This window comes from Eschrichtius robustus, chromosome 6, assembly GCF_028021215.1.
Source record: "Eschrichtius robustus isolate mEscRob2 chromosome 6, mEscRob2.pri, whole genome shotgun sequence".
In the NCBI taxonomy this organism is placed as follows: Eukaryota; Metazoa; Chordata; class Mammalia; order Artiodactyla; family Eschrichtiidae; genus Eschrichtius; species Eschrichtius robustus.
The window spans coordinates 64,889,635-64,961,723 of NC_090829.1; the positions used below are offsets into that span (position 1 = coordinate 64,889,635).

General features: G+C 40.4%; 1 protein-coding gene across 4 annotated transcripts; it reads right to left on the bottom strand.

The window, feature by feature from the left end:
* Positions 1–9,147: 9,147 nt before the first annotated feature.
* On the bottom strand, positions 9,148–31,362 carry TRA2B (transformer 2 beta homolog). Of its 4 annotated transcripts, XM_068546406.1 has the most exons (10): positions 31,169–31,362; positions 24,725–25,000; positions 19,550–19,683; positions 18,333–18,495; positions 16,279–16,467; positions 13,781–13,896; positions 13,353–13,436; positions 11,813–11,872; positions 11,040–11,113; positions 9,148–10,563 (listed from the first exon to the last, which is right to left on the bottom strand). In XM_068546406.1, the coding sequence occupies exons 4-10, from the start codon at positions 18,363–18,365 to the stop codon at positions 10,553–10,555; spliced, it is 567 nt and encodes a 188-aa protein (XP_068402507.1). In that variant the 5' UTR covers positions 18,366–18,495; positions 19,550–19,683; positions 24,725–25,000; positions 31,169–31,362; the 3' UTR covers positions 9,148–10,552. The 4 variants fall into 4 exon arrangements, with proteins under 4 accessions (XP_068402507.1, XP_068402506.1, XP_068402505.1 ...); XM_068546405.1 differs by lacking the exon at positions 24,725–25,000 and having other exon boundaries at positions 11,040–11,110; XM_068546404.1 differs by lacking the exon at positions 24,725–25,000.
* Positions 31,363–72,089: the final 40,727 nt, after the last annotated feature.

A 72,089-nucleotide genomic window follows, 5' to 3' on the forward strand; every position in this document is an offset into this window, starting at 1 on the left:
ATTCTCTTGACATTATCTTTCACAAAGTCGAAGTTTTAAATTTTAAATGAGTCCAGGTTATAATTTCTTTCATGGATTATTCCTTTACTGTTCTATCTAAAGAGTCATTGCCATATCCAAGGTCATCTAAGTTTTCTCCTATGCTACCTTCTAGAAGTTTCATAGTTTTCTATTTTACATTTAGGTCTGTGATGCATTTTGAATTAATTTTTGTAAAAGGTTTAAGGTCTGTGTCTACGGTTTTTTTTTTTTTTGGTTTTTTTGTTTTGTTTTTTGCATGTGAATATCCAGTTGTTTCAGCACTATTTGTTGAAAAGACTATCTTTTCTCCATTGCATTACCTTTGCTCCTTTGCTGAAGATCAGTTGACTTTATTTATATGGGTCTATTTCTGGGTTCTCTATTCTGTTTTATTGATCTCTATTCTTTCTCTAATACCACATTGTATTTATTACTATTAAGTCTTGAAGCCATGTGGTATCAGTCCTTCAAATTTGTTCTTTTCCTTCAATATTTTGTTGGTCATTCTGGGTCTTTTGCCTCTCCAAATAAACTTTACAATCATTTTGTCAATATCCATGAAATAGCTTACTGGAATTTTTATTGGGATTGCATTGAATCTATAGATCAATTTGGAAAGAACTGACATCATGACAATATTGTCTTCCTCTTCATGAACATGGAACCACCTCTCCATTTATTTATTCTTGGATTTTGTTCATCAGAGTTTCACAGTTTTCCTCATATAGTTCTTACACATATTAGATTTATACCTAATTATTTCAATTGTGTAAATGTACTGTGTATTGTACAATTTACAAATTGTGTAAATTGTGTACTGTAAACAGTACTGTAATTTTAATTTCAAATTCCACTTGTTAATTGCTGGTATATAGGAAAGTGTTGGCCTTTGTATTATTAACCTTGTGTACTGCAACCTTGCTATAATTGCTTATTAGTTCCAGGAGGGTTTTTTGGGTCAATTCTTTAAGATTTTCTACATAGACAATCATGCCATCTGTGAACAAAAAGTTTTGTTTCTTCCTTCTCAATCTGTATATTTTTATTTCCTTTTTTTGTGTTATTGCCTTAGCCAGGACTTTGAGGATGATGTTGAAAAGGAATGGTGAGACATCCTTTTCTTGTTCTTGATCTTAGTGGGAAAGCTTCTAGTTTATCTAGTACAATGTTAGCTGTAAGGGTTTTTGTAGTTTTTTCTTTTTTTTTAATCAAGCTGAGGAAGTTCCCCTCTATTCTTAGCTTACTGAGAGTTTCTATCATGGATAAGTAAATTTTGTCAAATGCCTTTTCTGCACATGATCATGTGATTTTTCTCCATTACCCTGTCAATGTAATGGATTACATTAATTGATTTTTGAATTGTGAACCAGTCTTTCATAACTGGGATAAATCCCACTTGGTCATGGTGTATAATTCTTTTATACATTGTTGGATTTGATTTGCTAATATTTTGTTGAAGATTTTTGCATGTGTTCTCATGTGTTCATGAGAGATATTGGCCTGTAGTTTTCTTGTAATGTATTTGGTTTTGGTATTAGGGTAATGCTATCCTCATAGAATAGGGAGGATAGTTAGAAAGTACTTCCTTTGACTGAAGAGAATTGGTACAATTTCTTCCTTAAATGTTTGGTAGAATTCATCAGTGAATCCATCTGGGTCTGGTACTGTTTTGGAAGGTTATTCATTTGAATCACTAATGAATTTTTTTTTTTTTTATATTTTATGGTTGTGATTTTTTTTTCTTTCCTTGAGTAGTAAAAAAAAAAAAAAGCAAACGTCTCTGTCTTTTAATATATCATACACTAATGAACCAAAAAAAAGCTATTTTTTATATTCTTTTATTCTGCCTTGCATCCAAACATTGTGTTACTTTGATCATTATCTCCACGAAATTCTAATTGCTAAATAAAGCCTATTCCCTAGATATCAATACTCCATACCTAACGAAAATGGCATTTTATAGAGCTCTTAGATACTATATCCCAGAAAGCATATGCAGCATAAAGGTGGCCAATATTCAGAAGCTAGATTTTCTTGTACTGCCCAAGTGATCAGGAATAACCAAAACATTTTAAATGAATGAAAATTATTTATGGTCTAAAAAACACTTGAGGATAAATCTGAGGAATACAAAATACAGGAGAAAAAAATAAGCATGGAATGCATTCTGTATCATCCAGTAATTTTGCTACACTGAGTCCGTTTTCAAGGCAGATTCCTAGGTTTTTACGGCTTATAATGGAAACCTTTATGAGAAGACTCTTTCTTTGAGAAATGACGTGTGGAATTATGCTGGTTTGTAAAATGAGTGTAATCCAAATCCTCAGCCTCACGGCACGGTAGTGGCCGTGCTGGCCTGTCATTCTTAGAATGGTGAGGTTCATCACTCTCTTTTGACTTTGAGTGTGCCGATTTTGCTGTCTTGGGCTTCCACTCGGAGCATTTCTTTGATATAGGCCTATGCAAATAATTTTTTTTACTGTATAAACTATTAACAGACAATGCCCACAAATTTATTTCTTCTTGGACACACCCATGGTGTGGCCATGGCGACCTGTGGTCTTGGTGTGCTGGCTTTGGACACAGAGTCCCCAGAAGTGGAACAGCCATCTGTGGGCCCAAATCTTCTATTTTTCTCTTCTGTGGGTTTTGGCAGATGTGTCTTTTAAGAAATTGCTCCATTTCATCTAGGTTATCAAATGTGTGGGCATAGAGTCGTTCATACTATTCCTTGTCCTTTTTAATGCCCATGGGCCTGAGATTACATTCCTTTTTCTATTTATGATATTAGTAATTTGTGTCCCCTGTCTCTTTTTTAAGTTAGCCTTGCTAGAAGCTTATCAATATTTTTGAAATTTTCAAAGAACCAGCTTTTGTTTTGCTTTTCTCTATTGATTTCCTGTTTTCAATTTCATTGGTTTCTGCTCTAATTTTTATTATTTCCTTTTTTCTGCTTACTTTGGATATAACTTGCTCTCCTTTTCCTGATTTCTTAAGGTGGAAGCTTAGGAAATTGATTTTAGACCTTTCTTCTTTTCTAATATTCACATTCAATGCTATAAATTTCCCTCTAAGCACTGTTTCCATTGCATCTCACAATTTTTAATTCAAAGTATTTTAAAATTTTTCTTGAGATTTTCACAATGACCTATGTGTTATTTAGAAGTGTGTTGTTTAATCTCCAATTATTTGGGGGTTTTTCCAATTCTCTGTTATTGATTTCTAGTTTAACTCCATTGTGGTCTGAGAGCAGGCATTGTATGTTTTTTTTTTTTAATTTGTTTAGTTTAATTTTACGGCCCAGAATGTTATCTAGGTGAACTTGAGAAAAATGTGTATTGTGCTGTTGGTGGTGATGAAGCTATCTATAGATGTCCATTATATCCAGTTGATTGTTGGTGGTGCTGAGTTCAGCTATGTCCTTACTGATTTTCTGCCTGTTGGATCTGTTCATTTCTGAGAGGGGAGTTGAAGTCTCTATCCAAGCTAGTGGATTTATCTATTTCTTCTTGCAGTTCTATCAGTTTTTGCTACACATATTTTGACGCTCTGTTGTTAGGTGCATAAGGATTCTTGTATCTTCTTGAAGATCCCTTTATCAGTATGCCTCTTTTTATTAACCCTGGTAATTTTCCTTGCTCTGAAGTCTACTCTGTCTGAAATTAGTAAGAGTACAGTAAGTCCTCTACATACGAACAAGTTCTGTTCCGAGAGCACGTTCATAAGTCCAGTTTGTTCCTAAGTCCAACAAAGTTAACCTAGGTACCCAACTAACACAATTGGCTGCAGTGTACCAGCTATATCACTGCTTTTATGCTTGCTTCCAGACATCATGGGCTTGAAATAAAGATACTGTGCTCTATAAAGTACACAAAAGCACAACCACTTGTAGAGGATGCACACACATGACAATGTACACTAGACACATGAACTGACGTATGTGATTGGACATGCAAATGCACATTTGCATCTTTGAAAGTTCATAACTTGAAGGTTCGTATGTAGGGGACTTATTGTACTCCTGCTTTCTTTTCATTAGTATTAGCATGGTACATCTTTCTTCATCCATTTACTTTTAATCTATACTTGTCTACAATAAACCCACTTTATTTTTTTGATCCACTTTGATAATGTCTTTTGTGTATTTATACCATTGACATTCAAAGTGATTACTGATATAGTTAGATTAACATCTACCATGTTTGTTACTATTTTTATGTGTTACACTTGTTCTTTGTACCTATTTTTGTTCTTTTTGTGGTTTTGAGCATATTTCCATTTTCTTTTCTTAGCACATCAGTTATACATTTTTACTTTTAAGTGGTTATCCTAGAGTTTGCAATATACAGCTAATCCAAATCCACTTTAAAATACTACTACACTGCTTCACCAGTAGTGTACTTTTTAATAAAGTAATTATAGTTCCTTCCTAGCATCCCTTGTATCATTGCTGTCATTATTTACATATAAGAATATGCAAATATACACATATGACATATGTAAGCATAATCAAACACACTGTTAACATTTTGTTCAAAATAATTGTTAGGTCAATTAAGAATAAAAAATTTTTATTTTACCTTCACTAATCCTTCTTTGATGCTCTTCCTTTATGTAGATCTGTTTATTTTTTTATTTTATTTTTTTAAAATTTATTTATTTATTTATTTATTTTTGGCTGTGTTGGGTCTTCGTTTCTGTGCGAGGGCTTTCTGTAGTTGCAGCGAGTGGGGGCCACTCTTCATCGCGGTGCACGGGCCTCTCGCTGTCGCGGCCGCTCTCGTTGTGGAGCACAGGCTCCAGATGCGCAGGCTCAGTAGTTGTGGCTCACGGGCCCAGCTGCTCCGCGGCATGTGGGATCCTCCCAGACCAGGGCTCGAACCCATGTCCCCTGCATTGGCAGGCGGATTCTCAACCACTGCGCCACCAGGGAAGCCCCTGTAGATCTGTTTATAATCTATATTATTTTCCTTTTCTCTCAAGAGCTTATCTTGCAAGGCAGGTGTACTAGCAACGAATTCTTTCAATTCTGATAGTCTGAGAGTCTTCACTGTTCACTTTTGAAGGATAATTTCACAAGGCACAGAAATTCTACATTGGTGGGTTTTTTTCTCTCAACATTTTAAGTAACACATCACTCTCTTCTTTCATGGTTTCTGAGAAGTCAGATATAATTCTGATCTTTGCTCCTCTATAGGTAAAATGTGTTTTTCCTCTGGCTTCTTTCAGGATTTTTAATCTTCAATTATTTGTAGGTTGAAAATGACATGCCTTGTTGTGGTTTTGGGGCATTTACCCTGTTTGGTGTTCTGAGTTTTTTGGATCTGTGTTTTGGCATCCAGTCTGTTCAGGCTGCTCTAACAAAGTATCATAAATTGGATTGGCTTATAAACAGAAATTTCTTATAGTTCTGGAGGCTGGGAAATCCAAGATCGAGACACTGGCAGATTCAATGTCTGGTGAAGATCCACCTCCTGATTCAGTTATCTTTTCACTGTTGTGCTTGCATGGTGGAAGGAGCAAGGGAGCTCTCTGGTGTCTAATCCCATTTATGAGGGCCCCATCATCATGACCTAATTACCTCCCAAAGGCCTAAGCTCCAAATAACATGACATTAGAGATGGAAGTTTGAACATATTATTCTGAAGACAACACATTAACTTGGGTACGTTCTCAATCACTGTTTAAAATATTTCTTCTGTTCCTTTCTTCTTTTAGTATTACCATTACATATGAGCTATACCTTTTGCAGTTGTCTTAGTTCTTGGGTTTTGGGGGGTTTTTTTGGTGGTTTTTTTTTGTTTTGGCAGTTTCTATTGAGAATTCCTTAAGCTCAGCAATTCCTTCCTTAGCTATGTCCTGTTTTATTATCTGGTAAAGGCACTTCTTTATTTCTGCAGTGTTTTTGATCTCTAGCATTTTTTAAAATTATTTATTTATTTATGGCTGTGTTGGGTCTTCGTTTCTGTGCAAGGGCTTTCTCTAGTTGTGGCAAGTGGGGGCCACTCTTCATCGCGGTGCGCGGGCCTCTATCACGGCCTCTCTTGTTGCGGAGCACAGGCTCCAGACGCGCAGGCTCAGTAGTTGTGGCACACGGGCTTAGTTGCTCCGCGGCATGTGGGATCTTCCCAGACCAGGGCTTGAACCCATGTCCCCTGCATTGGTAGGCGGATTCTCGACCACTGCGCCACCAGGGAAGCCCTCTAGCATTTTTTTATTTCTTCGTTTGCATCTTTGCTTGCATTGCCCATCTGTTCCTGCATGCTGTCTACTTTATCCATTACAGTCCTTTGCCTATTAAACAGTGGTTTTAATTAAGTTCCCAGTCTGTTAATTCCAACATCCCTGCCATATCTAAGCCTGGTTCTAATGCCTACTGTCACTTCAAACTGTGGCTTTTGCCTTTTAATATGCCTTGTATTTTTTTTTCCCTGTTAGCTGGACATAATGTACTGGCTATAAGGAATTGCTGTAAGCCTTTAGAAATGTGGTGGTTAAGGTATGGGTGGAAGGAAAACCATCTATACTCCTGTGATTAGTGTCAGTCTTCTAGTGTGCCTATGCCTCTGCCCTGTAAACTTCACAAGTGCTTCTGAGCCCCTGCCCCCACACACCACCACCATTCCTGGCCTCTTATTTGGGACACGATAGCTAGAGCAAGCTGGAGTTGGGTATTTCCCTTTTCCACGTCAGCTAGGCTCTGATAAAATCCCAGCATGTTGGGCTCTGGTTAAATAGTTTCTCCTGGGGCCAGATCTTTACAAGGTACAGAATGCTCTGGTGAATGGTTTTTGCAGAGGTTTCTGCTTGTGGGTTTCAACTCCACTAAGTTGAGATTCCAATGTATTTGCCCATCTCTCCAATTTGGGGGGCAGCAGTTTGCCCTATGATCTTACCTCTCTTACGGATGGAAAAAGCGCTATTGATTTTTTGTTGTTCAGCTTTTACTTGTTGTTAGGATGGAGTGGTGACTTCCAGTTTCCTTACATGCAGGACTAGAAGTCAGAAGTAATTTGATAACCTTTAAATTCAAATAGCACATTTAGACTGGAGAGAATTATCATGATATACAATTATCAGATAATTTGCTTTATATTGCCTAACGGGACAATCTTTTTGCATGGGGAGAGAAAAGAGATACAGTATTTGTCTTATCAATCAGATAATTTTTAGCTTTAAATAAACTATATAGCCATTACATTGAAAAAATAAAATCAACTTAAACTTAATTAAGGAGACTCTTAGCTTTTAATAGCTTCAGGAAATTCAGTTTAAAACTTTTTGAAGGTTAAAAAATTTTAAGCTGCTTACATTTTAAAGTATGTTTTAAAACAAACTGTAATTATAAAGGTCAAGCAGGCAATAAGCAAGAATCAGCATTAGGGAATTGGTCCCAAGCCTAAAAAGTACCATAAGATACTCAGTTCCAAGTTTTCTGTCTCCATCTTGCCTCCTCCTTCCTCCTCTCCACAAGTGGCTTATTGTTGGAATTTCTACTCCAGTCTACTAAAGCTGAGGAAGCTCCTGCTTCTAGTATCCAAAAGAAAAGTTGCAAGATGAGGTTGGAGACCTGGTGGGTTGAGGGGTTAGTGAAGGTCCTTGCAGATCACTAAAAAAAAAAATTGGATTTGTATCTAAATGCAAGAGGAAACCATTGAAGGATTTTAAAACAAAGGGATGATGTGATCTGATTTACCTCTTAAGACATTGACTGCTTAATGAAAAATGGATTAGAGGGAATACAAATTGAGACTAGAGATGGCTACCAATTAAGCATCACTAATGACAAGGAGTTACTTATCAGTCAAGATTCTTGATTATAAATAAAAGATGCCAGCTGACTAAAGCAGATACAGGAGATTTTTGGGGTCTGTTTTCAAGTTTGCAGACTGCAGGAGGAAAGGAGAATCAGGCCTGGAAGGAAGTTTAATAGCCACATCATGAAGTCAGTCTGGTGAGGTCATCACCACTGCCAAACTGTGGACACCACAGCCTGTCCCACTGCTGCCACTGACACCAGACAAGGAATCTGCCGGCTAGAGAGAGAACCACCTCCCTATCCCCTAGTTCCACACTCCCCCTCACATATTGCTGACATGTTCAAGGCACTTATCATCCACTCTACTCACTTGAATAATTTTCTACTATCCCTACTTCTTGGGTTTAAGGTTTAAAGTTTGCATACACCTGACCAAGCCTAGGTTCACAGGCATATGCTGTAGATGCAAAGGATGGGTAAACAAGCATCTGGGATTTGGGGCATCTATGGTGTTAGGTGGGCTCTGCCTCTCAGCAGGACTCAGTTTGGGGAATATCCCAATGGTAGGTCTGCATGCTGGGAAGCTGAGAAAATGACACCTATCTAAATACCAGCTTGGAAAACTTGCTTTTGCCTATGAGAAAAGATGTAACGTTATTACAAGCAGAGGCTTTAAATGTACTTGGATGATTGAACGTGATCTTGTGTTTCCACATCACAGTGAGAAATGTGCTGGTTTGCTCACTCTTCCAAGGAGGCTGAGCCATGTGGAACAGATGCACACCTGCAGTCTATCAGTCAACCCCAGCTGTCCTACAGATGAGTGAGAGCCTGGATGAGATCAGCAGCTAAGTACCTGTTGTGTGCCTCTGAGTTTTAATGACTGATTATGCAGCAACAGTTGATCAGATACACTCAGAGTATTCTGAGATTCCCCCAAAGGTGACAAAAAAGGTTGGCAATTAAATGTAAGAAAGCTTTAATTATGGGAACAAAATGTTCCATAGTGTGAACAGTAAGTCTTAAAGGGACCTGTTTGTACCAAATTCTACTGTGAGGGAGTGACCATTTACCTTCCATACACATGGTCTTCAAAATTCTTATGCTTATATACTATTTTATGGCTTTTTGTAAACCAGGTGACCACCATCACAGCACACTAACAGATTACTACTTGTTTTTCTTATCCCAGAACAGGAAAGGAGTCTCACCACTCTTCAGCCTATCTCAACCTGTCCAGTAAGTTTAGCAAATTTAGGCCTACGAATAATGCCTACACTCCATTACCAGTATTTTTAATCATCTGGTTACCCAGATTAGAGGCAGAATGACATCATGATTAAGAGTAGAGTATGGATTGAGACTGGTCAAGTTCAGATCCCAGCATTGCTGTTTTAATAGCTGTTTGACCTAAGGTAAATTACCACACCATTTTGATTGATGCAGATTGAACATATTAATATATGGGAAGTGCTTTACAAAGTACCTGGGACACACTATACTGTATTTAAGTAACAATACAAAGGTCAGCAGGCTAACAAACTTTAATTACCTGCCTATAGCAATTTCCCTAGAATTGACCATGAAAATAAACTAAGAAGAATGTGCATTTCAGGCACCTTCAGGGCAAGTGTGGAGATGATCACTCCATTACCTAGTTACTCAGTTCAATTTATCTGCCAGGAATACACAATTTATCTATTTAAAACATCAATAACAACAAAAAGGACTCTTAATTATATATGTAGCAAGGTTAAAACAAAAATCTTTATAAACTGAGTTGTACCAGCCTTTTACTCTTTTCATTTGCGTTTATTTAAACACAGTTCTCAAAACATTTGAGTGAAATTGGGCCTCCTTTGGTAAGCAAAGGACCTGAAAATAATATTTAAAAAATGAACAGGCAAAGTCTTCAGTTCATCCACAACACAGGTGTAGTGTTCCCTTCTCTTTTTCTCAATCTCTGAAGCACCCAGTTTTTCCATATAATCTAAAAGCTAAAAGAACAAGAGTACATTTGTGGTGGAATGTATTGTCACTTGCTGATAACTAGTTGAAATACCATTATCCCCTTGTAACAGCTTTAAGAAATAGCCTTTTAGCATTCATTGTGTAACTCTTATTCCCTGCTATATATATAATACAGATTATATAAACGCCGACAAATTCACATTTATATTAAGCATTAGCTGTATTGAAGGATCTTTAGGTCTAATACTAGCAGTATAGAGTTACAGAGCATAATTTATCACTTAACTGCAGGTATATTAAGTATGGTATGTTTTATGGACTGGAGGAAAACGGGCATTTTTGTCTTGAATTTACTACTGACAGTCTATTCTGAACAGTTCTGCTAACCATTGATATGTTAGAAAGAAAAGTAAAAACCAAACTTTATTGTTGCTTTTTGCCATTTGGTAGCATTTTACACAGGCTTCGATCTTCAGAATACCCTGGATTCAGTAGAAAAACCATTTAAATGAAGTTTTGTACAATAGAAACTTCTCAGCAGTCAAAATTTAGACTGTAAAAAAATACATGCAAAACATACTTTTCTGAAAACACTTAACTTTGAACAAAGCACCGAACTACACAAATGCAGAATGAAAACAGCATTTCAACTCCACCAAAAGTAGTCATCATAAAAGGTGTAAAAGTCACCTAACTTCACTAGGCACTGTTCACTTTTTAAACAGGAGACAATAAAAAATATTGTCCACAAACAATATCCCAACTCTAGGGCAGGTTTCAGAAAGTCTTCAACTTCATGCTTTAATAGCGACCTAGGAAGAAAAGAAACAAATATGCTTCAATACTCAAGTGTGTACTTTTAATGTTGAGAATTTTAAACTACTCTGCCATCAGGAAATTCCTATGCACCAGATTCTCTCCTGTGAAAATAGAGGAAAACATTCACATAAAGATTACACTAAGACAACCAATGTTAAACAGAAATAGCTGGGAGTATATCTAACTCAACCTGAAAGCTAAGGTTTTAAGTCACTCAAATGTTTCCAAGCTGTACAAACGTTACAAGGACTCCTAAAAAGAAAAGCTACAAATGGTGACAGAATATATTTACTATTTTAATAAGCAACAAGAGTAAGATCCAAGGGTTGTTTTCCTATACTTCCTTGAACCAAAAGTTGGAGATAAATATAGATAAAACTAATTGAATTCACCCATTATCTGCTGTGTTTGGTAAGTTACAGCAAGCCATGCTATTATAATAAAATCATATAAATCAATAAAAACTTACGAGGTGAGTATGATCGAGATCTGGAACGTGATCTGTATCCTCCACGACTATAGTAGGGAGAAGGTGACCGTCTTCTGTAAACAAATGTCAACACCATCTAAGACTACTGATATTATATATGATCCCTTTGTCACTTTCCAAAACTAAAAGACCCTCACTGACCTTGAAAAATATTGCATTAGTCACAGGATTTCAAGGTCTGTTTTAGTCCTGAGAATGAAGCACACTATCAGGCCCAGTACCAAATAACCCCTCAAACTATCAGAGGTTGAATACTCCTTGCTATATTTGATCCACTGATCATCCGCTAATTAACATTATACTTAACAGAATTTAAAATGGATCTTTACCACTAATTTTAACTATACGCTATGAGCACCCAAAACAAAATTTCATTCATAGTGCTTCAAAGTGATTTAGTTCTGCGTAAGAAAGATCAACTTGAATACTCACTTGCTATTCTGAGATACTTATAAAAAGCTAATAAAACTATCAGGAATAATATTATCTTAGTTTCTGCCATATCTCATGTTAAGGTACAAAATGGTACCACTGAGTAAATGACCTAGTGTAAGCACAATTAATTTCTGTGAACACACAAATTAAGCCATGTACACACTGTCATTTGGCTTCAGTTACAGTATATTCATAAACTTCATGCAATCCAATTCTGTGTAACGCCAACTATAATTTACCAAAATACTAATAACGAAAATGTCTTTATGTGAGCCATTCTACTATTGTACAGATTTTCAAATCTTCTCCTGGCATACCTGTATATCTGATCCCTGTCTTGAGCAGCTCTCCATCCTCCTCCTCCTCCACCTCCTCCTCTGTGAAGGCAGAAAAGCAACATATATTCATTTAAAAAAATTCTGAAAGTATACAATTCATGCAATAAAATTAAAACTCACAGAAGTGAAAGCTAGCTGCTTTTGCCACCTCTTTACAAACTGGCATAGAGCTCTCCCTGGTGGTTAAAATGAATATCATTAGAAGTAAATGCTCATATGAATTAAAATAAAAATAAAATATTAAGACCCTAATCTTTGCAGCCTCCACAAATCAATCCCTTAAGTGTCACTCAGTACAGAAATGCCACTTTTAAGGAAGTTTCTTTTTGTCAGTGTTAAATGTCAGGACTGTCAACTTCTTAAAACATTACTGAATAGTGTGCAAAAAAAGACATCCACACCTCAACACCACACTAAAATAAGGTGTCATGGATTAACTGTTGTGGTCAATACTTATTACACAATTTACATTTTGACAAGCAAGGCAGGGTCTGAATTACCTGCTGTTGCTAATAAAATAGAGAACTTTACTTCATTTTTGCCTTTCAAAGTATTCCCAGTGTCATGAACATTTCCCTGCCAACCCCCCAAAAATATATCAATATTTTTGGTAATAAACTTCTTACCATTATTACACTAAATTATTGTCCTTAAATAATTACTTCTTTGGATTCTTCCAAGAATCAATTTCCCCTGCCCTTTAGTGTACGATTCCTTAGATACCAAAAATTGCTTTATAAAGCAATAACATTCAAAATACAGCTTATGAAACTCACTTTAAAAACAAAAAAGGGGGGCTTCCCTGGTGGCACAGTGGTTAAGAATCTGCCTGCCAATTCAGGGGACACGGGTTCGAGCCCTGGTCTGGGAAGATCCCACATGCCGCAGAGCAGCTAGGCCCGTGAGCCACCACTACTGAGCCTGTGCTCTGCAATGGAAAAGGCCGCGACAGTGAGAGGCCCGCGCACCGTGATGAAGAGCGGCCCCCGCTTGCCGGAACTGGAGAAAGCCCTCGCACAGAAACGAAGACCCAACACACCCAAAAATAAATAAATAAATAAATAAATTTATAAAAACAAAAGGGGAAAAACTGAAGTATAGTCTATAATTTTGTTTTCATGTTTTCACTGTCATGTTTTGAAACCAAGGATTTCAGCTGGTTTACAACTTGGTGTTTAAAAAATATACATACGAAGATAAATTAAAAAGACGTATAACCATAAAATCTAGTTTAGGGGCTTCCCTGGCAGTCGGTGGTTAAGACTCCGTGCCGCCAATGCAGGGGACTCGGGTTCGATCCCTGGTCAGGGAACTAAGATGCCGCATGGTGTGGCCAAAACAAACACCTAGTGTAAACTCTGGGCCTGGATTTTAGTATTAAAGGTAATGACTTGTATCAAAGGCTAAAACTCAGGTATGTATAGTGCTGCTTTAAATTATGTTGCAACTGATTCAGGAGAAGAGCTGGCTTGTCCTTCAATTTTTTGGCAACTTAAACTTTGTATTATGCTTAACTTACCTGTATGACCTGCTGTAATAGTCCCGATCATCGTAGCCTCGATCATATCCCCTGTCGTAGTAATCTCGACGGCGTGAGCTGCCACTATGAGCAACAGTAAGTAAGATTTGTACGAACTTAAAATCTTACCTATAATAATGGTTAAGTTTCCAGCATGGGAAAAATGGTCTGGTGAAAATCAATTACCCAGCAAAGCCAAATCTATGGCATTTCTTTATGATAAAAGTGGGATGTGATCTATTAAATGATACCAATCAAAATGTGTGGTACCAACAGAATGTTTCCACTGAATATACTGTATTGACTTTGAGTTTTAGCCAGTTTGAAATGCCAAAGATCCCCCCCCCACCCCTAACTACATGTAGTTCTTGGAGGAACTGAACAAACTGAACTGTCAGTATTTTTAACAACCTTGAAAATAAACTTACTAGGTAGGTCTCCCCATGTAAATTCCTGGTGTTGGGGTATGTGGTCTCTTTGTTATAGAGAAATCAACTCTGATCCTACGTCCATCAAGCTCCATTCCATTGGCACGCTCTTTCGCCTTCAAAAGGTATGTAAGTTGTTATATACACCCTGGACAAAGCCCCAAATTATCCAACAGCTATAAACAGGGTCCAACTGGATGTTTCAGCTAGGCCACAACATTATGGCTGACAGCTTATTAATAGGCTTTTCCGCCTATTAAATCTTTATTTATAAAAGCTAGCCCAGAAAAGCTTACCCAAAAAACCACAAAAGCCAATTTAACCCATGAAATACTTTATCTAACACAGTGCTTGTAGCTCTAAAGCAGTACATAGCTGGCAACTTATGACCCATGAGCTAAGAATTTAAATGGGTGAGGGGAAAAAAAATCAATAGTATTTCATCATAAATGGAATTCAAAATTCAGTGACCATAAATGTTTTACTGAAGGATAGCCCCACTCATTAATTTGCATATTATATGGCTACTTCTACATTACAATGACAGGGTTGAAAAGTTGTCATTAAGATCTTATGGTGCACAAGGCCCAAAATATTTACTGTCTAATCCTTTACACAAGTTTATGGCTCCTTGCTATGGAAGCAAAAGGTTGGGATGAAGAAAGCTTGAATTACATATAGTTCTCTTATCTAGAACACAGACTGAATAAAACAGTATGTACTTAAGAAAAAAATATCCCATCCCAAAGACTTAGCAGTTTGTTCACAATTTAAAGAAACACCCCTCCACCTAAATAGAATTTAAACTTCTAATTCCAAGTATGCTATTTTCTAGTTTGATTGTTTCTGCCTCAAGATAGTTTCTGGCACTACTGATTCAGATACAAAATATGCTATCTTTAGCAAAAAAAAAAAAATTTAGGGAAACCAGGAAGCTTATACTGTTCAATTATTACCAAAATGAAGTGAACGACATATTAAAGCATCCCTTAAATCTCTTAAATTATAATTACTTGCATTTCAGCTTTCAATTTCAATTCTTCCTTTAGTAGATCAGCTTTATTTTAAAATCTATGGTTTTTAAAAATTAGTATAATCTTGACAAAGTTACATATACATATAAAAGAAAACGTATAACCATATAATCTCATTTAGAACTCAATTACTCACCTCAACATTGACCTCAGATGGCCTGTCATTTAAGTTTCTCAAGCTTTTCCTTATACTGTATCTAAAGTCCAGATTTCTTAAATGTGGCCTAGATTCTCACACTGAATTTTTACTTTAGTCTACATAATAAAAAATTTTAACTGGCAGTCCAGTGGTTAGGACTCAGTGCTTTCACTGCCATGGCCTGGGTTCAATCCCTGGTTGGGGAACTAAGATCCCACAAGCCATGCAGCACGGCCAAAAAAAACCTCTAAATATAAAATCACTTGCTAGTATACATTCAAAACCAGTTCCTTTCTCCTGAGTCATAGTCATAGCTTTATCACTTTTTAATGTTTTTCTCCATTTTAGAAAGTAATTTGGGGGGGACTTTGCTGGTGGCGCAGTGGTTTAGAATCCGCCTGCCAATGCAGGGGACACGGGTTTGATCCCTGGTCCAGGAAGATCTTACATGCCACAGAGCAACTAGCCCATGCGCCACAACTACTGAAGCCCACGCACCTAGAGCCCATGCTCTGCAACAAGAGAAGCCACTGCGATGAGAAGCCTGCGCACCACAGGAGTAGCCCCTGCTCGACACAACTAGAGAAAGCCTGTGCCTAGCAACAAAGACCCAATGCAGCCAAAAATTTAAAAAAAAAAAAAAAAAAAGAATTTGAGGGCTTCCCTTGGTGGTGCAGTGGTTAATAATCTGCCTGCCTATACAGGGGACACAGATTCAAGCCCTGGTCCAGGAAGATCCCACATGCTGCAGAGCAACTAAGCCTGTGCGCCGCAACTACTGAAGTCCACGTGCCTAGAGCCCATGTTCCGCAACAAGAGAAGCCACCAGGATGAGAAGCCTGCACATCGCAACGAAGAGTAGCCCCCGCGTGCCACAACTAGAGAAAGCCCACACACAGCAACGAAGACCCAACGCAGCCAAAAATAAATTTTAAAAAACAGTAATTTGATATAAACAGTGATTAAATATTCCAAATGAGTATTAATATTCTTATATTTTAGAAATATCTGTATCTAGACACATATCACACCTGGAAACAGTTGACTATGTTGGGATTTACTTCAAATAATGTGGTGGAGAGGACTGAGTTGGAATATAGAACCAAACTGTCATACTTTTCTGTTACTCTAACAAATATTTGAAAATGTCCACATTACAAGGTTTTTAAAAAAAATTCAACATTGATCAGTATATCTTCCCAAACGAATGTATTTCCTTTAGCTCAAGCTATATATAGTTACTAAAGCAAAAACTGTCCTTATCCAAGTAAAAATAGTTAAAAATAGAACTGGTATTTTTAAAAAGATACAAGACTTTTACTTACTTCCTTGGCATCATCTACATTTTCAAAATATACAAAGGCAAATCCTCTTGAACGTCTAGACTGCTGGTCATATACAATAGACACATCAGCAATTGGGCCATATTTAGAGAACACTTCTCTTAGATCTCTTTCTGTAGTGTATAAGCTCAATCCAAATACTCCAAGACAACAGTTGGGATCAGGATTTGCCTAGAAATAGAAAAATGGATTTTGAACTTTAAAACGTGTCATAAATCAAAGTTAAAATAAAAAAAGGAACTATGCATAAATTAGCCAAAAATGTCACACTAACCCTAAAAGATAACGAAATAAAATGCTATTCTAAATTAATGTTACAACACCACAAGCATGTTTAAGAACGTGTAGGGAAGACGGCAAAAGGGGTAATTTCAACTTAGAGTCAAGTGGACGGGAAACAGCAGCTCATACTACTGAAAAGCACCTGACATTTTTTTTTTTTGGAGATTGGAGGACAATTTGCCCAAGGGATTCACCTTCTAGGGCTTTATTCTAAGAAATGGCCACACACTCAACAATATGCACACACATGGATAATCAGAATAGCACTGTCTCTATAAGCCAGCGGGGGAAAAAACGGCATACTGTTAAAATGTTGAATTAAGATATACCACTCACACAATGGGAGGCTCTAAATCGCCAGAAAGATATACAAGAGCATGTTCAGCCTGATTTTATTTCTATAGAAACATTGTATACATAAAATGTTTATATATATACACATAAATGTAACCAAAGATGAGTACCAAACTGTTTTTAACAGGTATTAAGTAGCTTGCAATTATAACCGTAAGGAAAATAATGAACCAAATGTTGCTGACACTCACACTCCAGTTGCCGTAATGAATTTGCCCAAGGTTTCATTTACGTCATACATACATTTACTGCAGTCAAATTCCATCCCACTTTCAAAAACAAACACTCCCTTTAGATCTACTTGTATTATATTATACAATGAAATCACAATATGAAAACACTAAATGCCATCTCATTTGGAACTTCTTGTAGAAGATAAAAAAGCCTCAATACCTGAAAGAAACTTGCTTAAAAGTAAATGGGAGGGGCTTCCCTGGTGGCGCAGTGGTTAAGAATCTGCCTGCCAATGCAGGGACACGGGTTCGAGCCCTGGTCTGGGAAGATCCCACATGCCGCGGAGCCACCAAGCCCGTGAGCCACGGCTACTGAGCCTGCGCGTCTGGAGCCTGTGCTCCACAACCGGAGAGGCCGCAACAGCGAGAGGCCCGCGCACCGCGATGAAGAAATGGCCCCCGCTCGCCGCAACTGGAGAAAGCCCTTGCACAGAAACGAAGACCCAACACAGCCAAAAAAAAAAGTAAATGGGAGGGCTTCCCTGGTGGCGCAGTGGTTGAGAGTCTGCCTGCCAATGCAGAGGACACGGGTTCGAGCCCTGGTCTGGGAAGATCCCACATGCCGCGGAGCAACTAGGCCTGTGAGCCACAACTACTGAGCCTGGGCACCTGAAGCCTGTGCCCCATAACAAGAAAGGCCGCAACAGTGAGAGGCCCGCGCACCATGATGAAGAGTGGCCCCCGCTTGCCGCAACTAGAGAAAGCACTCGCACAGAAACAAAGACCCAACACAGCCAAAAAAAAAAAAAAGTACATGGGAAAAAATCAGGACAGCATTCTGTAAAGTGTATTAAAACAAACCCAGAAAACTTGAATAACATTAGTATGAAACATACAGACCTATGATCTAGTCTACTAATAGTAATGTATAATAGAGATTTTTTTTATTTGATGGGCTGTTAATATGACAATACCTTGTTAATGTGACAATATCTTAAATGTGACCAATAACACAAATGTAGACAATTACGTGGGTGGTATCTTTTAAAAAGAGACAATCTCAAAACACTAAAAAGGCTCTACAGGTAACTCATGCTAAAAGCTCCACTGTCAGATAATATCAGTTCTAACATCAAACAAAACAAAAAAAAGAAGGGAACATATTATTTATTATTATAAAGTGGCTTTAAACAGTCCACTGCTTTAAAAACATTTTTTTCATCTTACCCGATTCCCAACATGACGCCTGCGAGTAGACATGGGAGAATGACTGTGGCTATGCCGTCTTCGATAATCTCTACTGTAAGATCTGCTACGGGATCTTCTATGGGAGCGGGACCGAGATCGTGACCTTGTATAATGCCTTCGAGAACTTCTTCTGGATCTAGACCTGAAAGACAAAGGCTTCAAGGTTATGACTAAATAGCTAACAGTAAGATATGGCTTTCAATTCTTTCAATACTCTATTCTAGAGTTAAACTACAAAAGTTGGAACACACAATTCAGGCGTATAGCGGGATCGATTAACTTTTCTTCTGTATATAGTCATTTCTACTCTGTTAGGAAGAGCTCCAAAAACCACTACCAACTAAAGCTCCCTTACATCATATCTTAAAATAATTTAGAGATTAATCTTAACACAATTATCTTTCGAAAACCATAAAACATGCATTTCATACTAGCTTGATTTGCACCCACCTTTACCCCTCAGAATACCACCCTCTATTTTTCTGCTTCTTGCATTATGCCCACTATTCACTTAAGATAAAATCACCATCACAGTTTTCTCCAACAGTGTTTTAAAACCAGTTACTCTTAACTACAGTGATCATATGAACTGTCATTTAAACCAAGGAGGATACATTTTAAGAGAGAAAGGGGGCGCTGTTAATTATGCCTTACAATAGGCATAAACTCGGGCTGACCTGGGCAAACCAAGATGTATAGCTTACTCTTGACGAACATTTAAAAAAAAAAAAAAAAAAAAGCGCTGCATTAAGGTGTTTTTGTTTTATACATACATTTGTCATACTAGACTATACCTATTTATCAAGAATTGCAATTACTGGAAGCCAATGTTCTGCAGTCTATTTGCCATACTAATAAGCAGTTCACTTAAACTCAGTGAATCCTCACAATTCTGAACAACTGGTACTATTACTAATTCGCCTTTTATAGATAAGGAAGCTAAGACTGAAAAAGGTTAAGTAATCTGCCCAAGCCAGAAAAAAATAGAGGTAAGATTTGAACCCTAACGCCAAAAACCCAGGCTCTTAACCACTTAGTCTTCTATCTCCCAGATCTTAACGATTAAGTTCATTTCTAGTACCAATATTAAATAAGCCAACAAATGAACTGACCCTCTCTATCTTCCTAGTTTACAAAAGCACACACCAATTTGAAAGCTAAGAGTAACAAGAAAATCCCAAGACAGTCTTTCTTACCTAGATTCAGATCTGGACCTGGACTTTGATCTGGAACGCCTGGAATCTTCCTTGGAGCGAGACCTTGCAGGGGTATGCCTTGCAGATTTCCCAGATCCATGAGCACTTCCACTTCTGGAAGCAGAACGGGATTCCTACACGTAGATGTCAAAAGTTTAATTTGTATACTTTCTGGGCAACTTTAAAAACAAATAAGCTGTGGTGAGATAAATGGTGAGGGAAAGCAATCCCCTTCCAAGATAAGAAAACATAGGTAAGGGCAGGAACTGAATATACCTGGTATAATAGTTACGTTGCTCCAATTGACATAAGCCAATTAACTTGAACTTCCACCTTGTTTTAGGGAGCAGGGATAAGAGTTAACTGACCCCACTCTTCAGAAATGGGTGCCAAAGCCAAGCAGTTAAGGGAACTGCCCAAGGATTGTTTTGGGAATGTTACTCCATAAAGACTAGGGTGAGAAAGAACCTTATTAACTATGACACCTATACCTCACACCTATTTCAATCAAGTTGCCACCAACAAAAAAAAAACCCTATGAAATTCATTAAAACTTACTGTATAATCAAGTTTTATTTATTGCTGAGTGGGAAAAAAGACAAGGACGGTAACTGTTTCAAGTCCCAGAGAAAGGTAGAAACCTAGTGGAAAGCAAGAACCAGCTAGAAGGACACTAGATCTGTAGAGCCTGTCCATCTAACCATGGTAGGAAGTCCTTAAAAATCTCAAAGCAACCAGATGGAGCTATAACAGAAAGGCAGTGAATTAACTGCAGAGGTAAGAATTAAGAGGGTACCAGAGATCTTACTCAGTTAAGTGTAGATGAGCCAGTGCCAATCGATGGGGAACTGAGAATAAGCAGTTAGAAAAGTTACATAAAGGACATATTAAAACCAAAACAGTTTAGATCATGGGTTCCTAATCTAGGTTTAGGAAGGGAAGTTCAGGAAATCTAGATATATACTGTATACCCAAGCTTTCCCCTATCGTAACTGGAACCAGCTGGTAGGTAGGTAATACAAAAAAGATTTCTAAAAGAAACTAGCAAAGAAATGGGTAAACAGGATAACTAGTTCATCAGTGAACCAAAGGCATATAATTAGTGGAAAAAGCAAATATGTATAGAAAGAACTGGACCTAGGGAAATGTTCTGCCAAGACACCAAAACAAATAGTGGAATGGACAAGAGAATCCACTCAGTCTGATAGCTAACCAAGGTAACATCAAACCAAGACAACCTTTATTCCAGGTTATCCATCTTCAGCAAATTAAAAGGCATTAGTCTAATGAATCTTCCTGCCCAACACAGGATAAACAGCCAGACTCAAAAGGAATCAACATTACAGGTAAGTCACTGTAGGGGTAAGAATCAATGTTGAAGTTGCACAGAAGTTATCAAAGAGACCTCCCTGCGTGGAAGACCCTCAGAATAAATACTCTGGCCATTCTTGAAAGGATAGAAAATACGAAATTCTTTTAAATCACAGCCCAAAACATTTTAGAATATGTTCTGTGACTTAAGAGCATAGTGGAGAAAATTTGGAAGATCCTTCCTATGATGCAACACAGAAGAGACAAATTAAAGCTTAAAGTTTAGAACAGGGAACATAAGAGTTAACTCAGTGGGCAAAATGAGTTCTGGTCTCTACACCCAAAACAACTCTAAAAACTTTACAGTAAGATTTCAAAGTCATTATGAAACATGGTGTGAAGTGACATGAAACACGACAGCCCCCTCTCCTTCCTGGCATGAGTTAGTAAAGAAATTCAAAGATGGTCCCTAATTATTAGTGAAAACAGCTGCTTTTACCATCAAGGAGTGGTTAGAAGTGGTTAAAGCGGTTTGGGGACCCCAACCAACAATCCCTTAGCTTTCTCTGGCAAATATTCTGAAGAGACATTTTAAAGGGACAATCCACCTCCTCCCTCCTCAAACAAAGAAGTTCTCAAACTGGGGATGCACTTTCTGCCATCATTTCAACAGGCAAAAGCTAATCTAGAAGAGAAGGTAGAAATAGGGACCCAAAAGCTATTTACTAAATACCTTTGTTTACTCCAATGCTAGAAAGATTACTTCACGGAATGATCAGGACTTTTAATGGAAACCAACGAAAACAATTTGCTCTGGCAGGAAGAGAATATGGGTGCCTCACAGTAAGAGTTAAAAGATTACCAATAAAGTAACTGTAGTTATTAACAGAATCAGTCTAGGGATCTGAAAAAGGAAGAAAGAGTAGAAAAAGTCAAGATCCTCTTTTAAGCCTCTTGCTTCAGTAAACAGAAAAGCCTTATTCCAAGCTGAGATGCTTTACCAGTCCAAGAGGAAAAAGAAAGTACTTCTAGCCTCAGAATAAACCTTAATGAGGTTCCCCCATGAAATTCTAGCAGATCAAGGGTCAAAGATACAGTATTTGTGAAATTATCTTAAGACTTTTCACTCAACCTCTAAAACTAATTGGCTATATGCAGATCCATTTTGTGAGCAATCACTTCTCAGACCAAGAATAGGGGAAACCACCAGAATGCTAAGATTTTTTTCCCTTCTGAACTGACACTTGTTAGGCTAACACAGAAAACAATGCCTCTACCTCCTACCTTTCTTGTCAGGGGTAGTCTTAAAGTTAAACCTTTTTGCAGTTATGTTGGCCATTAGCTGGTTTGGAACTATGTGCAAGGATATTTAGCCTGTCTAGAAGAAATGACAACTAAAATTATTAGCCACATCTAAAAGCATAAAGTTAGCTTTAAACCTTGGTCCATGGTCAAATCTGTAAAACCAGCTGGAAAAGCCCCTACACGCAAGGAAAATTTCAAGTCCACTTTCAGGGCTGTCAAAACAATAAATGTCAACACATTAAAATCCTACCAAAAGAAGCACTACTCTGAACATCAATATCTCAAGGAAAAGGGTCATATACTTAAAGTTAGCATGAATAACAAAGCCAAAATTCCCTGAAAGCTGCTCAGGGAATCAAGTTCTTATAGATTGGATCTTAATCATATACTAATATACAATCTATACGGAACACATCAGGGAAAAACAAACTCAACCTTCCAACAAAATACCAACCAGTGTCTACCTATTCTGATAATGGCAGTATCTTAGAAAAACTTTCTGAAAGAAATTAAAGAAGTGGGAAAAACCATCCAATCACTAGGTTTCTCATACATTTTAAAAACTAGATACACTAAATTACATTTTGAACAGTGGCTCTTAGAGCTATGCAGTAAACGTACCTAGCACTTAAAAACACATCCCTAACTAAAACTTATGTTAGGTCTGGAATTGAGCATCTGTATTTCTTAAAAACACCATAGGTGTTTATAATGCTTAGTTAAGTCTCACTGACTTAATCAATTTCAAGCTTTATACTTCTTACCTGATTTTTTTCCCCAACAAAGTCATTTTCCTGAAACCTTGTTTTTTGTCACCTTCTCTGCCCCCACCTGCCCCCTGGCATTAATCAGCCCTCCTGAGGGCATGTACCTTACACCTGTCCCAGGATAAGAGGCCTGTCTCCCCCATACTCCCCAGACAGGGGGTAGAGGGATGCACTCTCATACTCAAAGATGCTTTGGCCAGGGCAGGAGAGGAACCTGAATGGATGAGATGGTCCACTAGCATCAATGTTTACTTTTGGTTTACATCTTTCCAGCTTGTGCCATATAATCGAATTCCAAACTGCTTCTTCCCCTTAGATGACTAACAGGTCTTTTCTCTATTGGACCCCAAGGACCTTTCAGATCTCTTGATAAAAGAATCCATGAGCTTAAATAGAAATATAACATCCATTCTCATCACTTGCCTCAGCTTTCTGCCTAAACTGTAATTCAGAATGCAAAATCAACATTACCAATTTAATGTTATTAGTTTACATGTGGCAAGTTTTACAAAGCAATAATCGGGACAAAGCAAATACTGGAAACTATTGCCTATAAATGGAAATAATTTTCTTCTGCTTGCAAAATACAGAAATATTACAAAAGCACAAATCTGACACTAACAGGCCCTAAAATCTCAGAAAATGGATTCCTCTAGAATGTCATTTAGACCACTTTTTCCAAAAGCTGTTAAGGTCTGACAACTCTCAAAGTTTTTTAGGCTATCTTCATTTCAGGGAGAAGTGATAGCCTTGGCTTTCCCAATAGGGTAGAAGCCATCTGTTGGTTGGCTACTACTGGGTATTATTTTGACACATGCACTTGTCCCATCCAACTGAAAGTAACAAGACTGCACCAATCATTTTTTTCTATTCAGCTAAAACATAACAAAAACACAGAAGGGAAAATGACAGAACTTTGGCGTCTATTTCCCCAGTAAGTGGAGGGAGTAGGAAACCAGAATAAAGCTACTTTATGATCTGTATCTCTCACATCATTTTAACGGTTAAGTGTTAATACCAGAAAATGAGAAAAGGGAAAAAAACACCTACTACTTTTGCCACTTTTCAGTTAGATATCCTGTTCACTTATGTGACCCACCTCATTCTAAGGGAAGTCCCTATAACTTTTTAGCAGTAACCCCAGTCACTGAGCTGGAATAACAATTAAAGAGAAAAGAATTAAGAATCATCTTGTGAATTTAGCACACATGCATCTTAAAGTTAGGGCCTAAGTGGTCACAGCTTTCCACTACTGCCATCCAGAAAGAAATTAACGCTTTCATAAACGCCAAAAGAAACTATCCTGTCCAATGCTTTGCTTGGATTTTCGGGGTTTGGTTCTATAACCAACCTGGTGACATTCTTTAGGAAAACTTCGACAAACTTAAGAAAACATTCTACTATGTATTGCTCTGTACTGAACGATAGGGGTCTGTGCATTAAGAGTCCAGGGGGGTGGCACAGACAGACCACCAACTCCAACTCTGCAGGTACTCACTCATGCCCCAGGACCAGCAAGGTTAGAGATGAAAAATTCAGGAGACAACATGAAGCTGGCTGTTACCCAAACTGAAGAGCTCATTCCTGCCTCCTATTTGACTACAAAGGGTTATTATTATTTCTTAAAATTGCATTTCAATCATTTGACTAAGAAGTTAAAATTAGAATTACCTAATTTAAACGTTTCCCCTGGAAGGCACTTCTTTACCCTGTATATATTTCTTCTATTAAACAAATAATGCATGCATGTTTAGCAAAATATACAGGGACACATAAACAGACTAGTAATTACTTAGCGTAGTGCTTTCTGATTCCAGATTACTTCTTATCTTAACTTCATTTTTATTTCTTTTCTTCATTCTTCCGTTTCAAATTCTGACTTCTTTCATCTTCCCCACTTCACACAAATTGCTCAATATTCTACAAGTGGGACTTCTGGTCTGATAATTAGCATGCATTCTTTCTTTTATTTTTTCAAATTTCAGCTTCACTTATTCCTGAGCTTCAAATACTCATTTATAAAACTTGTCAAATGACGACTTCCGCATTTTCCTTCTTCAACATTAACCTTAATAGAAAAAGAACAGGATGAAGAATATTTTAAAACTCCAGGATAAAATCCAGTGCCAAAACTGAAACTAGAAAAAAAAAAAAATCCCTCTTGTTGTTTTGGATTTTTAGAAAAGCTAGAATACGCAGCTCAAAAAACTGAAACTAGTTTCCTGTTGGCTCTAAAATATATAATCAATCTCTTTTGTCTACTCCAAGTAGATTTATCATGCTTAAGCTGAATGTGAAGTGCACAACTGAACATTTACTGTTCAACTGACATTTTAAGAACTATAATTACATTTCACACTTCTTATCGTATTCATCAATAGAAAGTATGTTCAGTGTCAAAAGCACATCTCTAGTCAAAAAGTGACATGTAAATACAAAAGTGCAAGAAAGGAAAGCACGGACAATTCATTTGCACAATGATGACAAGGCTGAAGGGTGAAGAAGTTTACAAATTGTGACTAAGGGCAAGATATGTATTTAACGTCACACATTTTTTTTAACTGCAAAAGTAGCTCTGTAAAAAAACAATTATCAGGGAACTTGAAAATTTGGACTATAGTGTTCAACCCACCCCTAGAAAGCTGCTCTAGTGAGATTTTATAATATAAATGGCCCAACTTACTAAATTTAGAACTAAAATCATTAAAAAGACCAAATCAAATCAACCAACTACTATATGCAAGTAGCTATGAAGAAAGCCAAACAAACTTGAATCCAACAGTGGTGTTTTCAAAGAATTTTTGGTAAAATCTCCCCCCTCAATGAACAAAGTATTAAAATCTTCTGCGGTCCAGAGCAATCCTACTTTTAAAGGTGGCAATATTGGGAGAAAATTACAGCTCACCTCCTGAAATTATTAAAAAGACTCAATATCACTTAACAGATCAATAAAGTATAATAGTGTCTACTGAACACCTTAATCAAAATAACTGCCCTCATAAAACATCCTAGTCTCCTTGAACTTCACCTTATGATCTTTCACTGTTAACAATTTCCTCTCCTAGTTTTTCTGAAAATAAAACTTTCTGGAAAAAAAAAAACAAAAACAAACCAGAGACAGAGAGTGAGAGATAAATTTTTATACCTATCTGATCAAAAAGACAACCATGCATGGCTATGATGGAAGTGTTGTGATGTCTTTTCTAAGAGGGTAAGCATAATCTTCAGTCCAGTTTTTCAATGTTAATCATTGCTCATTTAATCCAGGGAAAAATTTAAATAACTTTTTATTTAAGGGAGCCACAGTAATTCGTTTTAATATCCATCACTAAAATGTAATGGGAAATGTTTACTGCCAGCACAAATGTAATCGTGGAATCAGAATGCCCAAGCAGGTTTCCTCTTAAGGCCTCCTAAACTTTAAATACAGGGCTTCGGTGCAGAAGATGCTGGAATAGAGGCCAAAGCTCTAGATACCACAAGTTCTCAATATGGACCCCTTCCTGCTATTTCATTACTCCTTCCCAACATTCTCCCTTCTTTTATATTTGAAAAACAAAACACACCACTAGATAATATAAATACTAGGTTCATTCAAACCTCAGCTAAGTTCAAGTGGCCACTTCATAAAACCAGAAGAACAACTACTGGGCTAATGTTATACACATATGGTTAAGAGATCCCACTTACAAATAAGCAGAAATTTGTCCCATCACCAACACAATTTTTGTTAAAATAATTCTAGGGACTACAACTGGAATTTATGTAACATTAAAAACGTGCAAACTCATTAGGTTGATCGACAAGGTAGTATTTTAAAAACTAGGAGGAGATAAAGAAAAACTCATCGAATCAGCTATAAAGATCAATGCTAATATCAACGTAAGGACTATTCTATTTCTTTCTGCAGCTAAACTCTACCGGAAGGTTGGTTGGATAGAAAAATCCTCAAAGACTGAAAATTTCTGAAAAAACTGTCATCTGACACGCCTAAATGAGCTCTAAGCCCAAGCTTTTAAAAGACCTCTTGCAAAAACAGTTCAGACTCTGAATTTACATTCATAAAACATTCAGTGATTTCCAGAAGCGCAAGTATGTTTTACTGTTTCAGAAGACTACTTTTTAATCTAATATCTAAGGAAAAAAACAAAAAACCCAAAAAGGGTCCTCATCCATGCTGTCATATTCAGCGATCTTGTTGATAAAAATCAGAATGTAACCTCCAAAACCCAATTCAAAGCAAAGATTTTTGGGGAATTTAAAGACTAATTTGCTATAATGGAGAACTCCCCAACCCCAGCTTAAAAACAACACTAAGTGACACCCTCCCCCAAAAAACTAAATTGGGTGAACACTTAAAATTCCCAATCACCACATCACTGTAGGTCATAAGAAAATAATACAATTATGAGTAAAAAACTAATCAACATAATACGCAATGCTAAGGCTCAAAAGATATACACAACTGTAGCATTGTCCTCTTGGGCAAAATGTCAACAGCTATGCAAGTATTAATATTTACCAGGCTTTGGATTTTACTGGAGATAAGGAATGGGAAAAAGCTGTACAAGGCAAATTCCATTTAACACACCTCTCATCTTCTGAATTCGTCTTCACTCTTTTCACAAAACCAATAGTACTTACCTTATAATTACTTGTAATTTCAGTATGAACATGCCACCTTCTAGTTCCAGGCCATATCCGTAACATTAAACCATTCTTAGTTAAGATCAAGAAAAATATTCTTCAACCTGGTTTCAAGAGACTTGTGCCTAACCAGACTCACACCAAAACAAAACTATTTCCTCCCACCAACATTAATTTAATCCTCTAGGAAGACACAGATCTATGTTTTAGTTTTCAAAATTTGGATTTAGAGTTAGGAGCTAAAAATAATTCAAAAAGACAACCCAAGATTAAGCAGAAGAGGAAAAAAACTGCAGAATCTGAAAGGCAGTTTGATGGGATAGTATCCAAATGCTATTCATCTCTACAAAGAAAAAGACTAAAGATAACGTACCTATATTGTATACACATTACTTCTACAAAAATAGGCAACACCATCAAGAGTATTTATTGCAATCTTGATAGCAGGCAAATTAAAATGATTTGGCCCATACAAATAGCATTTCCTTAGTTTCTGGTTTCTCTAGGTAAAGACCCATTTGTACAAGCTGAAGAAATTAATTAGGAGGGTAGAACATTAAACCAGTGCCAAGAACAAACGTCACCACACCCTAAAGAGTGTGACCATAATTGGGCCTTACAAGATTTATCACCCCCCTCACTATTACCATGCACCTCTAAACTTGGCTACATGACTCTATCATGTTCTTATTCTCCCAAATTGTGGCATGACATATCGGCTAAAAGCACCTCTCTTTATTCCAAAGGTGCTTTGCAAAAAATGTGAGCAATTTTGGGAAATGACTGGAAGAAATTAGAACTTGGAAATGAATAATATCTTACTTTAACATGGATTTAGCCAGATCAGGGAAGTCAGCTCTAATTAGAAACAGGTTTTAATTTAAATGTATCAACTCTGACATGAAAAATCCCAGATACAGGTTAAAAGGCAGATTCTACCTTAACTGAAAGTGTGAAATGAACCACAAAAATTCAGGAACGCACCCTAGCTGCACATTTAAAACAAGACAAAGGAACAGAAGGAACCACAACTCTAAGTGTCAATATTCACGCAGTAAGTAAACACGCTATCAACAACCAAGTCAAGGATAATTTATTGCTCGCACCCCACCCCAGTCTGTATAGGAATCGAACTTATAATAAAGTCTAAAGGAGAAGAAAAAACATTTCTAGAACGGCGGGGCCGGTGGCTATGGCGGGGCAGGAGGTGGTTCCAGCTGATAAGATTTTAGTGATTACATTAACATTAGCTGATTAGACTGGTAGGTATTAGTGATTTACATCAACAATTTGTAATGTTTGAAAACTCAGAGTGGAATGAAAGTAATTTTTCAGGCTCCAGATAAGCTATTCATAGCAGGCCATGTCCAAGATTATTACCCCGAATGCAACGGTTTTCCCACTGTTTTCAGGCACTTTCAAAAGGAAGTTTCTAGCCAATCAGACCTGAGTGTTCTACCTAGTGTTTTTAATGGCATTATATTTAAATCATTCCACTGAACTTTATGGTTTTGCCACGCATTCTTTGGGAGTCCCAAACGTATTTGTTTTAGGTATAGTCTAACCATTTCAGGTTCCAATAAACCAACTGGAAAGCAATCTACATACAAAACAAACGCCAAAGAAAACAATGTGGAAGTACTCAACAACGTCAGAGTTCAGAAAAACTCTTCCAAGAAGTCAAGACTCTGTAAGACAAAATATCAATTTCTAACAGGTACCTTTAAATTTTTTATTACTTTGTCTCCTTCCATAAGAATTTATTGAATAACCATTCTATGTAACGGGATTGTGATATAACTAGGATGTATATTCTACTAACAAAAAGTACCAATTCAAAAACTTGATTAGCGGGATGACAATGTCTCTTGAGCTGCCTCAAACCGGGACCTAATTCTTGAAATTGTTTCCTCCCTTACGTAAAAAATACCCTAACTTTCCTTTGGGGAATTTTTCATCTTCTCAAGCACACCAGCACAAGTAACTTAGGTTTATTCAACTGAGAGCTCTAGTCAGGGACCATTTTGTAGTCTCAAAACAATGCAAAAGTATCCTATAATTGTTTTAATAGCTGAAGACTAAAATTATTATTTGCTTTCCAGTCCAAACACCGACGCCTAGTTTCGACAGTATATTCAACCGGCAGAAACCATAACCCACAGCTTTAACAACTTGTGAACTTGATCCAAGCTTTCTCACCCTAAGACTGAGCTTAAAAAATAATCGCACACACACCGGTGACAGTGGCAATCAATCGTCTTACGGAAAAAACATATGAAGCCAATACTGATCTACATAGGTAAAGGCGGGGCTGATTAGTTCAAACCAAATTAATCAGACGGGGCTCCAAAGTTACACAGTAAATTCACTAAGACTCGAAGAGCTAAGAAGTTTCTCTATAAAAACGCCCTTCTAATGAACCAACTAGAATTTGTTTCATGAGTTTGAGAAGATATTTAAATAGATTTACCTGACAATTACAGATAAACTGTAAAACCACCCAACCTAATCCCATCAAGTAAAAGAAAAAAAAAAAAATCAAGTTCCATGGTGCTTTTTATTACCCTTCTTCTAACAAACCTCCAAATAAGCAAGATCCTGGCAAGACTGACATTTCTGCATCTTAGTACTCACGGACCCGCAACCAAGCTTTATATCATGCTTTCCAAGCCCGGGAACTTTCTTATTTCTGCAGTTTATCCAACCCTCACCGAACCCCACATTTTGGAGTGGAAACTTTAAAAAGTGCACCAACACAACTTGTGCTTCACAGAAGAGGAATGCCTCAAAACAAAGAAAACAACGGCGGCGTAAATTGCTGCCCGCCAATTTCTCCTCCACCATCTCGTAGAAAAAAATCTACTCCCTCAAACAAGAAAATCTCAGCGACCCCGTGGTCTACTCTGTATACCGAAAACGATATTGGGTTTGAAAGCCCTTTCGGTATCAAAGAAAAGCACTCCATTTAGGCCGAACACAAAGCTCGCGCGCAATCCCCTCAAACTAACGGGTCCAGAACTTAGCCTACCTCAGACTAGTTTCCCCATTTTAAAAGAGGCCCGCAAGAACACCTTAGATTCCGATTCTTTCGGGGCCCGGAATATGATCCTGTCTTAACCTAAAGTCTGAGCAAAAAAATCCCAACGAACGCTGCCTTTCTGCCCGCCCCCTCCCCCGCGGCCTGGAGGTTGTCGCGCGGCTCCTCCGCCATTTTGTGCCTCTGGCAGCGCGCCCGGCCCGCCAGCCCAAGATGGCTGCGGCGAGGTTTCACAGGAGAGCAACGGCGAAACGAGATACCGCTCCCCTCCCCCACCACGGAGGGGACGCAGCGGCCATTTTTAATTCCCCCCCACCCCCATAACGGAAAAAACCGCCGTTTCGGGTAAAGGGCCACCTAAACCCGCCGGCGGCCTCCTTCACGGATAAAGACACTATCCACGAGGGCTTTTAAACCTCTAACTCCCATCCCTCCCGGTCTCAGACTTCGGAGTCGAAATCGCCCCAGTCTCCCGGTCCGAGGCCGACGGGCCTGGAAAGAGATGCAAGAAGCTGGGACTACACAGCCGCCCCCGGCATCACCGCTACGTACCCGCTCGCCGTAGTTCTGCTCGCCGCTGTCGCTCATGACTTCTAGCTGCTGTCGCCGCCCGACGTGCTTCAATCGAAGCTGCCAACCTCTTGCGCCTTCTATCTAGAGGCTCAGCCGCGGCCCCGCACCACGCACTGGTTCCCGAGCCGCTGAGAGGAGAAACGCTCCGCACCGCCTCCGCTCGGGCTCTAAGTCTCCCGGATGTGACGCGGCGCGCTTTAACCAGGCCCCACCCCCTCCCAGAAGGCGCGCTTTCTTGGCTCCGCCCCTCCGCGCTCGGCCTTCCCTTTCCAGCAGTGGCGCGCCCCAACTGTACGTGACGTAAGCTCCGCCCCTCGCGCCGCGCTAACCCCATCTCCGGGTCTTTTTGAGGCGGGAAAGAAAGTGCGCCAGTGGCCTCAGTGGTGGTCGGCACGGGGCGTGGTGATGTCACCGGCCACGCCTGACTCTCTTCTGGAACTTTCTGGGAAGCTGTCGTGGAGGGTGGGGGAAGGGAGGGAGGAGAGGCCCGCCGTTTCTCCCATCCTTATTTCCGTTCTTCCGCTTTGTTCGTTTCTCTTTTCTTGTGTCTTCATTTGGTTGGAGAGGGAGGATGTCCGTATACTGGGTTCCGTGCTTTACTTTGGTTTTCTGTAGCTTCAGTTGTGGATCTTTCCTACCTGAAAACCCTTCATTTGAGCATCTGTTAAATACCAAAGCACTTTACCAGATCTTGATGTACTGAAATCAGACACAATCTCTAATCTGAAGTTAGTGGTCTAATAAGGGAGAACCGTTAAACATACATTTGCAAACTAAGATTTTGCGTTAGAGAGATGTACAGCTATAGCGGTGTCACAAGGAGTGAAGATTAATTATGCCATCACCCAACAACATGACATAGTAGAAAGAGTCCAAACTTGGAAGTTCAGACATCCCTCTGGGCCTGTTGTTTCCCTTTAGAAAAAACAAAGTATGGTACCCAGCTGTTGAGGTACTTTGATACCTGTAAAGGGCCATTTGATTTTTTAAAACAGCTTTCTTGAGATATAATTCACATGCCACGCAATACTCCTGTTTAAAGTGTATAATTCAAGTGGTTTTTGTATTTACGGAGTTGTGCAACCATCACAATTTCAGAACAGTTTCATCACCCCCAAAAAGAAACCTGTCATTAATAGTCCTGGTACATCTTCCCCCTCACATTTCCCCCCCACCCCCCCCACACACAACCCTCCCAGCTCTAAGGAATCTAAAATCTGCTTTGTCTATAGTTTTGCCTATTCTGGACATTTCCTATAAATGGAATTGTATATGTAATATGAAATCCTTTGTGACTGGCTTCTTTAACAGTATAAAGTTTTCAATGTTCGCCTGTGCTGTAGCATGTATCACTATTTCAGTCCTTTTTATTGCTGAGTAATATTTCGTTGTATAAATGTATCACATTTTATTTATCCACTCATCAGTTGGTAGACTTCTGAGTGGTTTCCACTTTTTAGCTATTATGAAGTATGCTGCTGTGAACATTCATGTACAAGTTTTTGGATGAACATATATTTTCAGTTCTTTGGGGAATATACCTAGTAATGGAATTGGTGGGTTGTATGGTAACTCTATGTTTAACTTTCAGAGGAACTGCCATTTAATTATAGCCACCCTAGTGGGTGTGAAGTGGTATGCCATTGTGGTTTTGATTTGCCTATCCCTAATAATGATGTTGAGCATATTTCATGTGTTTATTGGCCATTTGTAGATCTTGTTTAGGGAAATGTCTATTCAGATACCTTGCCCATTATTACTTTTATTATTGAGTTGTAAAAAGTGGCAGTTTGATTCTTGCTTGTTTAAAATAGTCACCTGGGGACTTCTTGGTGGCGCAGTGGTTAAGAATCTGCCTGCCAGTGCAGAGGACACTGGTTCGAGCCCTGGTCTGGGAAGATTCCACATGCAGTGGAGCAACTAAGACCATGTGCCACAACTACTGAGCCTGCGCTCTAGACCCTGCGAGCCACAACTACTGAGCCCGCGTGCCACAACTACTGAAGCCTGCACACCTAGAGCCTGTGCTCCGCAACAAGAGAAGCCACCACAATGAGAAGCCCGTGCACTGCAGCAGAGTGGTCCCTGCGTGCTGCAACTAGAGAAAAGCCCATGCACAGCAACGAAGACCCAATGCAGCCAAAAATAAATAAATAAATAAATAGTCATCTGGAACAGTATTAGGTTTTTAAGGTACCTGAGACCCAGAGATTTCATGATGACTTAAGGTGACAATTGTCCTCTCTTTTTGCATACTCTCCAGAGCCAACCTCATCTGCTTTCATGGTTTCAATCAGGGACCTATATGATTACGGTTTCCAAATCTGTATTTTTAGACTTGAACATCCCCCACCCGTCCAGTTCCATGTTTAAATTCTAGTTGGAATATTTACCCGGATACTTCAGAGGCTTACAAAAATTAGCATATCCAAAATTAAAATAAGCATTTTAATAATCTATTCCTCCTTTGCCCTCGAAACATCTCTGCTAAAACTTTCTTCTCTCTCTCCCTAATTTAATTAGTTAACACTTCTCATCAATTCCACTTCCCATACATTTTTAAAATCTATCTTTTTTTTCTCCATTCCTCTCATCACCATTTGTCAGGGCTTCATCAACTCACTTATCTGGTGAAGTGCATATTATCTTAGAAACTAAAGTGTTTGTGGAGTTTTTACCTCTTTAAACACTGTATTTCAAGTTCTAATAAGAGGAAATCAGGTTATAAAAAAATAAAAATATAACCTTGGACCTGGAATCATAGTTCACAAAGATGAAATGATAAAGGGTGTATCTGAGAAAACAACTCTAGTACACTTTTCTCCAATAACTGTGTTTGGAATTTTGCAATGATCCCTTGTGCTTTTGTGCATTTAATAATTTCTAATCATTTTATCAGCTAGGCTGTACCATTTCTAAACTTTTTTGTATCCTCCCTGGGATGAAGAGATTAAATTCATTTCCTCCTTTTTAACACCTACATACTTGCCAGTGTGATGTAATTTAAAAATTAAGTCAGGAGCAAAATGTTAATTGTAAAATCTATGTGAGTCAGCAATATGGGTGTTCATTGTACAATTCTCTTCACTGTTTGAACATTTTCATAATAAAATGTTGAGAGAAAAAAATGTAAGTCAGGTCATGGTATAACATGCTTTGAAACCATCAATGGCTTCTCAAAACTTTTAGGACAAAGTCCAAAAACCTTAATACAATCTGCAATTCACTGCATGATTCATTCCTTATCTGCCACTCTCTCCCTTGTTTGCTATGCTATAGGCATACAGTTTCTCATGCCCCATGTATGCTCAAAGCTGGACCTCTGAATGAGCTGTTCCCTCTTCCTGGGACACTTAACAACTACCTTCCACCCAGCACACACCTAAACCTGGGCTCCTACTCAAATCTCAGGCCTTGTCTTGCTTCCTGGTTTAGAATAGATCAGATCTCTTGTTTATATACTCTTATAAGCACCCCTCATATTGTTCACAATAATTGTAATTAAACAATAGTAATTATATAATTATTTTTGTGATTTTGGCTTTTACATCTGTCTTCCCCACTAGACTAAATTCCTTGAGGACAGGGCCCATGCCTAGTTTGTCCACCTTTATACCTAGTACCAGTGCCTGGCACGTAGTAACCCTTCAGTAACACTTGAGTGAATGAAAGAAAGCAAAGTATGAATTTAAAATTTAAAACTAAAATTTTAAAATTAAAATGGGTAGGCAACAGCATGCCTTTATAGGTCCCTGAGGAGGGGACTGACTTGCTGAAAGGAGGGAAGATTGTCCTGGCAAAGATATGGACGTCAGGCTGGAGGGTTTATGTGTCAATTCATGTCTATATCTTCAGCACCTTGCACAGGGCCAGGCTGTTGAATGAGTGACCTTGTGGAACATGGTTCCTGTACAGTAACTATGAGGTGAAGAGGACTGGACTCCCATGGCAGCAAGAATGGAGATTAAGCAGTGGGTGGGGAGACTCTGAAAGGGTGGACTTGACTGGTCTTGATGATGGGAATATGAGGAGAAAAGGAAAAGAGATAGTAAAAAAAAATGACCACAAAAAGTTTATGTCTTGGTTGGGGACATATATACAGGAGTAAATAATGTGCCCACTTGCGAGTACTCTCTAACTGAGGCTTACTCCTACAACTTAGGGGAAAGCCAGAGGCTGGCCCCAAATTTAATTATCATGTCCCTTTATAGAATCTAGGCCCTCTCCCCCAATGTCCCTTTATATTAAACTTTCTCTATTCATATTACTATGTGGCTTCTCTCTCCTGATTGGACCCTGACTGATTCAGAATTGCTCACAGGAGGGGTCCCCCAAGATACTACTGGGATGTGGAAGTGAAGGAGGGAGAAAATCTAGACCAACTTCTGCGTTCTGGCTTGGGTGACCAGGTAGAAGGACAATGGTACCATTATCTAAGGGAAAATAAGGGAAGGTGGGGCAGAATGATGAGTTCAAGAAACATCCAAATGAAGATATCTAGTGAGTACTGGTTATAACAGTCTGGGGCTCAGGGTAAATCTGGGTGGAATATACAACCAGAACTAGGATTACCAGTATAGAGATGGTCAAGAAAACCTTACACTGAATAAGCAAGATCCTCAAAGGAGTGATGTGAGGATGTCCTCATGTAACAGAGAAGAACAAACCTGACTCCATATTGGATCTATTCTTTTAGCTCTAACCTTTGTGCTCTGGTGCCTGTGCTTAGTCATGCTGGCTCTGTACCTTCCTTTAAAAGAATGTTGCCTATAGCCTGAAATATACATAATAGCCCTGTCTCAAGGCTCCGTCTCCCAGGCTTGACCTATAAAGCCATAACACTTTTCATTCATATAAAGAGTTGTAGATCGTTCATATAGAGATAAAAAGTTGTAGAACAGAAAATAACTTTTGTCTTATTGGAGGTTTTCAGGAACATAGTGACTGGAGCTACATGGACAGCTACAAGATCAAAGGATTATCACATCCCCTCTGGGGTCTGGCTGGCACCAAGAAGTCTGCAACCACCAGCCACACCCCCTTCCCTTTTAGCATAAAGAAGCCTGAATTCTAACTTGGGTAAGATGATTCTTTGGAACACTAGCTGCCGTCTTCTTGGTCTGCTGGATTTCTGAACAAAGTTGCTATTCCTTACCCCAACACCTCATGTCTCTATTTATTGGCCTATCATGCAGCCAGCAGTATGAGCTTGGATTCAGTAACAGAGAACTAATAGCAGAGAAAGTGACTGAACACTCATTCATTGCTTGGAAACATGAATATGGAAATCACAAGTTGGAGACTTAGTTAAGGCTGGTTTTCATGAACCAGCTTATTTTTTATTTATTTATTTGTATTTATTTATTTTTTTGGCTGCTTTGGGTCTTCGTTGCTGCACGCGGGCTTTCTCTAGTTGTGGTGAGCAGGGGCTACTCTTTGTTGCGGTGAGTGGGCTTCTCATTGTGGTGGCTTCTCTTGTTGCGGAGCAAGGGCTTTAGGCGTGCAGGCTTCAGTAGTTGTGGCTCGTGGGCTCTAGAGCACAGGCTCAGTAGCTGTGGCACATGGGCTTAGTTGCTCTGCAGCATGTGGGATCTTCCCGGACCAGCGCTCAAACCCGTGTCCCCTGCATTGGCAGGCGGATTCTTTTTTTTTTTTTTTTTTTTTTTTATAATGAGTGAGTTCTCTTTCCGTTTTGTTTTTTTTTTTTTAATTATTTATTTATTTATTTATTTTTGGCTGTGTTGGGTCTTCGTTTCTGTGCGAGGGCTTTCTCTAGTTGCGGCAAGCGGGGCCCACTCTTCATCGCGGTGCGCGGGCCTCACTATTGCGGCCTCTCTTGTTGGCAGGCGGATTCTTAACCACTGCACCACCAGGGAAGTCCATGAACCAGCTTAGAACTGAGAGGAAATTAGAAAAACATTTATTATTATTATTGTTGGCCACACCACGTGGCATGCGGGATCTTAGTCCCCCGACCAGGGATCAAACCGGCGCCCCCTGCAGTGGAAGCACAGAGTCTTAACCACTGGCCCACCAGGGAAGCCCCTAGGAAAACATTTAGTTAGTAATGATGGCTATGGCTGCATAATGTAAATAATTGTGGTGAAACAACCAATCATTTTGGAGAGTCCTGAGCACTAAAGAAAAACTCAGCCTATGAAAAAATAAAAGAATTAAATTAGACACCTTCTCCAGATACCTAAGAGAAACCTGGGAAAGGGATAAAAGTAGCAAAAATTAGAATACCAAAATAACAAAATGTAGCAATCAGACATTTAGCATATAAAGAAAACATTTGCCTTAGTATTATTATTACATTACTAATGTAGGCTGAGGATAAAAAAATTCAAACAATGTGCAATGTACAAAGTGAAAATCCTTTTTCCTATTCTTTTTTCTTTCCAGCTCACTCCTCAGAGGTTACCTCAGTTAAAAATTTAGTGTATAAACCTTTAGACCTTTGATAGGTAAAAAAATTTTTTTTAAATTTTAATAAAACACATATATCTGGACTTCCCTGGTGGGCAGTGGTTAAGAATCTGCCTGCCAATGTAGGGGAGATGGGTTTGATCCCCAGTCTGGGAAGATCCCACATGCCGCGGAGCAACTAAGCCCGTGTGCCACGACTACTGAGCCTGCGCTCTAGAGCCCGTGTGCCACAACTACTGAAGCCCGCACGCCTAGAGCCCACGTTCCGCAACAAGAGAAGCCACTGCAATGAGAAGCCCGCGCACCACAATAAAGAGTAGACCCCGCTCACCACAACTAGAGAAAGCCGCGCGCAGCAACGAAGACCCCACGCAGGCAAAAATAAATAAATAAATAGATTTATTTTTTAAAAAAACACATGATATCATGGTATACATATTCCTTTATTTTAACATACTATTCTGAAACTTGGCTTTTTTCACTTAGCGGTCTAAAATACGCTAAATATCTTTCCATATTAGTATATACAGATTTAGCTCAAATTTTAAAAATAGTTACATGGTATTCCATTGTAAACATGTACCATGATCTATTTTACTACTCCGTTTTTATGAAGATGAGAAGCCGGTATTTAAAGAGCAGTGAAAACAGTGTTCCTGGGAGGAAATCAGCCAGGGCACAAATGCACTAAAGTGAGAACGTTTGTCAGTTTCCAGGAGCCTAGAGACCAGATCACGGGATCCCTGTGAGCACAGCTGAGTACCGGACGGGGCTGGTGGTGCTGAGAGCAGGGTCTAGACTGTCTGGGGTTAAACACTGCCTCCACCATTACTGAGAGACCCTGGGCGAATTTAAACCCTGTGCCTTGTTTGCCTTGTCTGTAAATTAGAAATTATAAGGATACCTACTTCATAGGCTTCTTGTTAGGATTCCTTGAGTTAGTAAATATAAAACATTTAGAGTAATTGTCAAGCTGATAATAAGTTAGCAATTATTATGTAGGTCATAGAAAGGGTGTTGGATGTTATTTTATTTTATTTATTTTTTAACATATGCAATTTAAATTAATTAATTAATTATTTTATTTTTTGGCTGCACTGGGTCTTTGTTACTGCGCTCAGGCTTTCTCTAGTTGCGGTCAGCGGGGTCTACTCTTCGCTGTGGTGCAAAGGCTTCTTTCTCATTGCGGTGGCTTCTCTTGTTGCAGAGCATGGGCTCCAGGCGCGCAGGCTTCGGTAGTTGTGGCACGCAGGCTCAGTAGTTGTGGTGCATGGGCTTAGTTGCTCTGTGTCATGTTGAATCCTCCCGGACCAGGGATCGAACCCATGTCCCCTGCACTGGCAGACAGATTCTTAGCCGCTAAGCCACCAGGGAAGTCCCTGGATATTATTTAAATGTAATGGAAAGCATTGAAATGTTTTCAGCAGGGGAATGGCTTAACTCAGTTTTTATTTTTACAGGACCACACTCTCCATTGGATGGAAAATGGGTTGGAGGGAGGTGAAAACTAGACCAGTTAGGAAGCTATTGCACTGGTCCAGGAAAGAGACCATTGCAATAGGGTGGTGGCAAAGGAGATGGAGAGAAATGGACAGATTTTAGATCTATTTTGGAGACAGAATTGAGCGGACTAGTAGGAGGGTGAGGGGATGGAGACGTGAAGAAGCACTCAAGAAAGGCTGTGGGTGCTCCAGACTGAGATGCGGGAGCCTGAAAGGGAAAGAGTTAAAGACAGGAAAGGGGGAGGTGGGAGGGGGAGGGGGGGGACTAGTGTTTGATTTTGAACTCAGTAAGTTTGAGATGTTATGATCTATCAAAGTGGAAGTTGTCAAGTAGGCAGTTTGATATACAAATACAAAATTGGATATACATTAAAGTCATAATACATCTGGACTTCATAAATCATATTTGTTGTCAATCATGAATTTTTATTCTGCAGGTAGTTATTAAGCAACAAATTATGCATTGAACACTAAAATATTTTGTTGGCAATGGAACATTTTAATTGGATTCTTTTCTCTAATTAGAAAAGTGATGTATCTTGCATGTATACTATTGACTATAATATTCTACCATATGGCTGCACATAATTTAATTGTTTCCTTGGTTTTTCTAATTTTTCGACATTTGAAATAATGCTTCAATGAATATTTTTTGTACATAAATCTATATCTGAGATCTTAATTTTTTTTTTGCTTAGGATAGGTTTGTAGGAAAATAAATAATTTGTCAAGTGTGATATTTTTTAGTATTTTTTTTTTTTAGTAGTACAATATTATTGTCTATATTCACTATACTGTGCATTAGATCTCTCTTTTTTAGGACTTTTGAAGCATATCGTCAACTTACTTTCCAGAAAAGTTGTACTAATTTACACTCCTAGTCACAATCTATGAAAGTTCACCATATCATTCATCAAAATTAAAATATTCGTTAAACTAAGAGGTGAAACATGACATCTGGTAGTTGTTTAATTTGCATTTCTTTAACAACCAGTGACAGGATTATCTCTGCTAATCTCCTATTGCTTTTACCACTGACAGATGGCTGTGATTCTCCTGGCATGCAGTCTTCTCTCTGCCCTCATTATCCCTTTCACCTGGTTTATTCCTACCCAATTCTTCACTTTCATCTCCAGTGACACCCCTTCAGTTCTGACTGCCCTCCTTCCTGCCTCTAGTGTATGTCTATTTTCTTTGATTTATGTTCTCATAGACCCATGCTCCTCTCCTTCAGAGAACTTATTTCAGCTTGTAATTATATATTTATTAGCAGAAGTGTTTGATTAATGCTTATTTTCCCCCAAATCCTAAGCTTCAAGAAAGTGCAGGAATATTTTGTTCATCATTGAATCCCCACTCCATAAACAGTTGTGGAATGAATTGATAGACAAAACAAATGAATAGGAGGTGGGAAGAGAGAGGCACTATAATTGGGTAACCTGGGTCACGTGCCTACCCCTGTGCTGGGAGGTAGGTCTATTACTGAGAAAAGAAGCAGTGGCACAAATAAGGTTAATGGGAAATTACTGTGAGCTGGGCAGCTGTCCCAATTTGTATTGACAACAAGACATTCTAAATTTTCTTGTAGTCAGAACTACAGATTTTCTTTGTTAGGAAAATCTTCATTACATATAGGCTGAAAAGGTTCTATCTCATCCTGAATAAAATTAATGTACCCTTACGTTTTCCTCTAGGTATTTCCTTTTTATGGTTTCCTTTAAACATTTGATAGCAGTTGGACAGTTCTCATGATGAAAATGTAGAAAAAAACACAAACAAGGTTTGGCATACAGGAATAAATTTTCTGAACTGGATAGAAGTGAAAGAGAGAGTAAAACTCTCTTTGTGTTCTTATACATGACATATCAGACAAATCTGATATATTTTTGGGGGGCGGGCCACACTGTGTGGCTTGAGGGGATCTTAGTTCCTCCATCAAGGATCAAACCCGTGCCTTCTGCAGCGGAAGGGTGAAGTTGTAACCCCTGGACCACCAGGGAAGTCCCGCCTCTCAGTTTTCTTATGGAGACTCTGGTGCTATAGCTTTTTTGACACCCTCCCTATTAAGGTCCTAAACTGGCTACAAGTGTACTGAGAGATTTTGTTTATGAAGTCTTTCCTTACTCATAATTTACAAAGATAATCTATACTTTCTTCTACTTACTGTTTTCATCTGTCACATTTAGGTTAAATTCCATCTGGAGTCTACTTTTGTGTGTGGTATGAGATATAGATCATTTTGTTTTTCCCATATAGATATAACCAGTTTCCCCAACATTGGATATTTAAATAACTTGTCTTTTCCTATGTGGTGCTGCTTTCATTGTATATTACATTCCCATACATGTTTATCTTGAAGCTATCTATTCTGTTCCATGGGTCTATCTGACTGGGCTTACAACAATACTGCATTTTTTAAAAAAATTGGGCTTCATAATACATCTTTTTGTTGTTGCTGTTGTTGTTTTGCATAGTACATCTTTAAAACTGGTAGGACAATCCCCCTTTTGTGATGGTCTTTTTGATGTGTCACCTTGGCTGTTTTGTTTTTTTTTTTAACCACTATGCACTTTCCTTGGCTGGTTATTTACTCAGTCAAAACGAATCTAGGTGTTGTTGTGAAGGTATTTTGTAGATGTGATTAAAGCCCATTAATCTGTTAACTTTAAGTAAGGAAAATAATCTTAGATAAACTGGGTGGGCCTGATCCAATCAGTTTAAAGGCCTTGAGAGCAGAGCTGGGGCTTCTCTGTAGAAGAAGACATTTGTCCTCTGGACTGCAGCTTCAGGCTGTACCTGAGAGTCCCAGCCTGTCCTCTGTGACAGCCTGCCGTATGAATTTCAGACTTGTATAGGCAAACCCAAAATTATGTGAGCCAATTTCTTGCAATAAATTTCTTAATATATATCTCTGACTGGTTCTGTTTCTCTGGTTTAAGCCTGACTGATACGTCCTCTTTATGCTTTTACATTTTTAATTTCTTTTTTTTCTTTTGTTTTTTTCTCTTCATTTCTTTTTTTTTTTTAATTTTATTTATTTATTTATTTATTTATTTATTTATTTATTTATTTATTTATTTATTTATTTATTTATTTATTTATTTATTTATTTATTTATGGCTGCATTGGGTCTTCGTTTCTGTGCGAGGGCTTTCTCCAGTTGCGGCAAGCGGGGGCCACTCCTCATCGCGGTGCGCAGGCCTCTCATTATCGCGGCCTCTCTTGTTGCGGAGCACAGGCTCCAGACGCGCAGGCTCAGTAATTGTGGCTCACGGGCCTAGTTGCTCCGTGGCATGTGGGATCTTCCCACACCAGGGCTCGAACCCGTGTCCCCTGCATTGGCAGGCAGATTCTCAACCACTGCGCCACCAGGGAAGCCCTCTCTTCATTTCTTATGTTTTTTTTTTAAAACAAAGATTGACTTAGTTATTTGTAAAACTTTATTCTATAAATTTATTTATTTATTTATGGCTGCGTTGGGTCTTCGTTGCTGCGCGGGGCTTTCTCTAGTTGCGACAAGTGGAGGCTACTCTTTGTTGAGGTGCGCGGGCTTCTCACTGCAGTGGCTTCTCTTGTTGCGGAGCATGGGCTCTAGGCGCGAGGGCTTCAGTAGTTGTGGCACGTGGGCTCTAGATCACAGGCTCAGTAGTTGTGGCACATGGACTTAGTTGCTCCACGGCATGTGGAATCTTCCTGGACCAGGGCTCGAACCCATGTCCCCTGCATTGGCAGGCGGATTCTTAACCACTGTGCCACCAGGGAAGCCCCAAACTTTATTCTTCTAAACAAATCGTAGAGATGTTTACTGAGTTCCTAAAAAAATCCATGTGAAATTTTGATTGCATCAGATTTATTGGTTAACTTGGGGGGAACTGACATCTTTATAATATTGTTATCCATTCCAAGAGGATGGCTGCCTTTGCATTTATTGAACTTCTATATATCCTTCATAAAAGTTTTAAAGTTTTTTTTTTTTCACATCTTATGCAGTCTTCATTAATGTCCACATACTTTACATTTTGGGGGCTTATTGTGAATAGTATTTTATTTTAAATTATATTTTCTAGTTGGTTATTGATGCTGTGAGAAATGCTATTGGGTTTTTGAAAGGTTGATTTTAATATGCAGAGAACTTATTGACCTTTCTTATTAGTTCTAACAGTTTGTATCTAGATTCTATTGCTCTTTCTATATAGGTGATACATTCATTTACAAATAGCAGTAGTCTTATCTCTTCCTTTCCTGTTTTTATGCCTCTTATATCTTGTCATTACTTGATATAAGGTAGAATGAGGGATCTAAAGATTTAAAGAAATGGGAACCTTGTAGTGGATTTCTCTTTTTCAGTCTGTTCACCTACCTTCTAGCTATGTCCTGAAAGAACCCAGAAGATTGTTCTCTCACTAAAGGAGAAATACTTTCATGAAATGAATACGGACTTCAAAAAATAGAGGTATAGTGACTGTTCTTTGTCAGTAAAAGCTTTTGTGGATAATGTGAGGTAGAGGATGACCCAATATTCCTAATATGGACCAATAAAATGAATGCCAACTAGTCAAGATATTCCTGGAATTACTATAGTTGTTCTGGAGGTACTGGCCATTCACAGGATTCAGAATCACACCATCAACATTTAAACCAGAATAGATCATTTCTACCATGTGGTGCCAAACCTTAACCAGAACAGATATGTTTGGAAAGCACAAGATCCAGATGCCTAGATTTACATCGGCTCATTTTACCCCAAACATTTTATTAGCTTCTCAGTAACGTGTTTCTGCATTTTTGGCAATGGATAATTTGCACTTCACTTACAGTGTTTTGTTGGAGTTTTACCATCGCAATTTTACCATATTTAGCAAGTGACATAAACCCTGTACTGGATTTCTGACTTATAGACTAAGAGTTATTATGGGAAGAAGAGCCAGTGGAAGCCCCGGGAACTCTCGCTTCCTATCAAAATGTGGAATTTTGTAGAATCACAGGCATTAGTGCCCATACCAAAGGCTTCTGAGATACAAAGATGGCAATTCCTATATTAGACGTGTTTAAAGCACCAGTTTGACAGTGGAAAAGGCAGATGAGTCTTAGCAGGTGAATATCAGCGGATTATCTTAAACTTAATCAGGTGATGACCACAATCACAATTGCTATTCCAGATGGGAGCTTCTTCGGGGAGGAAATCACACAAGTCCTGGTGACTGGTATATAGCTATTTATCTAGCAAGTTATATTTATTTTTGATTCCAATAAACTGAGGATACCTTTAACCTAGAAGGGACAGCAATACACCTTAATTGTCTCCCATTGAGGTTAGGTCAACTGGCTGTGTGCTACAGGAAACTATTGTTTCATCAATCCACAGGTTGGTACACACTAGTCTATTACATTGATGACATTTGGCTGCAATGACCTATAGAACTGTAAGCAGTTACCCTAGATGCCTTTGAAAAAAAAAAAAAGAAAAAAAAAATATATGCCAGACGGTGGGAGAAAAATCCCATGAAATTACAATGGTTTGTTGTCTCAGTGAAGTTTCTGGGGACCAGATGATTTCTTTCTAAATGGAAGGACTAATTATTGCGCCACTAAGAAAGAGGAATAATTCTTGGTGGGTTGTTGACCAGAGCTGCCATGTTTAGTGGTAAAAGTTCATGGAAAACTTCAGTAATCTTACACAGGCAGATGTAATTCTAAGATTAGTGGTAAAAGTTCATGGAAAACTTCAGTAATCTTACATAGGCAGATGTAATTCTAATATGTAATTTAATTCCACTAAGATTTCAAGTCTCTGAGGAATAAAAGTTTGATCAGCTGAGATTCTGCTGGCTATAGACAAAGATAGGGATGGGTAGTTGAGACGTCAAGTTATAAATACCAACTGTGGCCTTGGATTCACTTGCAAAATTGAGAACTTTAAAATCTACTGGCATTTTCAGGTACATATTTATATATTTTAGAATAGTTTTTGTCTTTGTTCTCCCTTTCCCCCAATATTTTATATAGAAAAAGACGCCTGTTAATTTTATAATGTAAAGAATAGTGGACAAATTTTCAAGGGAATTAGTCAAATTCTTTAATTAAACAATTGAAGAGAATTAAGAGACTTAAAAGACAGATAAGCATCACTCCAAGATCCTGGATCCTGGGTGCAATAATTGAGATTTTGGCTTAAGCACTTTTAGGAATAGCTAAAGACCTAAGAGGTTGTTGCATTATGTTAGATGTTATTTTCTTTAAAGAGGTGTAAGTGTGGGAAGAAACATACATGTTGATTTTGGGAAGCCAAAGGGGTAGACCATCGTGGAAATTCGTCTCTCACTTAGCATCTGAATTCCTTCCCTATGTTTGGGGGAATCGTCACACGCAGCAGCATCTGCCTCCCATTACAGAAGCCATGGATCCCAGATCTCTGCTTTCCCTGCAGCCAGCAACCACCCCAGTCTTGGAATCAGAAGTTAGTGATACATCAGTACTGCTTTTTTAGAGTCCGTATATATGTGTTAGCATACAGTATTTGTTTTTCTCTTTCTGACTTACTTCACTCTGTATGACAGATTCTAGGTCCATCCACCTCACTACAAATAACTCAATTTCGTTCCTTCTTATGGCTAATATTTCAGTGTATACGCCAATAAGGATGTGAAGAAAAAAAAAGAAGTTAGTGATACAAAGAAACTGATGTTGTACAGAGTACATTCTGGAAGTGGTAGCAACACAGCAGCAGCTTTCTAGTTGAGGTTTTACTGGGTCAAGTTAATTACACCTGGAAGTAAGAGGCAAACTTAGGCAAGGAAGTGCACAGCTGAATGTTGGGAGCAGAGTCCTGCCCATTCTCTTCACTGGGTGGACGGAAAAAGCAGACTCCTTCCATCAAGGGGACCCTAAATGAATGCTTTGACATCAGCTTAGGACGCCTTCAAACCACAAAGAAAAAGGCATCACTGACTCTTCTCTTCGAGCACATAGTCTCTTTTTTTTTTTTAAATAAATTTTATTTATTTATTTATTTTTGGCTGTGTTGGGTCTTCACTGCTGCGTGCCAGCTTTCTCTAGTTGCAGCGAGCGGGGGCTACTCTTTAGTTGCGGTGCACGGGCTTCTCGCTGTGGTGGCTTCTCTTGTTGCGGAGCGTGGGCTCTAGGTGTGCGGGCTTCAGTAGTTGTGGCACGTGGGCTCAGTAGTTGTGGTGCACGGGCTTAGTTGCTCCCAGGCATGTGGGATCTTCCTGGACCAGGGCTTGAACCCGTGTCCACTGCATTGGCAGGCAGATTCTTAACCACTGCACCACCAGGGAACCCCCGAGCACGGAGTCTCTTAACGAGTTGCTACTTGCCTTGGTAGGGATTAGCCTAGTCAAAAAGCCACAGGGTGTTTTTTTGTTTTGTTTTTCCCACCCATCATAAATGTTTACAGGCTGGTACATGCCCATTTTAGCTTTTCCTGTTCAGTCACTTTAAACTCCTTATTTTTCTTTAAAGATGATTTTTTTTTTTTTTTTTGGCTGTGTTGGGTCTTCGTTGTGGTGTGTGTGCTTCTCATTCGGTGGCTTCTCTTGTTGCAGAGCACGGGCTCTAGGTGAGCGGGCTTCGGTAGTTGTGGCATGCGGGCTCAGTAGTTGTGGTGCACGGGCTTAGTTACTCCGTGGCATGTGGGATCTTCCTAGACCAGGGATCTAACCCGTGTCCCCTGCATTGGCAGGCGGATTCTTAACCACTTCACCACCAGGGAAGTCCCCAAACACTCTTCATTCACCTTTTTTTTAACTGTGTTGTATATTATATCCCCAGAAATTATTATCTTATAAATGAAAGTTTGTACCTGTTGACAGATCTGTTCTTTGTTTCTATGAATTCAGTTTTTTTAGATGCCACATATAAACAAGGTCACACAGTATTTGTCTTTCTCTGACATTTCACTTAGCATAATGCCCTCATGGTTCATCCCTGCTGTCATGGTGTCGCAAATGGTAAGATTTCCTTTTTGTGGTTGAATAGCATTCCACTGTGTGTAGATACTACATTTTCTTTATCCTTTCATCCATCGATTTACACTTAGGTTGTTTCCATGGGTTGGCTATTGTAAATAATGCTGAATGAATGTCTCCTCAAAATAGTGATTTTGTTTTATTCGGATATACACCCAGAAGTGGAATTGCCGGGTAGTATTTTAGTTATGTTTTTAATTTTTTGAGGAACCTCCATACTGTTTTCTGTGATGTCTGCATCAATTTACATTCCCACCAACAGTGCGCAAGTGTTCCCTTTTCTCCACATCCTTGTCGCCGGTGCTTGTTATCTCTTGTCTTTTATTTTTTTTCCCCCTGTGCTATATAGTAGGTCCTTGCTGGTTATCTATTTAAAATATAGCAGTGTGTACATGTCAATCCCAAACTCCCAATCTATCCCTCCCCCCAGACTTCCCCCCGGTAACCATAAGTTCTTTCTCTAAGTCTGTGAGTCTGACAATATTTTATTTGTGAGATTCTTCCAGGTTGTTGCATGTTGCAATAGTTCATTCTTTCTTGTTCCTGTAAGGTATGCCAGTGTATGAATATGTCACACTTTATCCAACCCACTCTTGATAGACATTTGGGGTGTTTCCAAATTTTGGGTACCATGAACTGTGCTCTATGTCCTCATAGATTTTTTAAAAAATTTTGTTTAATTTATTTTTTAATAAATTTATTTATTTAGTTTTTGGCTGCTTTGGGTCTTCGTTGCTGTGTGCAGGCTTTCTCTAGTTGCAGCGAGCGGGGGCTACTCTTCGTTGCAGTGTGTGGGCTTCTCATTGCGGTGGCTTCTCTTGTTGCGGAGCAAGGCTGTAGGCGCGCGGGCTCAGTAGTTGTGGTGCACGGGCTTAGTTGCCCTGCAGCATGTGGGATCTTCCCAGAAGAGGGATCAAACCCGTGTCCCCTGCATTGGCAGGTGGACTCTTAACCACTGGACCACCAGGGAAGTCCTCCTCATAGATTTTTAATTTTCTTTGCAGTCAACTCTTACGATGTGCGTGTCATAGTACTATGCTGTAATCAAAGTGTGAGAGCAATCACTGTCACGCCAAGTCCTCTGGCTCTACCACCAACAGATTGCATAAAATCACTCAGCTACTCTTAGGCTGTATATGTGTGAGTGTGTGTGTGTGCATACATATATTTCTTTACAACATGGAATCACAACATATATGTGGTTCTCTATTCTGCTGATTTCGTATGACTTTATATTGTGAGCATTTTCCCCTATTGTGAGAATTCTTAGACAACGTAATTTTTAATGGAGATATACCATTCTGTCTTACGGCTTTGCCATCAGGTATTTAATTAATTCCCTAGTGGCAGACATTTAGATCATCTCCAGTTGTTTTCAATACGAATAACGCTATGGATAAACTTCCTTGAATATGAATCTTTGTCCATTTTGTCCAAACACGTCTGTTTGGAATGGCACTGAGAACTCTCCATATGGCTAGGGTATGGCTGTATGTAGCTTAGGGTAGCAGAGGTACCATATATCTTTCCTGAGACATGAAATGGACAGATGTGCATGATCAGCTCTTCCAATCTGTAACAACTCCAGAATTTACCCTCAGTTTCCTTATGGGTTATGCAGTAGAGTGGGGCAGTTGGGAGAATCGCTTCCTCTTGCAAGGATAATCAGGCAGGAGCAGGTGATATGAGTAGGAGGGTGGAGGGACAGGCAAGGGGCAGACAGCCTGCAGACCCACGATCTTCCCCCTGTTTCGAATCCATCTTCATATCCTTTTGGCAGAGGGCCCCAGGTATTCCTGTGGTAGCTGCTATTTTCAGCTCCTCTTCATCTGTGCTGCAGAGTCTGTGCCCTACATCTTTCCCATTAACCTCACTCCACCAATTATTCATTCATTCATTCAACAAATATTTAATGTGCACCTGCCATGTGCCAGATATAGCTGTAGGCATTGGATATATACACAAGTGAACAAAACAAAGTCAGTGCCCTTGTTGAGTACACAGTCTAGTTGTTGGGGGGCAGGGAGCAGAAATAAACACATGAGCAAATAAACACACCTGTAACATGTCAGGTCATGAACGTTATGAAGAAAAATAAAGCAGAGTATGAGGGAAGGAGAGACCCATCTTTAATCCACAAATGTGTTCAAGTGTTTCCTGATGAAATAAAACTTTATTGCATCTTGTAACCACAGTTCACTCTCATTTCCTTTATAGGGAGATATCGACACTTGCTTTCGTCACTTCCTCACCTCACAATCTCTCAACCAGCTGCAGCCTCAGACCCAATAGTTCCAGTTCTGAGCTCATTCCCCCCGCCCCCAAGTCCCATTCCTGCTCCTCCAGTTGGCAGAATTATATTTAGTCCTTTCTCACTTTCCCTTTCTCCACATCCAATCAATCATGAAGACCTCCTCAACTTACCTCCTAAATATCTTTCACTTCACCCCCATTGTCACTGCCTCTATTGGTTTGCTAGGGCTGCTATACCAAAGTACCACAAAGTGGGTTGATTAAACTACAGAAGTTTATTGTCTCATAGTTCCGGAGGTTGGAAATCCAGATTTTGGTAGGGTTGATTCCTTCTGAGGGCTGTGAGGGAAGGATCTGCTCCAGGCCTCTCTCCTTGGCTTGTAGATGGCCACCTTCATGTTCACATGGTGTTCTCCTTGTATCTCCACATCATCTTCCCTCTGTACTTATCCCTGTGTTCAAATTTCCCCTTTTTATAAGGACACCAGTCATATTGGATTAGGCACACTCTAATGATCTCACTTTACCTTGATTACCTCTGTATATACTCTCTCTCCAAATAAGGTCACATCCTGAGGTACTGGGAGTTAGGAATTTTGGAGGGACACAATTCAACATAGGAATTTTGGAGGGACACAATTCAACCCAAAACATTGCCTTTGTTCAAGCCTTTGTCATTTCTCACCTGTATCATTTCTTTAGTCTCCTTAGGAGAGTCCCTGCTTCCAGCATCATCTTCTTTCAACCCACCCTCCACTCTGCTGCCAGAGGACCACATAAAACTTGCTGTGGCTGCCAGGAAAATTCAGGGTTCTTGCCAATGCCTACCAGCCCTTTGTGTTCTGGCTTCTGCCATCCTTCCTAGTCTTACTTCCTACCATTCATATAGCATTACTGCAGCCATCGTTGAGCTCTTTGCCATGATTGCCCTGCCTCTGAACTTGACTACGTGTGGTTCCTCTTGCCTGGGATGGTCTCTCTTCCTCCTCTCCCTGACTGAACAACTCATGTGGTCTTCAGGCCAGCTCCAGCATCATCTCCTCTAAAAAGCCTTCCTTAACACCCCCGGTCTGGGTTTTGTGTCTTTACTCCAGGACCTATGCTCCCTCTGCATTTCTCTCTGCTGTACTTTTACTTATTTACTCACTAATTCAATGCCTAGTATACCAAAGGCACTCAATACACGTTTGCTGAACACATGAGTAAGTGAATAAATGAATCCTCCTGTAGAAAATTGCAGTGTTAGAGTGAGTAAGCTAGCTGGTGAGAACAAAAGTTTTATAAGGGAGAGGCAAAATTAGGGGTGGGTGTGGTAATCAGACGTGGTTTATAATTCTCACACTCGAACAGAAATTGCATTTCAGCTGCTGTCGCTGCTGGGAGGAAAGTCCTGCTACTGCACTGACTCTTCCTTTGTTCAGTAACATGACCAGTAAGAAAATAATTGCAGTGTTTGGAGCAACAGGTAAAAAACTCCTTACTTTTAAAGTGCGTGCTGACTTTGCTTACTTTCTTGTCTTCCTGTTTTTAACTTCAGAGCCTGCAAGCATGGACTGAACAAAGGGCCCTTTGGAGGAAACTGAGCAAAGTATCATTTGCTTGAATTTCTGATGTGGTAAAGGGGCAGGGTGATTTGACTTGATTTGTCAGAAATGATCTCAGCGGGACAAGGACAACTGACACATTCTCTTGTTCTTGATCATGTGCTGATCTGTTGGTGTAAGTTTCATTTCAGCATAAGTAATATGCTAGAGACTTTTCTCCACTCGCTTCCTGACAAGCACGGGAGCAAGTGTGAGAGGCCCGTGGGTACGTAGGAGATATCCACATGCCTGACCAGTACTCCAGCGACTCTGAAAGGGTGGAGTGGGTGGGGATTAGGAGAACGTGTGGCGGGACTTCTCTCACCAGAGAGCTGCCCCAGCCTTTCAACTGGCATCTCTACTTCCCTTCTGCCTCCCTCACAATCTGTTCTCCAACAGCCAGACCTATCTTTGCAAAATGTTGTTCCAATCAGGTCACTCTCCTTCAATCTATTCTCATTTCTGCCTCTCGATGATCTGTTTGAAACTGTCAGATCATGGCATGCTTCTGCTCAAAATCCTCCCCCCATCTCACTCCAAGTGAAATGCAAAGCCCAGTTAATGACCTGCAGGACCCTTCTAGGACCTTGTCTTCTACCATTCTCCCTCGCTCACTCTGCGTGTTCCTCAAACACACTCCCACTTTAAGGCCTTTGCATTGGCTACTCCCTCAACCTAGAGTAATCTTCCTCTAGTTACCCATGCTGCTTTCTCCCTCGTGTCTTCCAAGCCAGATGTCGCCCTCTCCATGAGTGCTTTCCAGACACATTTATTTAAAATTGCAACTCCGGGGACTTCCCTGGTGGCGCAGTGGTTAAGAATCTGCCTGCCAATGCAGAGGACATGAGTTTGAGCCCTGGTCTGGGAAGATTCCACATGCCGCAGAGCAACTAAGCCCATGAGCCACAACTACTGAGCCTGTGCTCTAGAGCCCGCGAGCCACAACTACTGAGCCTGAGTGCCACAGGTACTGAAACCCACGCGCCTAGAACTTGTGCTCCACTACAAGAGAAGCCACTGCAATGAGAAGCCCACGCACCGCAACAAAGCGTAGCCCCTGCTCGCTGCAACTAGAGAAAGCCTGCGCACAGCAACAAAGACCCAACGCAGCCAAAAATAAATAAATAAATTTATTTTAAAAATTGCAACTCTGCTCCACCCTGCCGCTGTCTGATTCTCCTCCCTGCTTGATTTCTTCTGTTACCATCTGTCTCTCCACACTAGGATAGAAGCTCTGTGAGGACAGGGATTTTGTCTGAAGGGAGGCTAAAGCAGGGAGAAGAGAGAAGTAAAATCTCAAAAGCCAACAGCCAGGTATGACATTAACTTTAAAAGGAAAAAAAAAAAAGGTAATGCGAGGAGGGTTGATTGTATACAGCATTAGGGTGATAGTGAAGTTGTTGGTTTTTCCTGAAAGACATGAGAAGCCATTGAAAGGTTTCGAGCAGAGTTGTGACATGATAAGACCTGGTGTTAAAAGGTTCATTTTAGCTTCTGTTTTGTGAAGAGACTGTAGGGGGCAAGGGCTAAAGCAGGGAGACCTCTTATGAGGCCGAGGCTGTTGCCCTAAACCAGGCAAGATGATAGTGGCTTAGACCAGGGAGTGGTCAGATTCCTAATATGTTTTTTTTTTTTTTTTGAAACATCTTTATTGAAGTATAATTGCTTTACAATGGTGTGTTAGTTTCTGCTTTATAACAAAGTGAATCAGTTATACATATACATATGTTCCCATATCTCTTCCCTCTTGCGTCTCCCTCCCTCCCACCCTCCCCATCCCACCCCTCTAGGTGGTCACAAAGCACCGAGCTGATCTCCCTGTGCTATGCGGCTGCTTCCCACTAGCTATCTATTTTACATTTGGTAGTGTATATATGTCCATGACACTCTCTCACCCTGTCACATCTCACCCCTCCCCCTCCCCATATCCTCAAGTCCACTCTCTAGTAGGTCTGTGTCTTTATTCCCGTCTTGCCACTAGGTTCTTCATGGCCTTTTTTTTTTTTTTTCCTTAGATTCCATATGTATGTGTTAGCATACTGGATTTGTTTTTCTCTTTCTGACTTACTTCACTCTGTGTTACAGACTCTAACTCCATCCACCTCATTACAAATACCTCCATTTCATTTCTTCCTAATATGTTTTAAAGAGAGTTGACAGGTTCCCTGATAGGCCAGATATCAGAGGTTAGCAGAGGGGAGAAGAGAATGACTCCTAAGCATTTTGGCTTGAGCAACTAGAAGAATAAAGTTGTGATTCACTGAAATGGGGAAGACCATGGGGGAAGCAACTCAAGGCAGGTCAGGAGCTCTGTTTTAGTCTCCTTAATCCTGACTTGCTGCTAAGCATCCAGAGTAGGAGGCTGGATAAGAGCAGGGGGGAGGCTGCTAAAGGAATCAGGTCAGATGTGTCAGAGTTGAAGAAAGTTGAGTCATAGTTAGCTAAGGAAGTGCACTGATTGCTTTACTTCCCAGTTCTTGTCCTTAGTTCAGTAACCTTGGAGCTCAGGGTGTGTTTGGGCATTTGCGGAAGGGTTGCCAGATTTAGCAGATAAAAATACAAGATGCCTAATTGAGGAACCAAGATGGCGGAGTAGAAGGACGTGCTCTCACTCGCTCTTGTGAGAACACCGGAATCACAACTAACTGCTGAACAATCATCGACAGGAAGACACTGGAATTCACCAAAAAAGATACCCCACATCCAAAGACAAAGGAGAAGCCACAGTGAGATGGTAGGAGGGGCGCAATCACAATAAAATCAAATCCCATAACTGCTGGGTGGGTGACTCACAAACTGGAGAACACTTATACCACAGAAGTCCACCCACTGGAGTGAAGATACTGAGCCCCACGTCAGGCTTCCCAACCTGGGGGTCCGGCAACGGGAGGAGGAATTCCTAGAGGTCCAGACTTTGAAGGCTAGCGGGATTTGATTGCAGGACTCTGACAGGACTGGGGGAAACAGAGACTCCACTCTTGGAGGACACACACAAAGTAGTGTGTGCATCGGGACCAAGGGGAAGGAGCAGTGACCCCATAGGAGACTGAACCAGACCTACCTGCTAGTGTTGGAGGGTCTCCTGCAGAGGTGGGGGGTCGCTGTGTCTCACCATGAGGACAAGGACACTGGCGGCAGAGATTCTGGGAAGTACTCCTTGGCATGAGCCCTCCCAGAGTCTGCCATTAGCCCCACCAAAGAGCCCGGGTAGGCTCCAGTGTTGGGTTGCCTCAGGCCAAACAACCAATAAGGAGGGAACCCAGCCCCACCCATCAACAGTCAAGTGGATTAAAGTTTTACTGAGCTCTGACCACCAGAGCAACACCCAGCTCTACCCACCACCAGTCCCTCCCATCAGGAAACTTGCTCAAGCCTCTTAGATAGACTCATCCACCAGAGGACAGACAGCAGAAGCAAGAAGATCTACAATCCTGCAGCCTGTGGAACAAAAACCACATTCACAGAGAGATAGACAAGATGAAAAGGCAGAGGGCTATGTACCAGATGAAGGAACAAAATTGAACCCCAGAAAAACAACTAAATGAAGAGGAGATAGGCAACCTTCCAGAAAAAGAATTCAGAATAATGGTAGTGAAGATGATCCAGGACCTCAGAAAAAGAATGGAGGCAAAGATCAAGAAGATGCAAGAAATGTTTAACAAAGACCTAGAAGAATTAAAGAACAAACAAACAGAGATGAACAATACAATAACTGAAATGAAAACTACACTAGAAGGAATCAATAGCAGAATAACTGAGGCAGAAGAACAGATAAGTGACCTGGAAGACAGAATGGTGGAATTCACGGCCATGGAATGGAATAAAGAAAAAAGAATGAAAAGAAATGAAGACAGACTAAGAGACCTCTGGGACAACATTAAATGCAACAACATTTGCATTATAGGGGTCCCAGAAGGAGACGAGAGAGAGAAAAGACCCAAGAAAATATTTGAAGAGATTATAGTCGAAAACTTCCCTAACATGGGAAAGGAAATAGCCACCCAAGTCCAGGAAGCGCAGAGAGTCCCAGTCAGGATAAACCAAAGGAGAAACACGCCAAGACACATAGTAATCAAACTGACAAAAAGTAAAGACAAAGAAAAATTATCGAAAGCAGCAAGGGAAAAACGACAAATAACATACAAGGGAACTCCCATAAGGTTAAGAGCTGATTTCTCAGCAGAAACTCTACAAGCCAGAAGGGAGTGCCATGATATACTTAAAGTGATGAAAGGGAAGAATCTACAACCAAGATGACTCTACCTGGCAAGGATCTCATTCAGATTCAATGGAGAAATCAAAAGCTTTACAGACAAGCAAAAGCTAAGAGAATTCAGCACCACCAAACCAGCTCTACAACAAATGCTAAAGGAACTTCTCTAACTGGGAGACACAAGAGAAGAAAAGGACCTACAAAAACAAACCCAAAACAATTAAGAAAATGGTCATAGGAACATACATATTGATAATTACCTTAACATGAATGGATTAAATGCTCCAACCAAAAGACACAGGCTTGCTGAATGGATACAAAAACAAGACCCATATATATGCTGTCTACAAGAGACCCACTTCAGACCTAGGGACACATACAGACTGAAAGTGAGGGGATGGAAAAAGATATTCCATGCAAATGGAAATCAAAAGAAAGCTGGAGTAGCAATACTCATATCAGATAAAATAGACTTTAAAATAAAGAATGTTACAAGACACAAGGAAGGACACTACATAATGATCAAGGGATCAATCCAAGAAGAAGATATAACAATTATAAATATATATGCACCCAACATAGGAGCACCTCAATACATAAGGCGACTGCTAACAGCTTTAAAAGAGGAAATCGACAGTAACACAATAATAGTGGGGGACTTTAACACCTCACACCAATGGACAGACAAAATGAAAATAAATAAGGAAACAGAAACTTTAAATGACACAATAGGCCTGATAGATTTAATTGATATTTATAGGACATTCCATCCAAAAACAGCAGATTACACTTTCTTCTCAAGTGCGCACGGAACATTCTCCAGGATAGATCACATCTTGGGTCACAATTCAAGCCTCAGTAAATTGAAGAAAATTGAAATCATATCAAGCATCTTTTCTGACCACAACGCTATGAGATTAGAAATGAATTACAGGGGAAAAAACGTAAAAAACATAAACACATGGAAGCTAAACAATACGTTACTAAATAACCAAGAGATCACTGAGGAAATCAAAGAGGAAATCAAAAAATACCTAGAGACAAATGACAATGAAAACACGACGACCCAAAACCTATGGGAGGCAGCAAAAGCGGTTCTAAGAGGGAAGTTTATAGCAATACAAGCCTACCTCAAGAAACAAGAAAAATTTCAAATAAACAATCTAACCTTACACCTAAAGGAACTAGAGAAAGAAGAACAAACAAAACCCAAAGTTAGCAGAAGAAAAGAAATCATAAAAATCAGAACAGAAATAAATGAAATAGAAACAAAGAAAACAATAGCAAAGATCAATAAAACTAAAAGCTGGTTCTTTGAGAAGATTGATAAACCATTAGCCAGACTCATCAAGAAAAAGAGGGAGAGGACTCAAATCAATAAAATTAGAAATGAAAAAGGAGAAGTTACAACAGACATCGCAGAAATACAAAGCATCCTAAGAGACTACTACAAGCAACTCTATGCCAATAAAATGGACAACCTGGAAGAAATGGACAAATTCTTAGAAAGGTATAACCTTCCAAGACTGAACCAGGAAGAAACAGAAAATATGAACAGACCAATCACAAGTAATGAAATTGAAACTGTGATTAAAAATCTTCCAACAAACAAAAGTCCAGGACCAGATTGCTTCACAGGTGAATTCTATCAGACATTTAGAGAAGAGCTAACACCCATCCTTCTCAAACTCTTCCAAAAAATTGCAGAGGAAGGAACACTCCCAAACTCATTCTATGAGGCCACCGTCACCCTGATACCAAAACCAGACAAAGATACTACAAAAAAAGAAAATTACAGACCAATATCACTCATGAATATAGATGCAAAAATCCTCAACAAAATACTAGCAAACAGAATCCAACAACACATTAAAAGGATCATACACCATGACCAGGTGGGATTTATCCCAGGGATGCAAGGATTCTTCAATATATGCAAATCAATCAATGTGATACACCATATTAACAAATTGAAGGATAAAAACCATATGATAATCTCAATAGGTGCAGAAAAAGCTTTTGACAAAATTCAACACCCATGTATAATAAAAACTCTCCAGAAAGTGGGCATAGAGGGAACCTACCTCAACATAATGAAGGCCATATATGACAAACCCGCAGCAAACATCATTCTCAATGGTGAAAAACTGAAAGCATTTCCTCTAAGATCAGGAACAAGACAAGGTTTTCCACTCTCACCAGTATTATTCAACATAGTTTTGGAAGTCCTAACCATGGCAATCAGAGAAGAAAAAGAAATAAAAGGAATACAAATTGGAAAAGAAGAAGTAAAGCTGTCACTGTTTGCAGACGACATGATACTATATGTAGAGAATCCTAAAGATGCCACCAGAAAACTACTAGAGCTAATCAATGAATTTGGTAAAGTTGCAGGATACAAAATTAATGCACAGAAATCTCTTGCATTCCTATACACTAATGATGAAAAATCTGAAAGAGAAATTAAGGAAACACTCCCATTTACCACTGCAACGAAAAGAATAAAATACCTAGGAATAAACCTACCTAGGGAGACAAAAGACCTGTATGCAGAAAACTATAAGACACTGATGAAAGAAATCAAAGATGATACAAACAGATGGAGAGATATACCATGTTCTTGGATTGGAAGAATCAATATTGTGAAAATGACTATATTACCCAAAGCAATCTACAGATTCAATGCAATCCCTATCAAATTACCAGTGGCATTTTTTACAGAACTAGAACAAAAAAGCATAAAATTTGTATGGAGACACAAAAGACCCCAAATAGCCAAAACAGTCTTGAGGGAAAAAAACGGAGCTGGAGGAATCAGACTCCCTGACTTCAGACTATAATACAAAGCTACAGTAATCAAGACAATATGTTACTGGCACAAAAACAGAGATACAGATCAATGGAACAGGATAGAAAGCCCAGAGATAAACCCACGCACCTATGGTCAACTAATCTATGACAAAGGAGGCAAGGACATATAATGGAGAAAAGGCAGTCTCTTCAATAAGTGGTGCTGGGAAAACTGGACAGCTACATGGAAAAGAATGAAATTAGAACAATCCCTAACACCATACACAAAAATAAACTCAAAATGGATTAGAGACCTAAATGTAAGACTGGACACTATAAAACTCTTAGAGAAAAACATAGGAAGAGCACACTTTGACATAAATCACAGCAAGATCTTTTTTGATCCACCTCCTAGAGTAATGGAAATAAAAACAAAAATAAACACATGGGACCTAATGAAACTTCAAACTTTTGCAAAGCAAAGGAAACTACAAACAAGACGAAAAGACAATGCTCAGAACGGGAGAAAATATTTGCAAACGAATCAATGGACAAAGGATTAATCTCCAAAATATATAAACAGCTCATGCAGCTCCATATTAAAAAAACAAACAACCCAATCCAAAAATGGGCAGAAGACCTAAATAGACATTTCTCCAAAGAAGACATACAGATGGCCAAGAAGCACATGAAAAGCTGCTCAACATCACTAATTATTAGAGAAATGCAAATCAAAACTACAATGAGGTATCACCTCACACCAGTTAGAATGGGCATCGTCAGAAAATGTACAAACAGCAAATGCTTGAGAGGGTGTGGAGAAAAGGGAACCCTCTTGCACTGTTGGTGGGAATGTAAATTGATACAGCCACTATGGAGAACAGTATGGAGGTTCCGTAAAAAACTAAAAATAGAATTACCATATGACCCAGCAATCCCACTACTGGGCATATACCCAGAGAAAACCATAATTCAAAAAGACACATGCACCCCAATGTTCATTGCAGCGCTATTTACAATAGCCAGGTCATGGAAGCAACCTAAATGCCCATCAACAGAATGGATAAAGAACATGTGGTATATATATATAATGGAATATTGCTCAGCCATAAAAAGGAACGAAATTGGGTCATTGTTGAGATATGGATGGATCTAGAGACTGTCATACAGAGTGAAGTAAGTCAGAAAGAGAAAAACAAATATCGTATATTAACGCATATATGTGGAACCTAGAAAAATGGTACAGATGAACCAGTTTGCAGGGCAGAAATTGAGACACAGATGTAGAGAACAAACGTATGGACACCAAGGGGGGAAAGCGGTGGGGGCAGGGGTGGTGGTGGTGTGATGAACTGGGCGATTGGGATTGACACGTATACACTGATGTGTATGAAATTGATGACTAATAAGAACCTGCTGTATAAAAAAATAAATAAAATAAAATTCAAAAATTCAAAAAAAAAAGAAAAGAAGATGAGATATAAAAGGAAGTGCTGCTACTTTCTAAATATGGTATTACACTAATATGTATAAAATGGATAACTAATAAGAACCTGCTGTATAAAAAATAAATAAAATAAAATTTAAAACAAAAAATACTAGATGCCTAATTAAATTTGACAAGGGACGTGTTAACCCTTACCTGTATGTGTGTTTGCATGTCAAACTCTTGAGCAGTATCTCCAGTGCCTGCCATTCAAATGCCACTCTCAACATGGACTCACCTGTAGGGGAACTGGGTCCAAGAGGGCACAATCCAGAAAAAGCAAGGAGGGTCTAGGACAGTTAAGTACAAGAAAAATGGATGCTTTGGGGGTTGCTTTCTCAAGCTGATAGGTTTATCGGTGTGTCCTGCTAGTTTCAAGGAACAGGGCCAACCGAGATGGATGAATTCCTCTCCTGGTTTGGGTCTTAATGAAATATTAATGTGGGAGTGGTTAGGAGAGCCAGTCCTGGTTTTGGTCCAACTCCTCTTATTTTTTCATACTGGTCCATATCATTTGCTTCTCCATCTCCATCTCCTGGCGGGTCCAGGCAGGACTATCCACCCCCAAAGCTGAGAATGGAGAGCACAGAGATTTCGTTTTTTCTACTTCATTCATTCATTCAATAGATATTGGAAACTTGCAATGTGCCAGGCACTAGTCTCAGAACACGGTTGGCAAACAGGGATAAAGAGTTTCTCTCTTCAAGGAGAATGTTATTTAGGTTACAGTACAGTTATGAGGAAATAATTACAACAGTCAATGTTGTGGGTTGAATTGTGTCCCCTCCCAAATTCATATGTTGAAGCCCTACGCCCCAGTACCTCTGAATTGACGGTATTTACAGACAGGGCCTTTAAAGAGTCAATTAGGGACTTCCCTGGTGGCGCAGTGGTTAAGAATCCACCTGCCAATGCAGGGCACACGGGTTTAAGTCCTGGTCCGGGAAGATCCCACATGCCGCGGAGCAGCTAAGCCCGTGCGCCACAACTACTGAGCTTGCGAGCCACAACTACGGAGTCCGCGTGCCACAACTACTGAAGCCCACGTGCCTACAGCCCGTGCTCTGCAACAAGAGAAGCCACCACAATGAGAAGCCCGTGCACCGCAACAAAGAGTAGCTCCAGCTCACTGCAACTAGAGAAAGTCTGCGTGCAGCAATGAAGACCCAATGCAGCCAAAAATAAATAAATAAATTTATTTTTAAAAAAAAGAGTTGATTAAGTTAAAGCAAGGCCATGAGAGTGGGCCATAATCTAATTTGACTGGTGTCCTCATAAGAAGAAGGAATTTTGACACAGAGGGAGACACGTGGAGGGGTCACCTCTCCTTCAACCCTTGGGTCCCCTTCTGATGCCTTCCTCTGGCCAGACCCAAACTGAGGGCAAGAGGGCCCACTGATGGAGTCCATACAGGTTGGCCTCCCAGGGCACTAGGCAGGATAGAGATGGTGAAGGTGGATTTTGAGGCACACACACACAAAAAATTCAGGACAGGTATCCAACCAATTTGATGGAGGATCCCAAATGTCAGTAACCCTGCACAGTACCTGGCCTCCCTGTTGCCTCCAGCCTCCCCCATTCTCCACCGCCCCCCACCCCATGGCTTCTGCTAAGCTACCACTGAGGAGGCTGTGAGGAACCTAGCTTGAAAACCACTCTTGCAAGGCCATGCGGATGCCTCCCAAAGTAGTTACAACAGCAGCTTTACTCTGAGTAACGGGACTCCCTGACCAACTTCTTTTAGTGAACCTTCTTCCTGATCCTTCCTGTATTTCTTCTTCCCCAGTCCTGCAGGGTGGCTCTGTGGCCAGGGCCATTTTGGAGAGCAAAAAGTATGAGGTGAGAGCACTGGCCAGGGATGTGACTCAACCAAATGCACAGGTGCTCCAGGACCTTGGGGCCGAGGTGGTAAAAGGCGACCTGAATGACAAAGCATCAGTGGAGGCCTCCTTGAAAGGAGCCTTCATGGTGACCAACTTCTGGGACCATTTCAGCAAAGAGAAAGAAGTGTGTCAGGTGGGAACCACCTTTGAGCCCTTTCTTTTTCTCCTCCCTGGCTACTCTGCCCTCCCTGGAAGGCGGTAGGCCTTCAGCCTGGGCAAAAATGTAAGCCTCATCCCAGAACATCTCTCTGGCATTTATGAAATATATGTACTTCAGGTACTTGTTAGAGGTGGATTGTTAGGTGATTGTAAAGTCAGTGTTATGTGACATCTGTCCAAATGTGACCTTGGGGATCTGAGAGTGACCGGGTAGTGGAGCCAGCCATTAGAGCCTCTGATTCTCACCATTTGTTTGTAGATGGCACGTGAGGGGTGGCAGCAAGGACACCCCACAAATTAAGGTTACTCTGAGAGTGAGATGGGAAGAACAAAAGTGTAATGAATATGTTCAGACTTCTGGCAGAGAATTGGGGATGAATTAGTAATGGGTACATAGGAAAAGAAGTAAGCAAACAAGCAAATAAGCCCGCAGTGATTAACTCCAGGGAAAATGAAAATTTGTAGAAAAAGTAAATGTAACCATAGAATATCACATGGCTCAGCTTCAGCTGTGTCAGCACTGATGAATGATGTAGTCCCAAATTGTGATATTCTGAGGATGAAAAAAAGGGAATCATGTTTGTGTATGTGTGTGATGGTTGTGGTGGGCTGTGTATCTGTGTGTGTGTGTGTGTGTGTGTGTGAGAGAGAGAGAGAGAGAGAGAAACAGAGAGAGAGCCGAAGATGAGGACTCATCTGTCATAGTAGAAATTTGGTAGACGATCTCTTAAACTGAGAAAAATCAAGAATTAGCAGTATAAACATACTATTTAGAAATAAAGAAGCAGCTAAAAGAGATGAAAATGGTTATTTCTGGAGAGTAGTTATCAGCATGAAGGTGCAGGGAACTTCTTTGTCATTATGAGATCTACTTTCTCCCCCAAGACAGTACTATTTGAAAATTATACATATGTATAAACTGGAAAAATACGAAGATTAGATTTTAAAAATGTAATGGAAGGGATCAGACTCTCTCAGAAATGGTACAACTAAAAAAGTTAAGAGCAGGATTGAGCCAGTTTAGGTTCGTTTGGCGTTCCCATGACCAGTGTCCCTGTGGCAGCTTACTTTGAAAACTTTCTGGGCCCATGGAAGCCGGTGGAAGCCTCTGATGGAGAGTACTACACCCTGGGTAAGTGGAAGGTTGCCATGAAAGCTAACCAGACACCTGCTGTCCTCCCCGCATTCCTCTCTTCAGTGGACGCATGCCATCTGAGTGCCTACCATGTGCTCAGCTCTGTGTGAAGTGCTAAGAGGGATCCCACATTGTCCTAGACTTACCAGAGAGCTGAATCTTGGGCTGGAAACACTAAGGATTACACTTCCAGTCTTATCGTGCTGACACCCCTCATATAAGCAGTGAGCCATGTGGCCTCAAGCCTCAGTCTCCTCATGTCTAATGGGGAAGCTGGACAAGATGATTTCTCCTACTAGCTCATCTCTCTGCCCTTCTGTGGCAACAGGGAAGACATTCTCCTCTTGACCTGGGTCCCAGGGTCAGAAATCCCTAGAGGGACCCTGACTCCCGGGGATGGGTTTCCAGCCCTGCCTGCAGAGTCTGATTCCATAAGTCTGGGGTGGGGCCTGGAAGACTGTAGTTTTAACAAGGACTCCTGGTAATTCCAACGTTGCCAGTCCACTGGCCGGCACTCCCCTGCCCTTTGGGGACATTTTCTTTGCCCATAGTCCAAGGGTGGCTCTGTGGAGTGGAAGGAATATGGGAGAATCAGTGCCAGCAAGTCAGTCTTTCTTCCTTGGCACATAATTAAGACCCGTCAGGGGCATAACTAGTGGCAAAGTAGACCTGAGCTAGAACAAGGAGCACATGCCACACATCACAGATGACTTGGGTAACAGTTCAACAAGTGACGAGATAAATGTATAAAGGTGGGCTTCCCTGGTGGCGCAGTGGTTGGGAGTCTGCCTGCCGGTGCAGGGGACACGGGTTCGGGCCCTGGTCTGGGAGGATCCCGCATGCCGCGGAGCAGCTGGGCCCGTGGGCCACAGTTGCTGAGCCTGCACGTCTGGAGCCTGTGCTGCGCAACAGGAGAGGCCGCGATGGTGAGGGGCCCACGCACCGCGATGAAGAGTGGCCCCCACTTGCCGCAAATGGAGAGGGCCCTCGCGCAGAAACGAGGACCCAACACAGCCATGGATAAATAGATAAATGAATAAATAAAATTTGAAAAAAAAATGTATAAGGGTGACGTATCTCTTAACCCGCCCTTCTTCCTATGCCCTTACCAGGTTTCAGAAGCCAGCTCACCTGACGTTTCCCAGGTCCTGAACTAGGACATTGTAATCTATGGATTAGATTGGCCCTAGGTGAAGAGGTGATGCCTTAAACTTCTGGTGGTACCCAGTCCCATTTGGGGTCTTCACATCTGTAAAACCCAGCCTCAGGTATCCCAGAGCCTCATCCCCTCCACCCCCCCAGAGGAATAGCTAACATTTACTAAGCACTTACTGGGTGTTCGGTGTCTGTTTTACAGATGGGGAAACTGAGGCACAGATAGATTAACTTTGCCAAGATCACTAATAAGGCAGAAACAGGTCTTGAACTCAGGCAGTGTGGCTCCAGAACCATATTCTTTTTATTTTTTATTTTAATTTTTTTGGCTGCGCTGCAAAGCATGCAGGATTTTAGTTCCCCGACCAGGGATGGAATCTGTGCTCCCCTGCAGTGGAAGCACAGAGTCCTAACTACTGCACTGCCAGGGAATTCCAGAACCACATTCTTTACCGCTGTCCCTTAGCTGCTTTTATTTTATTTTATTTTATTTTATTTTATAAATTTATTTATTTATTTATTTTTGGCTGCGTTGGGTCTTCGTTGCTGCGCACAGGCTTTCTCTGGTTGCGGCGAGAGGGGATCACTCTTTGTTGCAGTGCGCGGGCCTCTCACTGCGGTGGCCTCTCTTGTTGCGGAGCACGGGCTCCAGGTGCGCGGGCTTCAGTAGTTGTGGCTCGTGGGCTCAGCAGTTGGGGCTCACGGGCTTCAGTAGTTGCGGCGCACAAGCTCTAAAGCACAGGCTCTAAAGCACAGGTTCAGTAATTGTGGCACACGGGCCCAGTTGCTCCGCGGCATGTGGGATCCTCCCAGAGCAGGGGTCGAACCCGAGTCCCCTGCATTGGCAGGCAGACTCTCAACCACTGTGCCACCAGGGAAGCCCCCCCTTAGCTGCTTTTAAACTCAGCCCAAGAATCTCAACCTTCACATAAAAATAAACCTCAAAGTCAGAATAGACTTGACTCTGAGTGACTCAAAAAACTCAGACTGCTTTTTTATAAATATAAATTACAATTATAATTTAAGCAGAGGAATGAACAGACATTTTGCCTACCAAGAAATTCAGGCAGGAAGTTAATTTTGCTGCAAAAGACAAGCTATGATATTTAGTCCCTGGCTGCTAAGCCTGAAGTCACTTTTATACTGGACTGAAATTCAGAGACCTTGATTCTTGTCCTAGGTTGTTGTTTTCTAACTGGGAGGCACTGGGTGAGTCAATAGACTTAGATTCTTCAGTTAAAAAAATGAGAGTGCTGGGGCTAGATCACGTCTACATTGGGTTCCAACCTCAGGAGTCTGGGACTCTATGAGAGGCTATATCACACTGCAGGAAGGGCACAGGCTTTGGAGTGACAGGTGAGGGTTTGAACCCCCTTCTGCTGCTTACTGGCTGAGTAACCTCAGGCAAGTACCTGATATTCCTATATTTCAAGGTTGTTTTGAGGATTAAACAAGCCAGTATGTTTGCTCATTCATTCATTCAATAAATATTTGAGGGCCTATTATGTGCCAGTCACTTACTGGGGAATCAGTAATAAACAGCTCAAAACGGACAAAGCTGAGCCCTCATTAAGCTCATATTCTGGTGGAGGAGTTAGCTAATAAACATAATAGATAAGTAAAATATATTATATGTTAGAAAGTGATAAGTGCAGTAAAAACATAAGGCAGAGTAAGGTATTTGTGGAGTGCTAGCAGTAAGGGAGTTGTGTGTGAAATTTAGATAAGGTGATTGGTGGGCTTCTTTGAGAAGGTGACATCTGAGCAACGTCTGATGAAGGTAAGTAATGGGCTTTGTGAATATTCAGGGGAAGAGCTTTTCAGGCAGAGAGAACAGCCAGTGTGGCTGCAACAGAGCAAGTTGGGGGATTGGGGAGAGGGTAGTAGGAGGTGAGGCCAGAGGTAATAGAAGGTCTGGTCCTGTAAGCCATTGGTTTTTCTTCTGAGAGACACAGAGAGCCATTGGAGGGTTCTGGGCAGACATGACATGAGCCGACTTTAGTTTTTAACAGAATCACTCTGACTTTTGTGTTGAAAAGAGACTGTGGAAGGGCAAGAGTGGAAACAAGGAGCCCAAATTTGTAATAATCCAAGTCAGAGATGATGGTGGCTTAGACCAGGGTGATAGCAGTGAGGATGGCGAGAAGTGGTCAGATTCTGGACATACTACAAAAAAAAAAAAAAAAGAAAGAATATGGGGTGGGAGAGACACCTCAAGGTTGACTTCAAGATTTTTGACTTGAGAAACTGGAATGATAGGGTTGCCATTAACTGAGATGGGGAAGTCCGTAGGGGGAGTGGGTTGTGCAGGAACTCATTTTGGAGCACCTACAGTTTCAAATGTCTATTAAACAGTCAAGTAAGGATGTTGAGTAGGAAGTTGGACATATGAGTCTGGAGTTGAGCAGAGATGTCTGGGTTAGAGATAACAGTCATACTTTGCACACAGGATATGCTTAGTAAATGGTCACTCTCTTTTTTTCTTTAAATCAACACCCAGGCATTATGGTATTTTTCTCCAGCAAACCTTATAACTGTGCATAGATAGTGGTTACTCAGTGTTCCCATGCCTCTTGTTTAAGTGGTGGGACCTACCAAGAATGTGAAGTAATTAGCTATTTTTATCTTTTTTTTTTTTCCTTTTTAAAACTAGCACTGCCCATGGGGGATGTACCAATGGATGGTATCTCTGTTGCTGATGTTGGAGAGGTCATCTGCTGCATTTTTAATTTGCCAGAGAAGTTTGTAGGCAAGGCCGTGGGTCTCAGTGCAGAAGCACTAACAGAACAGCAATATGCTGATGTTTTGTCCAAGGGTTTGGGGAAAGAAGTCCGAGATGCAGAGGTGAGTTCTTAAGAGACATAAACGTGATCGCAAATGGTCACATCCCACTAACTTACAAATTCTGGGAGACTTTTGACAGATTTGGGCAGGGTTGAGCTTAGGTTGTGGGAAAAAATTGAAGAGGATTCCTGTTCCACGAATCTGTCTTCATCTGTTGGTGTATCTGAATTCCACCCTTATGACTTTATCGCTTTGGCTTCAGGTTAATCAGTTTATTAAAGTAAAATTCCTTTTGGGTGTAAAGAACTTAGACTCCGAAGACCAAGGTACAATGTTTCCGTATATGCTGTACCAACCCTCTCCTCCCAGGAGCTCATCACTGATCAGGCCAGTCTGCCAGAGCTGTTCTGCGTGGGGCATGGCACTTAGCCTCTCTGAGCTGCCGCTTCCTCATTCATAAAGTGGGATGAAAGCATCTACCTTGGGACGTTTTCTGAAAATTAGAGAGGATATATTTAAGGGGGTTAGCTTAGTGTTTGGCACGTAGTAAGTAAACCTCAAGGACCTATTATGTACCTGGTGCTATCTTTAAAGCGTTTACAACAGAGTTGGGGTGCAAATGGTAATGCACGTGAAGTCACAGTGATCAGTCCAAAGCAGAACTCTGTGGGTGCTTAATTGTTTTGCCCACACACTCTGCGCTATAGGTGGTCAGAGAGGGTAGGAGAAGACCTCATGGAAGAAGTAGCCTTGAGATGGTCCTTGAGGGTGGGCAAGACTGTGTATGGGTGGAGGGAGCGATAGAGCTGGCCTGGCTAAATTCTAGAAACAACAGGAATGAACCAGAGGCAGTCTGGAGAAATAAGCAAATCCTAGCTCTGCCCTTATCTATCTGGGGAATCTTGGCATTTACTTAACCTCTCCAGCCTCCCTTTATTCAGATGTTAAAAAGGTTATTATGGGACTTCCCTGGCAGTCCAGTGGTTAGGGGTCCTCGCTTCCACTGCAGGGGGCACGGGTTCGATCCCTGGTCGGGGACCTAAGAGCCCACATGCCACGCGGTGCGGCCAAAAATTAAAAAAAATAAAAAATAAAAGCCTATTACACCTGCCATAGCCTTGTTGTGAGGATGCAATGAGACACACATGGGAGGGATCTGGCACTGGGTCTGGCACTTAGTAAGCCTGCAATAACTGATCAGGCTGGAATGGCTACAACAGACCTTTTATAGAGAAGTGAGGGGAACGGATGATCCTGAGCACTCCCAGCCAGTTCTCCAAGCAGGTGTTGATAAGAGGAAGGAGAGAGAACAGGGTTTCTGAGAAGGGAGTATGTGTTTGTGGCTGCCAGGCAGAGACACCGTGGCAGCTGAAAGGAAGACGCATACCTTCCCTCAAGCTAGCAGGCATGAACTAACGTGGCTCTTTGCCCCTCTCGGCTGCTGTTCTCCCGTCTGTGAAGGGGGAGGGTGGTGTGGATGACTACTAAGGCTCTACCCAGCACTAACATCTCTCCAGAGTAGAGAGAGTCCCTTTTTCCTTACAGGGTTCCAGCCTGCTTTTGTAAATTAAGATTTATTGGAACACAGCCATACCTTTGTTTATGTATGTCTCTGGCTGGTTTCAGGATACAGTGGTAGAGCTGAGTAGTTGTGACAGAGACCATATGGCCGGAAAGCCTAAAATATTTATATCTAGCTCTTCAAGAAAAGGGTTGTTGACCCTTGCTCTAGAATGTTTCCTAGGGTTAGGGATAGAGGGTTGGTTTTTGTTTTCTTCTGCAACTCTTGGGCCCTGAGTCTTGAGGGGTATCTATATTCTCAGTTCTCCTCAGGGACTGGAGCTGTGAGGAGGCTGAGAGATCTTTTGGGGGGAAAACTGTGGTAGGTGTTAATCCGCCATAAAACCACATCTGGGGGGCTCCTAAGAAGGCACCACCCACTCAAAAGATGGACTTGATGAGAAGATCTGCAAAGGCTCTTACACCCGGGTGCAAATTTACTTTTCAGTGATTGACCCTTCTCCCAGTGCCTTTGAACTTTGGTCTCCTATTCATTTTTGTCTGTGGGGTCTGAACTCTGTAAAGAAGAAGGGGAGGAAGGTGAAGAGTGTGGGCATATGGCGTGTATGCGTTCATTCTCAGAGGACGGGGTAGACCTTGTTTGGGAAGGCTCAGGACTGTCCAAGCATCTCTCGGTCACATACCTGGTTTCTGATTGATTTTGGTACATCAAGCTATTTCACAATGCAGCAGAAACTTCTCTGGCACCCAAAGTTTCAGGGGATTAGAGGCTGGAAGTTCTACAAAATGGTTAATACTGTTCTTAGTAACTAGTTTGACTTGAAGCCGCTGCCCACTGGTCTGGAGTGGGAAAATGCTTACAGGCTGTGCTACTCTGGCGGAGGATGCATGTGGCCACAAGGTGGCGCCCCAGCCTTGGCAGTCTGGCTTTTCCCCAGTCTGATCAGAAGGCTGTTTGCTTAATTATTTCAGCGACTACTCCTCTCTCCCCCAGAACAAACTCCCACCAGAAACTCTGATCTGGCTGAAACTGCCTGTCTAGCCCCAAAAGGAACATGGTTCTCTCAGAAAGCGAGACACAACAGAAACATCTGTTTCCTTCAAAAATCTGCAGAAAAGAATCCCTTATTTTACTGAGGGATATTAATTACCAAAGTTACAGGATGAGAGAGTAACTCAAGGAGACAGACATTTTAGAAGTCATCTTCCATGCTTTTCTTATAGCCTTCTATTTCCAAACTCACTAAAACTTAAAATTTTTTTCTGATTTCAAAAATTACAAATGCTTATTGAAGAAAATACACAGAATTATAAAAAAGAATATAAAAATCATATTGTTTAATCTATCAGAGATAGTAACTGTTAAGATTTACACATTTTCTTCTAGACTTTTTCCAGTATATATGTAATAAAATTAAAACAACATGATATGTACAATTTTGTAACCAGCTTTTTCACTTGACATTATATTATGAGCATTTTTCTATTTTGTTAAACTTCTTCAAAAATATTAATTTTAGTAACTGCATAATATTTTTAGAGTAGATGTACCATAACTTATTTTACCATTCCTCTGTTTTTGGACATGCAGGTTGTTCTTGGTTTTTCATTATTATAAATGGCATATGACGAACATTGTTTTATATGAGTTTGTGTCTGTCACATTTTTCTAAGGCCAGGTGGAATAGCGAGATTAGAGTTTATCTCTGGGGGCTAAAGACAGATTATACTGGATCCAATAGTTAGAAATGGTCTTAGCAGGAATTCCCTGGCTGTCCAGTGGTTAGGGCTCTGCACTTCCACTGCAGGGGGCATGGGTTCGATCCCTTTGGGGAACTAAGATCCCGCATGCCACGTGGTGCAGCCAAAAATAAAAAAAACAAGAAATGGTCTTAGCTGATTGATTCAGGCAGTGGAACTATTGATCTATTGATCTATTTAGTGTCAGAAGGGACTCAAGGGGTGGGTTTTGTGGAGGGTGATAGAAGGTGGGTGTGTGATGGGCAGCATTTGTTGTGTCCGGCCCTGGCCAAGGCTGGGATGGCTGAAGTCGAGATGCTCATTTCCAGTCAAGGCAGGGAGTGGTGATGGAAGGGACATGGGTCAAGAGGGAAGGATGGAGAGCCCGGTGCTTTGATGCTGCATGCAGGGCCGGATGGGTAGAAGATCTCAGAGGGCTGCTGAGGGAATCCCAGGAGAAAATGTATATGAAAGCTGGTCAGATGAAGGGGCTACAGATGCATAATACCTTATCCCAAGCGCTTGGGGTCAGAAACAATTCCACTTTCAGAATCTTTCAGCTTTTAGATAGGTTATATCTATGTATATTATGTAACATCAACATCAGGGTCTGGGGCAGGACCCTGTAATCAGACAAAAAGACATGACTATTTCCACTAAATGGGATAATTAAAGACCATAAATAACTTCCCATAAGTTCAGATCAGGTTTTGCCACCAAATCAGTTCAGAAAAGTCAGTATGTTGCCAAGTTGCTTATGAAAATACTTCCGTGTTTCTTGGGTCTTGGAGTTAGGCTAAAGAATTGTGGACCTGTATCATCATGAAAGTGAATAATTTCTTCTCAAACTGTTTTAAATGAGGGCAATGACATTTCCTGTTTTTTCTTTTCTTCCTTTTTTTTTACTTGTTCTTAAAAGATCACCCTGGAAGCTTACGAGAAGCTAGAATTTCCTGCAGCGAAGGAAATGGCCAACATGTGTCATTTCTATCAAATGAAGCCAGATCGTGATATCAAGCTCACCCACCGACTGAACCCCAAAGTCAAAAGCTTCAGCCAGTTCATCTCAAAGAACCAGTCAGCCTTGAAGGGCATTTAAGCTGTTCACACAGGCCCCTGAGCAAACAATGTCCTTCCTCCCAGATCCTGGTCCTCTTTATAGCACAACATCTATGTTTACAGAAGAGATAGGTTAGAATACGATGGTTTACACCCCCAAAGGCTTCCCTGGCGGGGAACACTGCAGAGCTGATCTGACACAGTAATTTGACCCACATATAACTTTCCAGCTACTGATAAGCATGGTACACCTGTTAGGTTAGATAAGAAGCACACAGCCTGTCACCTTTTGTAGCTCTCTGCCCAACAGCCCATTGCCTCAGAAGGCTCTGGCCTGAGGAACTTGGAGCTTCTTCCCTAACAGTGGGGATGGGGGGCACTCAGCTTTCTCCTGCATAAGTGATCCTGAGGCCTGTCTCTGGAACTCCCCTAGGCAACTCCTAGGACTTTTTCAAATGCATTGTCACATTCTCAGTGAAGTTTTAAGTGATTTTAGTTTCTTAAAATAAAAATCTTTGTAGAGAGTTTTCTGGGGAACATGGTGCTCAACGAACTGCACGAGTGTTGGAAACTGAAATTCAGTTTTGCTTCAAGGTGAGAAGCTCATTTCTGATTCATTCATTAAATCATCTATTGAATCATCATTCAGTTACTCATCTTTTTATTCACCTACCCCTCATTTATCCATTCCACAAACTTTCTTTTTAGCACCTCTGCTTCTGTGTGTTTTCTTATTGGAGTGGTCCACTCTCCAAAGGCCGCCATGGCTCCTTTTCAGTTTGTGGTCGGCTTTGTGTCACTCCAGGGCAAGAGGGGCTATTGTGCTACTTAGCTACAAGTGAAGCCCAGAGGCTCTGCAGTGGGTAAAGGCCAGGAGCTTGAGGCAACATCTGGGGAAAGGTAGGGAAGTGGAAAGAGAAGGTGATGGAAGGGCTCCCATAGTATCTTTGTATATCTCTGGCTTAGCATTTTCTACCCCATATTGTAATTGCCTTGTTTACTTATCTTCCTCTTGGCTGTGAGAGACTTGCCCCCCTCTTTATCCCAGTGCCTGGCACGTGATAGGCGATCAATAAATGCTGATTGACTAAATGAGTGAATAAAGTTATTGATCATACCGTTTCAAGAAAAGGGAAATAAACAGGTGCATGGGTTGGAGAGTGGTGAGAACCAGCAACTGATACTGAAAGGGCAAGAGGCTGTCCACTTCCGGGAGAGGAGGT

Coding starts and splice junctions, on each gene's coding strand:
- TRA2B (XM_068546404.1), bottom strand. CDS start 31,204: ATGAGCGACAGCGGCGAGCAGAACTACGGCGAGCGG. Junction 13,437..13,780: donor TACATGGGGAGACCTACCTA/GTAAGTTTATTT, acceptor TGTTGCTCATAG/TGGCAGCTCACGCCGTCGAG. Junction 11,873..13,352: donor TATTACAGCAGGTCATACAG/GTAAGTTAAGCA, acceptor CTGCCTTCACAG/AGGAGGAGGTGGAGGAGGAG.